Genomic DNA, 72089 nt, shown 5'->3' with positions numbered 1-72089 from the left:
TAGCAGTTAAATTCATTGTTTGTGGCCCAAGGAACATTGCTGAGTGAAAAGAGCTAGACATCTTGGTTGGGTAGAATGGAGGTGTTAAATATAGGACTCTTGCTCCAAAAAGGAGTGAGTTCAGCCTTAAGGATTCTCTTTAGTGTTGCTTTTAAGACACATCTACTAGCAATGGATTCTCTGTTTTTGTACATCTGAGAATTTCTAACTTCACTTTCTTTTTTGGTAGTGATTTACTGGGTATGTAATTATTGGTTAACAGTCTTGTCTTTTTAACATGTTGAATATGGCCTACATGGATTTTGATGATGGCAGTTTTTATGACATATCTAGTTGAGGAATTTGTTGAACTTTTTGTTTGTGTATATTAATATTTTTTGTCAAGTTTGGGAAACTGTAGTAGGTCTTCAAAGAGAAAGAGAGAGAGAGAGAGAGAGAGAGAGTGCACAAGCAGGGGGAGGGGCAGAGGGAGAAGCAGGCTTCCTGCTGAGCAAGGAGCCAACCTGGGGCTTGATCCCAGGACCCTGTGATCATGACCTGAGCTGAAGGCAGACGATTAACGACTGAGCCACCCAGGCGCCCCCAAATATTCTTTCTGCTCCTTTCTTTCTTTCCTCTCCTCCTGGGATTCCCTTATACAGATGTTGATATGCTTGATGATGTCCTACAGGTGTCTGAGGCTCTTTTCATTTTCCTTCACTGGGGTTGTTGGTTTTTTTGTTTGTTTGTTTGTTTTCCTTCTTCCTTGAACAGGATAATCTCAATTGAGGTATATTCAAGTTCACTAATTTTCTTTTTCTTGCCTGTTCAAATCTGCCTTTGAGGCCTCCATTCACTTTTTCATTTCACTATTGACTTTTCAACTCCAGAAATTTTATTTGGCTCATTAAAAAAAAAAAAAAATCTATCTATTTAGTAATAGTATTTATTTGCCAAGACATCATTCTTATATTAAACTCATTCTTATACTAAACTCATAAACTAAAGAAAAAAAAATTTAGTTCTTCAAATGAGATTTCCTTCAGTTATCTGAACTTACTGAAAGTAGCTGATTTGTTTAATAAGTCCAATGTCTGGATTTCTTCAGGAATAGTTTCTATTGATTGATTTTTTTTTCCGTATATGAGCCATATTTTCTAGTTTCTTTGCATGCTTCATTTTATTGTTGTCATAATTGAAAACTGGACATTTTACCTAATACAGAATGGCAACTCTGGAAACCAGATTCTCTCCCTTCTGCAATTTGTTGTCATTGTTTATTTAGTGACTTCTGTGATCTAAATATAGAAATCTGTATTCTTTGTTGTGTGAGGCCCCTGAAGCTTCTGCTAGGTTAGCTTTAGTGATCAACTAATGATTTAACAAACATTTCCCTAAATGCCTGAAGCCAATAGATCTACTAAATGAAATGAGGTCGGTGGGGTATTACACATTTCAATTTACCAGAGACTGGCGTATCAGATAACTCAGCTCTGTTCACCCATTTAGTTTACTTATTTTCCAAGATAAGAAAAAAGAAATGTGAAAGCCATTTTTTTTTTTTTTTTGATGTTAGGCACACCAATTTTGCTACATTAAAATGGGCTCTGGATATATATAGGTCAGCCATACACTTTTTCTTCATTAGCAATAAATCAACATGTAACTATGATTGCTTTCAGCTCTTTTACCAAACAGAAAAGCTTGGAAGTGTTATCAGAAGGGATCAGTGATGCATACATTATGTTACAGAATTGTATATTTCTGAGGCAAAAGCCAATTGTATATAACGTACCCAGAGAGATAAATACATTCACATAAGAGGTTTTATATCTATAAATCACATTATCTAGTAATTGTGTAGCCCATACAACAAAATGTGGATTTATTTTCCACAGGTGTTTTTCTATGTTTATAAGAAATATGATACTAGTTTCTAGCTACTAATGAACTCAAAGCTGTTACTTTGACGTTGAGCTGATCTCAGAGATTAGACTCAAACTTACTATTTTTTTTTTTTCACAAAGTACTCCAGTGCAATGAACACTGGCTATCCTACAGCCTTCATGGCCTTCATCACTACCGTAGCTGTCACATGCAATCACTACTTTGTGCCCAACACAACTGCTCCGTAGGTTCTTTGCCACATCAACCTGTGATATCTTGCTCAGTTGTGATGAAACTATATGCTGTGGATTGCCAATTTCCTGTGTTCTTTTAGAAAAGAGCTAGCATCAAGTTTAGTACCAAGTAACTACCACATCATTTCCAGAACACATACTCAGATGGTTATTTGAGCTTTGAAGAGGCACACGAATGATAGTTTGGAAAATAACAAAAGAAGCTGGGATCTGTCACACTGCCAATTGATTCTTGGGTGAAAGACCATTGTTGACAGGAACAGAAAATGAAGTAGGAAGGAGCAACTCTTAGCAGGGAGGCTGCTTCGCCCTCTCTCCCTTTGCCTCTGCTCCTGCTTATTCTCTCTTTCTCTCAGAAATAAACAAGTAAAATCTTAAAAAAAAAAAAAAAGAAAAGAAAAAAGAAAGAAAGAAGAAGGAAGGAGCAATTCCTGCTCCCTTCCTCATTCTTCCTTTTGCGACTTTTTAAAACAGGACTTAAGAGGAAGCCATCTAATGAAGGAGAGATGTAGTGTGTAGTCTCAGTTCCAGCATCACAAAGCAGAGTACAGAAGGATAAATGTGGGGGGAAGAAGAAATAACATAATAATTGGTAAGACTTTTTTGACAGCAATGAATCATTTCTTCAAAGTAAGCTTTTCTTCAGGTCTATTATATTTTTGTATAAACTAGGGAATGAATCTCTAGGTTCAAGCTGAAAGATATTTAAATATCTATATAATTACATATAAACTATATTAGTTATATAATTTTACATAATATAAATGATATGTAATTGTATATCATTGTAAATACATATTACTTATATATTAAAAGTCACAAAATTTTAGTTTTCCATGAAGATATTAAAGAAAACTTGAGTGTGTGTGTGTGTGTGTGTTTCTGAGTTCTTGCTTTCCAGGTAGTATTTTAGCTTCAATGTAAAATTAACTTTGCATACATTTTTATCTTAAACCCATTCTATCACTGCCTTTGGGGGAAAAATGTATTTTATTGAGTTAGCTCTAATGCACTACAGTACAGCAAATCATTACCAAAAAATATCAGATGTAAGAAAATAAAACTGAGGACACCGGAGTTTATTTAAATTTATAACAATTTTCTTTTTCCATAAGAGTTCATCATTTACAACAAAATAGTATAATGGAACTCATATACAGTAAACCATCCCATCTGAGTGTTTGTGAATAAAAGAAAAGGGCATTTTGAAACTTTCACTTGGGAGTTTCATTGAACTTCTTGTTTTGGGCCATCAGAAATAGACTACTGGCCATAATGTATTTTTGCATAAACAGTAGTTTCATCCTGCCTCCACAGGAAGTGAATGGAATCAGACATGTTTTTGCCAAACTCAAGGACTATGCATAGCTCATGACTTCTAGACTCTAGAGTCTAGACAAAATGTAAAAGGAGATCTTTAGGGGACGTGTCCAAGATGAGTGATAAGAAGCGAAGCAAAGAATGAGGAAGAGGTAGATTTTGAAAGCCAAATCATACACCGGCAGGCTCAAAATTCTAGGCTTCATTCAAGCATTTGTTTCTATAAAGAATTTCCCCAGTAACTGCCAGGTAAGCCTGAGCAATAGGAGGGAAGGCTTCTGGAGTTGTCTGGTTGCTAAAGCCAGGATTTCAGAAAGTGAATCTTGATGGGTTGAGAAAGCCTGAAAACCAAAAATGGTTTTGAAGATTTTGTCTCTCAAGTGCATACTAAGATGGATAAGTAAGTTTAGGGCATTTCAAAAAGAAGCTATAAGGAAAATAATGTCTTTTATAACAGGTGATGAATTTTAAAACTACAGATAACACCTTAAGTTAAAAGAGCATATTTGTAACACTGAAAATAGCCACCTTTCTGGAAAGAACAATGTTTCAAACCAGTGAGGAATGGTGTAAGTTACTAGATAGAAAAAGAAACAATAGTTCTTGTTTTTCTATCTTAGTAGCTTTTGGAACAGTAGAATAAAAAAGGCAGAGCCATAAATGTGAGATTTTTAGATCATTTTGATCAGAAAAGCTTCATATTTGGGGCACCTGGGTGGCTCAGAGGGTTAAGCCTCTCCCTTCAGCTCAGGTCGTGATCCCGGGGTCATGGGATCGAGCCCTGCATCAGGCTCTCTGCCGGACGCGAGCCTGCTTCTACTTCTCTCTCTGCCTGCCTCTCTGCCTACTTGTGATCTCTGTTGAATAAATAAATAAAATCTTTAAAAAAAAAAAAAAAAGAAAAGCTTCATATTTGCCAAACATATTGGATTCTTTATAATAAGAATCCAATTCTTATTTTGAAGATAAATCTTCAAAATTAATTAGTATTTGGCACTTTTCTTTTCCTCATGTAGGATTACTTGAGCTATAATTTATTTGGAAGCAATAAAATAGGCTAGAAACAAACTTACTTATTTTTCTATAATTATGTTCACTTATTTTTGATAAAAGATAAGGCTTGTCTAGATCACAGTTGCTTTTTTTTTTTTTTTTTTAAGATTCTATTTATTTATTTATTTGACAGAGAGAGATCACAAGTAGGCAGAGAGGCAGGCAGAGAGAGAGAGAGGAGGAAACAGGCTCCCTGCCGAGCAGAGAACCCGATGCGGGACTCGATCCCAGGACCCTGAGATCATGACCTGAGCCGAAGACAGCGGCCCAACCCACCGAGCCACCCAGGCACCCAAGATCACAGTTGCTTTTATTCATGGTCCTCAGGGGATGTCTGAGGTACCAATCCTCATGCTAGTCAGAATTTCATAACAGGAAGGAAGAGAAGGTAAGAGGGAAGGAGAAAAAAACATCACTGGCGAGATTATACATCCAACTACCTATTTTTATGTCAAAAACTCTATTGAGTCAAGGAAGTCAATCAATAAAGAACATTTCCTTCTGTGTGTACCCACCCTTATCCTTAAAAAAGTTATAACTCGGCTGATATACCCAAGAGTCATTTTACCTAACAATAGTGGTGGTACGTAAGACTTAGAGAAAGTGAAATATGGCTACTCTACACATTGATTTTGTATTCAGATGCAAAAAAAAAAAAAAAGATACTATGAAAATTCTTCAGTATTTCAAATACATTTTCAATTTGCAAGTAGGTACATGAAATTTTTGAGCATTATCATGCAAATAAGTATTTGTATATTCCATATTCACATAGTTGGGGAGTGTGACTAAGAGGAATAATGTTATTCTTGGTTTCCCAAATTGCTGAACTAAAAGCAAATGATTTTCTGGAATATGGAGTTGTCACTTAGAACAAATGATAACCATGCAGGACACTGGAGGGAACAGCATTTGATTAAGGAAAGGCTTTTTGCACTCCATTCTTTTCCTGTATGCTCTTTTCTTCTTTTCCAAGTGACATGTTTTTTTTTTTTTTCATTACTTTTCAATCATGAGCATCTTACTATGAAAAGCACAACAATAAAAAATAATGACCTATCCATGAAAACAGAAAAAAATTCTGTCTCTCTACCCCAATTCACCTTCGTATCCCATTCCCTGAAATAAGATTCCTAATCAAAGAATCTCCGTGGATCACCCATAAATGGATTTGCCCCCAAAGCAGAAAAACAGAGCCTTGGATTACAGCTCTTGACAAGCCTTCCATGGCCTTGGTTGAGAACTGTATTTTCTAGATCTTACTAACAGAAAAGATGGGAAGTAGGTTGCCTTGATGAATGTTTTGTTGTGAAACTTTTCAAACTCAGAGTAGTCTATCAGACAGTCTATGTGAAGCACATCCCCATTCTTGCATGGAGAAATCCGAGAAAGAAATGTGAGAAATCTAAAATTGAAGTTTTATCTCAAAGAGCTGCGTGAAAACCCGCCAAGCAAGATGTAGAACATTTGAGCTGGATTGGACCTTAAATATGGGGGCCATCTTGGCTCTGCTCTTAGGCTATAGGCAACCTCTGGCCCAGAAAGCTGAGCATTATTTTCTGAAATAACATAATTGTCTTCCATTTGGAGGCTAGCTCTGACAAAATCCCAGCCTATAATTTCAGCTTTTTTGATAAAGAACTCAGGGTTAACCTTCTGTTTTGCTCTGACCTCCTGTCATTGGTTGCACTGCCAGAGTCCAGCCTCTTTTTGAAGTTATCCATTCCCAGCATTCATCTTCCCAATAAAAGGCCCTGATATTTCCTATCTCTTGACACTTATGACCTTTTGTATCAAAAGAATATAACGATATGTTTATAAAAAATAATTTTAAAAAATTTTGGAAGCTAAAAAAAAAAAAAAAAAGAATATAACATTCAGAGAGGTCACTTCCATAATTAGATTACAAAGTCTGGTGATACCGCTCTTGTTAGCATACTCTGTTTTCCTCTCAACTGATAATTCTTTCAAACCAGTTGCCATTTTGAAGAAGATTACATAGCAAGGAACTTAAGGCCCCATGCAGCTGACAGCTAGTTAGGAACTAAGGCCCCGAATCCCATAGCCCTTGAGTTCCAGATTCTGTAAATAATCAGGGGGCCTTGGATGTGGATAATTCCCCAGTCAAGTCTTCAAGTGAGACCCCAGCTCTGGCTGCCACCCTGATTCTAGCTTTGTGAGAAACCTTAAACAGAAGACCCAGTTAGTTGAGCACAACTCTCTGGCCCACAGCAACTGTAAGGTAATAGGTGTGTATGTGTGTATGTGTGTGTGTGTTGGTTTAAAATATACGTAACATGAAAAGTAACATTTTAGCTGCTTTTAAGTATAAAATTCTATGGTGTTAAGTACATTCACACTATTGTGTAACCATCACCACCATGCATCTTCAGAAATTTTTCATTGAAACTCTCTCTCATTCAATGCTAATTTCCTATTTCCCATATCCTCCAGGACCTGATATCTGTCATTCTACTTTCTGTCTCTATGATTTTGACTATTCTAGATATCTCATATAAGTTGAATCATACCTTACTTGTCCTTTTGTGACTGGGTTATTTCATTTAGCATTATTTTTTTCAAAATCCATTCATGTTGGGCACCTGGGTGGTTCAGTCGGTTAAGCATCTGCCTTCAGCTCAAGTCATGATCCTGGGGTCCTGGGTCTGATCACAGACTCAGCCCTTCCTCAGTGGGGAGCCTGCTTCTCCCTCTCCCCTTGCTCCTCCCCCCTGCTCATGCACACTTTCCATCAAATAAATGAATAAAATCTTTAAAAAATTCATTCATGTTGTAGCCTATGCCTGAATTTTCTTCCTTTTTAAGGCTAATATTCCATTGTATGTGTATGCCACATTTGTTTATCCATTCATCCACTGATAGATGCTGGGTTGCTTCCATTTTTGGCTATTGTGAACAATACTGCTACAAACATGGGTGCACAAATACCTATTCAGGTCCTTGCTTTCAATGGATTTGGATATATACCCAGAAGTAGTAATTCTATGGGTACATTTATTTTATTTTAGTAATTGCCATACTGGTTTCCACTGTCTGCACCATTTTACTAAATGTGTATTGTGGTACATCACCAGGGTCTGTAGTAATCTGATGCACAGCAATACGTAACTAAAAGGAAGAGCTGTTAGGACACACAAAAATGGAAAAGCAAAAACAAAAACAAAAAGCTATGGTCCTTTTACTGATGATGCTTATAACCTACTAAAAAAGACAGAAATCATCAAATGTTCATGGCATTGCATGCATGTCCACAGCTGTTATATATATTAAAAAAGAGAAGTATATGGCATAACAAGATTTTATAAAAATTGATTACACCAGGGCTAGGGAGTCAGAATCACTGCCAGTACAAGCAGCAGGAATAGTTTCAATTGAGCCAGCTGGCCAATAGCTTGTGGCCCTGATTTAACAACAACAACAAAAAAGCTCCTTGCTTTGAGATCTCATCCCTCTCTTGCAGCAGAGGTTACAAACCATGCAGTAAGAGAAGAAAGCGTGTTATCAAGGCCTCATCCTTACTCCTCCCTGACGCCAACTGTCCAAACTCTTCTTATATGCCATTGTTGTAGAATGGCAGAAAATTATTGCATTTCATAGCAAAGATTTTTCTGGAATGTTGCTGTTTTGTGTGTTTATTTTATTTTGGTTTAAATAGATAGTGTTAGCTGCTTTGCTAAGTCTTAATTGATAGATGTGAGTCTTAGTATCCCTCAAAGCAGAGCTCTAGAAAGATTCAGCATTACATGAGTTAATGCGGAAATGGGAGCACACATTATTAGAATCTCCTGCTATAAAGACTGAAGTTTTTTTTGTCTTTTTGTGTTTTGTCTTTTGTTTTAATTTGGGACAATTCCCTCAAGTTGGCTTGCAGGAATTTTGGCTTATTTTGATTGAAATCCTAGATGTTTGACAGCTAAGCTCCAAAATAAAAATAAAGGAACTAATATATTTGGTCTTTCTCAGAAGTTTGCTCTACAAATATTATGATTCTAGACTTAAGTATAACAATTCAGAAATGACATTTCTCCTGAAATCTTATATGTTTATCTCTTTTCCACCAGAAACAAGTAATGGAAAAGAAAATTTATTAAGAAAAATATATTTTGCAGTTTGTTTTGCATAGTTAGGATTCGCCACTATGGTGTTTGTTTTCCCCTAGGCATGAACAACCCCTCTTCCTCTCATAACTAGGACTGGGGTATTATTAATGATGTGGTTAGGACAGTTTTGATTCTTTTTTCTTTTCTTCTTTCCTGTTGTCAGACTGTCAAAAATCCAGTGCTAATTGGCTACATGATTTGGAACAGTGTATTTTCCATATCCTATATTTAGAACAACAATATTAGAGAAGAGAAACCAAAGGATTGATTTTAAGGGAAAAAAGACACAGAGATCACTAAATGAAAATAACACCATTTAAAACAAAACATCCTCATAAATAATGGTAAGTAAGATGAACCAAAAGCAAGCCATAGGTAATCCTACACAAATATAACAAACTAAGTTTAGACAACATAATTTTGAGAGCCATATTTCCTCATAAAGGGAATGTTTGAATTTCTAGAGAATTCATTGTGAAGTGACTTCAATATTGAGTTACTCTAATGCTTATAAGTAGAATTGTCTATAAATTTTAATTTGACTTTGCAAGAGTGGGTTCTTAACTCCTGTGTAAAGGACAGGATATGCAGAATTGGAAGGGCTTATTGTAGTACCTGTTGTGGCCTAATAGGGTCTCCTCTTCAAGAGAAAAATCCATAATTTTTTTAAATTATATTAATTTTTTATTTTTTATAAACATATTTCATCATTCATTATTTATGTATAAAGTCAATGCATAGGCCAAGAAAGGTTTCCTGTATTTACTATCCGGAAGTCAACTTTTTTTTTTTTTTTTTTTTAAGATTTTATTTATTTATTTGACAGAGAGAAATCACAAGTAGATGGAGAGGCAGGCAGAGAGAGGGAAGCAGGCTCCCTGCTGAGCAGACAGCCCCATGCGGGGCCGATCCCAGGACCCTGAGATCATGACCTTAGCCGGAGGCAGAGGCTTTAAACCACGGAGCCACCCAGGCGCCCCCGGAAGTCAATTTTTTATATCTGACAGTCTATCCATAATGGCTTTGGACCAAGGTAGGATTAGTGAACATCACAAGTACAATCAAGAATGGCACAGGAAAAGTGCAGGGCACTGGGTGGCACAGTCCCTAAATGTTGGACTCTTGGTTTCAGCTCAGGTCTGATCTTGGGGCATTGAGATCAAGCCCTGAGTAGAGCTCTGTACGCAGCACAGAGTCTGTTTAAATTTCTCCTTCTCCTTCTGTCCTTCCCCCAGCCCTCTCTCTCTGTCTCTCTCTTTCTCTTTCTTTCTTTTTTTTTTTTTTTAAAGATTTTATTTATTTATTTGACAGACAGAGATCACAAGTAGGCAGAGAGGCAGGCAGAGAGAGAGAGGAGGAAGCAGGCTCCCTGCGGAGAAGAGAGCCCGATGCAAGACTTGATCCCAGGACCCTGAGATCATGACCTGAGCCGAAGGCAGTGGCTTAACCCACTGAGCCACCCAGGTGCCCTCTCTTTCTCTTTCAATTAAATAAATAAATCAATCAAGAAAAGAAAAGAAAAAGAATGGCACAGGGAAAGTGCACTTTTTTTTCTTTTCCCTCTCCCAAGGAATATGTTTTCTGAAACTATCTCTTACTTATTTTCTTTTTCTGTCATTTCTTGAAAATCATAGCAGTTATTGCTCATTAAATATTGAGCCCTTATACCAGCCCATATTCCCAAGGAAAACACAGCATGACTATACTGGGGAAGCCAGCTAAAGATGGAAATCACAGCAAATATGTCCTTTCACACCCAACCTGCCATGGGTTACAGAGCATTAAACTTTGCTTTCATCCTATGCACCTGAGGATCCATTTTCTTATTTCTGTAAGAATAGAAGCAAATGAAGGGATAACAGATCTTTTAAGTTCCCAAGGAAAGTTTGGCTTTAGTTAATATTGGGATCAAAAAAGCAGATCTTGATTTTTTGTTGTTGTTTATTATAAAGCTTCTGATTTAATTTAATGTTGTATTTTCTAGGAGTGCCATGTTCTGTGTTGTGGTAGATATGGAACACAAGGGGACTTGGCGGTCCAGTTCACCACTTCAACAAGCAGTGAGTAAATTATCTCTGCCCTAAGTGTCTACCTATCATTATTTCTTCTCTGATATAAACAGTTTGGTGTTTTAATGCCTTGGTCATCAGATTTATACTTGACCCACTCTACAAATATCAGATCTCCTGTATCTAGAGTTGCCATTAGACTTGCCCCTCAACTGAAGAGGTTATAGTCTACGCTGAGAGAATAGGTGTATATTCTCTCTAAAAAAAAAAAAAAAAAAAAAAATATATATATATATATATATATATATATATATACACACACACACACATACACACACAAACACAAAGATATATAGATACATATATGTATCTACATATCTATATATATAGATATCTATATCTATATATCTCTGTGTGTGTGTGTATGTGTATATATTCTTCCAACATAGTCTGTTATCTATCCTCTATCCATCTACATACATAGAGAACACACACACACACACACATATGCACACATGATCTAGTTAGTGGAGAGAAACCATTTTTAAAGCACAGTGGGGGCGCCTGGGTGGCTTAGTGGGTTAAGGCCTCTGCCTTCAGCTCAGGTCATGATCCCAGGGTCCTGGGATGGAGCCCTGCATCAGGCTCTCTGCTCAGCAGGGAGCCTGCTTCCTCCTCTCTCTCTCTGCCTGCCTCTCTGCCTACTTGTGATCTCTGTCTAATAAATAAATAAAATCTTTAAAAAAAATAAAGAAGCACAGTGATTTTATTATATAAAAAGCTGACTTTGGGGGCGCCTGGGTGGCTCAGTGGGTTAAGCCGCTGCCTTCGGCTCAGGTCATGATCTCAGGGTTCTGGGATCGAGTCCCGCATCGGGCTCTCTGCTCAGCAGGGAGCCTGCTTCCTCCTCTCTCTCTCTCTCTCTGCCTGCCTCTCTGCCTACTTGTGATCTCTGTCAGATAAATAAATAAAATCTTAAAAAAAAAAAAAAAAGCTGACTTTGAAACCAGGTCCACTAGAGGAGTAATACAGAATAGACCAGTAGCTTCTTTTTTTAATCTGAAAAATGGGAATGGAGACAGAGATGATGCTTGTATTCTAATTTCCTCCATTCAAACTTCAAGAGACTGAGAATGCTCCTTAAAGGATTAATTCCCAAGTAAGAGAGGTTAGAATTACAGACAGTGGCTAGAACATGCTGGCTCTTGTATGTTAAGTAATTGCCCTAATGAATTCTATCTACTATAGGAACAAGGAGAAACCTTTGAACAAGTGGTATAAACTAAAGAAAGAGGTTGGCATAATCAGAGATAGCCCATTTTTTTTTAATTTAGTGCTTTTTGGAAATAATGTGGAAAGTTATTAATTTGGGGGTAACGTGGCTTAAGGAGACAAGTTGTGAAGACTTTTCTAGACAGAGGCCATGGTAGCATGAAGTAAATTATTGATAACTAGGTGTGTTTTTTAGATAACATAGCTACTCTAAAATATTTCGTGGTTTAAAACAACAAAAATTTATTCTATTCAGTTCTGTAGGTCAGAAGTCCAAAATTAGTTTCACTGGGTCAAAAACCAATATATCGTCAACAGGTCTTTTTGGAAGCTGTAGGGAAGAATCTATTCCTTCCATCTTCCAGTTTCAGGTGGTTCCTGGCATTCCTTGGCTTGTGGCTACATTACTCTTAATCTTTCATTTTGGTCCCATTGTCTTCTCTTCTTCAAGGTGCCTCAAATCTCTCTCTACCTCCCACTTAGAAGGATGCATTTAATTGCATTTAGGAGCCACTGGATATTTCAGAAAAATCTCCCCAAAACAAGATCCTTAATTTAACTCCATATGGAGAATTCCTTTCCCGTATAATATAAAGAACTAGCCAAATTGCAAAGTTTGAAGGCAAAACTTCCCCAGACGGACATCAACTACAAGTTTAGAAGATTACAAAAATCAGCCTGTTTCAATAACTTACTAGAATGACTCACAGAACTCATTAAAATCTATTACACTTAGAGTTATGGTTTGTATAGGGAAAGGTGTAGGTCAAAATCAGCCAAGAAAAGAGACACAAAGGGCAGAGTCTAGAAGCTTCAAACTATAAAGCTGCTTTTGTCCTCAGGATATGTTACAGTCCAGGCACTGAGGTGTGACAGCATACTTGGAATATTATTAACCAGTGAAGTTCATTCAAGTTTTAGTGTTGAGAATGTTATCTAGTATTTTCTGGTGTCTAGTGACATCCAAGTTTTAGTGTCCACATGAATGATTATCCATGAGGCTGAAGAGTCTCTAGGTTGATTGATACTAGATGATTAAAATGCCCACTCTAAATCACAAAATTAGTCTTTCTGGTATGGCCAGCTTCTCTTCTAAGATATAGTATGGCCAGGCCAGTGCTCAACAAAGAGACTCCTATGAGGTATAAAATAGATTACCTCACAAAAGCCAAGGGCAAAGACCAGACCTCTCTTTGGTTAACATAAAATAATTTATTACATAGTAACAGTCAAGTTCCAGGTATTAGGGTATAGTTATCTGTTTGTGTGTTCGGGGTTGGGGGGTTGCTGGGAGGGATTATTTAGTTTACTACCTGGATATTTACTAATTAAATTTTTAGTTGTTGCACATTATTATCCACATCATCTCCATATAGGGGGAAAGGGAGAGAGAGAGGCAGAGGGAGGGATGCCCCACTGAGCAGGATCTGCATGTGCGGCTTCCTCCCAGGACCCTGGGCTCATGACTGGGACTGAAGTAAGATGCTTAACTGACGGAATCACCAAGGTTACTGAAGAGCCTGTGTAAGAAGAACCCTCAAACCCTCTTCTGTTTCACCGAAAACAGGAAATAAATCTCCCAAGTGAAAGCTACCCTCCCAGTACCAGGGTGTAAAGAGACATCCTTATCACCAGAAATGGGAAATTCAGAGCCAAGACAGCTGTATAAAGAACCCTTGTTACCTTTCACTAATTTACTACCCCATTCTAAATTCTATTTAGAATTCCTTACTATTTGAAGCTCCCAAAGTTAAGTTTCCTTTCTTCTTTCAATTCCCCCACATATTTCTTGTCTCTTTGTCTAAAAAGCATAAAAAAATGCCTGCCTTGGTCATTTCTTTATGTCTCAATTTCATTGCTAGGCCTCCATGTGCATGTAATAAAACTTTGGTTATTTCTCCAATTAACCTGTTTCATTTAAATTTAATTCTTAGTCCAGCTGGAAGACCTGAAGGAGGGAGGAAGAATTTTTCCTTCCCTTCAGTCTTAAGGAAAGCTCCTGCAGTAGAGAAGTAGGCAGGAACAGACCGCAGAGGAAAGACAAGAGAGAATGTCAAGAAAATTCTGAAAATCAGTTTTACTGTCAAAAGAGGGATGAAAAAGTGAGAAGTCAATATACTTGTCCAGCTACTTCATGCAGCTTTACTTTTTTAGCTCTTCAGTTCTGGGATTTCTACCGCTAGATCTCCTACTCTGTAGAATTTCCCAAGGTCAGATCTCAAGATGTTACTGACACAGCCCTCTGAGATGCCAACAAAACTACTGGGGGAGGCCAATCACCGGAGGGCATAAGTGTCCAGCAATACCTTACCCCAAAGGCAGGAAACTGTTGGAATGGTCCCCAGAATAGAAAGATACCATCTGACAATCCCCTGAGAAATTTAACTTTATTAACAAAAAGGCAGTTCTGACGAATGTCTCAATAGGAACAAATGTTATTTCTGTTCATGTAGCCAGGGTTCAATAATAAGAAAGCCACTACTTGAGGTGGCAAGCAACAGTGACATCCTGTTTTCCAAAACAATCTGTCTCATTAACTGAAACTATTTCCCTCCCATTAACTCCCTTGATCCTGCAACTTGAATAAATACAAACTGATACATATATATATATATATATATATATATATATATATATATGCATGGGATCTTGAAATCCTGTTTTGCTACTCTTCTTTTTGTTTTTATCCAGTGAGTTTCAGGATGATAAAAGGTTGCAAACCATCACTTGCCACTTGCTCACAGGGTGATTTGGCCACTAATAGTGTAACTTAGAAGCATGAGGAAATTCAGAAGCTAGACGGATGATGACTGGGCCCAAATGAGAAAGGACTCCCCCTTTAGGGGAGAACACTGTGGCTGTAGGGGCCCAGGGCAGGCTGCCCCCATGTGTTCCTAATGGCCTGCTGACTATTTTAGATTGAAGCTACTTGGGAAGGTCCAGGAAATATCCAGTGCAAGAATACTCTCCCCCTCTTCTGTCCCCCTGAAAACTGGAAACACATCTCCTGCATGAAAAACACCATCCCTATTCTAAGTAAAAAGACCTCCTCAATGCCAGAGATAGAAACTTTGGTCAAAAAAGCTGTAGAAACAAACCTTGTAATTTTTTTTATAATCTATTTTCTCAATCTAAACTGTGCTTAGAATCCCTTACTAATTAAAGCTCCCAAACGCTTGTTTTCTCTATCCTGTCAATTTTCACAATTTATTGTCTCTGTCTAGAATGTCTAAAAACCTCTTGCTTCGGTCAGTTCTTTGGGTCTCGATTTCATTATTGAGCCGCTGTGGGTGCGTTTAACAACACTCGGGGTTTTTGGTTTTGTTTTCTCTTGTTAACCTGCCTAGGTTAATTCCTAAACCAGCTAGGAGAACTCCGGAGCAGGGAGGAGTCAGGGAGGAAAGGTTTTCTTCACTAGCACAGTTCAGAAATGGGAATCAAGCTGAAGAAACATGCTCCAAGTGTACATGAGAAGGAAATACAACAAAGAAACTTAAAGGCAGATTATTGGTCGATGCTGGCTATACTGAAGAGGGACAGCAGATGTTTTGGAATACTGGGGATAATAACAATAATGACCATAAGAGGGGCGCCTGGGTGGTTCAGTGGGTGAAGGCTCTGCCTTCAGCTCAGGTCATGATCCCAGAGTCCTGGGATGGAGCAGAGTCCTGCTCGGCAGGGAGCCTGCTTCCTCCTCTCTCTCTGCCTGCCTCTCTGCCTACCTGTGATCTCTGTCTGTCAAATAAATAAATTAAATCTTAAAAAAAAAATGACCATAAGACTGATCTTATTCCTCTTTTACTAAGTGCTTGTCTGCTGTGATATCATGCATTGTGTCAAAGGCTTTGCAAGGTGCTCTTAGCTGTGCCCGTAAAGTTCACATTCAGCATACAGAGTTCACTCTGCGCAATGGTAATGTTACTGAACTCAGCCTATATATCTGTAAAATATATCTAAGGTCACAAAGCGGGTTTAAATGGATAAATACAGATTTTAACCTTCAGTACAGATTTTTGAGAGTAAATTTTTGCCGTCCCGCAGGATTTGGATTAATAAGGGCACCTGTGAATTCTTCCTAAAACCATGAATGGGGGCGCCTGGGTGGCTCAGTGGGTTAAGCCGCTGCCTTCGGCTCAGGTCATGATCTCAGGGTCCTAGGATCGAGTCCCGCATCGGGCTCTCTGCTCAGCAGGGAGCCTGCTTCCTCCTCTCTCTCTGCCTGCCTCTCTGACTACTTGTGATCTCTCTCTGTCAAATAAATAATAAATAAAAAAATCTTTAAAAAAAAAAAAACAAAAACCATGAATGAACTGTGTGACTCAGAATCAGAAAGGGAAAGCAGTATTTCCTTTCAGGCAACTTCCTGCAAGTTTCCCTGTCCATAAAATGAAGAGGTTGGACGAGGTAATTCCTCTGGTCCTCTCTCAAGTTAACATTTTACCATTCTCTGTGTTATAAGCTTTTATAGAGAAACTACTTGATTTCGTTCTGCTGCCACCAGGCAAAGTAAACTCTAAATAGTCCTTCTCAGTTGTAGACCAGAATGAATACATGAAAGAAAGAATGACTCAGATCAGAGCTCACAGTGCTGTTTCAGAAACCAGAGGAAAAAAGGTATATGCGAGGTACAGAGTGAAAACCAACCTTTTTCTGATGTCCCTGGACTCTGGGGTGTCAGTCCACGAAGTGAATATTCAGGCTGGGGGGAACCCACAGATATCAGAGAAAATCAGTCTCCAAATGCTCCCGCTGCAACAACCTCTTGATTTTTTTCTTTTCTTTCATCTTGATTTTCCAACATCTAATAACTCTGGAGTTCAGAAGATTCACCACTTTGTGCTCAAGGACAACCATTCAACTGAAGTGGAAAAAGAAGGTATGAGCAGGCCTTCTCTACCCCTCTTCGGTACGGCCATAGCCTCTTGGGCAGGCAGGTGACACTGATGGGCTCTGCAACCCATTGTCAAATCACACCACCTGCCACCACGAGCTTTTCTAGGCAAATGGTCCTTGCAGGAATCCTGATTAGGTATAACAGGAACACCTGTTAGTGCTGATTTATTTACAGTGGCCTGCAACCTGGGCCACAGAGAGAAATTACCCAAGAGATTCCCAAACACACATGCTCACGTTTCTATACTTACATAAAACCTTACACTTCTCTGAATGTTCCACTCAGCTTCCCTCTGAAGTCAGTCTGCACCACTGGTCCGTCTCAGAACTTACACATTTTCTTTTTCCAATAAATTAGGTCTATCCAACTCCTTATATAGCTATGTTATTAAAATGTAAGAGCGGTTGGGGTCTTAGGTGATCTCTATCCTTCTGACTATAATCCTAAGGCCACTCGATCTTCTTTTAAATGTGAACAAATCAAATTTACTTTTGAGACACAAATGAACATGCCCATTTTTCATTTTAAGTTAATACCTTTCTAACTTTTTAAGATTTTATTTATTTGACAGACAGAGAGAAAGAGAGCATAAGCAGGGGGAGAAGTAGAGGAAGAAGGAAAAGCAGGCTCCCCACTGAGCAAGGAGCCTGATGCAAGATTGGATACCCGGAACCTGGGATCATGAGATCATGACCTGAACTGAAAGCAGACACTTAACTGAGTCATGCAGGCGCTCCTACCTGTTCTTAAATTCAGAACTCTTCCCTCACTGTCCTTGCTTCTTGGTTTTGATATTTTCTTTTTTCTTTTTTTTTTTTTTGACTGCTTTTCCTTAATTTTTTTCTTGCAAACCTCTTTTTTTAATGTATAAAGTTTGCTAATTCCAAAAATTTATTTTGACAAACTTTGATTTTTATTTCTCTCCCAGTAAAAAATGCTCAGACAAGCAGTGTGTTTATTGTGGGTAAAGGTAAAAGGGAGGCCTTGTGTGCACAGAATACTAAATTCCACTTTGTAGCCCAAACACCATTTATCCTTCCCCCCAAGCCTTTAAAGTATGTTAAATATTTTAAAATAGAGTACTTTCTGTAAATAACTCACATGTTGTTAAGCTGAACCCAAGCAACCTTTGCTCTTTCCCCCAAGATTGTTAAAGATGATATGCCAATATCCAAATTGGGTTTTGTTTTCACTTTTCACCTCTAAGAAAAAAAAACTTAGGGCAGCTCCAGGGTCGCTCGAGAGAGACTGGGATCTGGACAAGAGTAAGCCAAGGTCTCAGTTGCCCATTTTAGCTTAATTCATCAATTTCGTGAAAGTGTAAAACAACCCCTATTATTCCCTTAGCACCACGGCCCTGGGGCAGGCCACAGAGAAGTTTGCGATTCTACGAGACCTTTCTCCTCAACTGCCTTTTCCTAGCTGGTGCCTGGTAATTGCTCGCTCTGGGAGCAGGGTGATGCGGTTGTCCCGGGCAGAGCAGGAGCCCGAGACCTCCCACAACTACAGGTTATTTTATTCCCTCCATTCCCTGCTTTTCCAATCCCTGCCACTTAAAAGTCATTGCCAGTTTGTTAAACTGAAATACTTGTAGATTTTGGACTAGGTCTCATACGGATGACACACTTGGCACAACCCTATACACAGACAGGTTCATCTGCACAGAACCTTTCTAGCTCTGCCCCTCCCCGCAGCAGAACCTCACACCCCAGAGCCTGCCTACCTTTTAGTCCGTATTTCATAAGCAAAGTCCTCACTACAGTCCAAGACTTTAGGATTTCTAAAAAGTCAGCTGTGGGTTGAGTAATTCTTCCCCATCTGCTCACTTTCGGAGACTAATGGCCTCAGCCAGGATGGCGGTTGAATCTCTTTAACCTCTCTGCCATGAGGTCTTCCCAGATAATGAGCTGTGAAAAGAGGCTGAGGCTCAAAGTGCTGGAATCCCCCCAGATTTGAGGCTTTGAGAAGTTAAAGCAATCTACTACCCGAGATCACGTGTGCAGAGGTGATGTGCCCAAGGTTTAAATGAGGCCCTTTGACCCCAGAAGACACGGGTCTTACTCACTCTACCACATTATTTGCCCAGGTTTTTCCCCCCTAGGAGTCCAGCTGAAAACCATTTTTGAGCAGTGACTGGAGCACGTATGAAACTCTGCACATAAATGTGTGAGTGTGTGAGTGTGTGCTCCATCCAGCTCTCGGGAACAATTTCTAAAGCCCACACGTGTGACCGTGCAGGGTCCATCCATCTCTGGGCTCTGTGGTGCTAACACACCCAGAACCGAGCAACATCTACACGGGTCCTTCCTGAAACTTCCTTTGTGAATCTTCTTCCATGCTTAGCTCAGTCTTTTGCTCCAAATGCGGCAGATGCTGTTCTACAAGGTTCCATGTGACGCATTCATGCTGCTGAAATAAACTTCCCCCAGCAAAAGTGAATTCAAATCACTTATTATCAATATTTCCAAATTGTACATTAGCATATTTCAGAATGGCCTGAAAGAAAGAAAGAAAGGGAATTCTTTAAGATTAGTTTTTTACTCTGTCCTAGCGATGTTGACCAGCTTGTGTGTGTACATATACTCCTGCCTTTATATATGCATTTATAAAGGCATATGTATATATATACATAAATAATTGTTTATTGTTTATTGTTTCCTGCAGAAATAGTATTGAAAGCTCTTTCTGCTGTGAATGTAGTCATTTCCTTGTAAGACACAAGGCATTTTAAGAACATATGTAGAAAACTATTTTTCTCAAAGGAGATCTCAATTTGGGAAACAATAATAAAAGGTAACTGACAAATTACTTGAGATGGGAATTGAATTAAGAATCAGTCCTGTTTCTAATGGTTTGTGTGAATGTGAATTTCAGTGTGTTCACAGCATAAATTATAGTTATAGAAACAGGTAATGGTAAAGGTTGAAAAATGCTAAGCTACCTTCTGTTTAGCCTTCATTTATCAAGCTGTTATTTCAGTGAAAACATGTCATATACCATTTCACTCAAGGATTCTATCCTAAGGGTTTAACCAAGACAAATACATTTTAAAACTCTGTAGAAATAGGGGCACCTGGATGGCTCAGTTAGTTGAATGTTTGACTCTTGATTTAAGCTCAGGTCATGATCTCAGGGTTCTGAGATCAAGCTGTGCATGGGGCTCCATGCGCAGTGGGGAGTCTGCCTAACATTCTCTCTCCCCTGCCTTTCCCTCCCACTCTCCCTCTCTTAAAAAAACAAAAAAAAACCCAAAAAAACCCAAAACTGTGTAAATATAATTACTTGAATGTTCACTAGACCATTGTCAATAATACTGAAAAACTCAAAAAATCATTATGTAGATTAGACAATTGGTTAAAAAAAAGAATTTAATTGAATACAATCTATCCTTAAACATGTCAGTGCTGAATGAGTTTACTGATGCACAAATATATCAATATTAAATTATTATGTTAAAATATAAGTTAAGCCATGGAGATGTAGGGCACAGCGTGATGACTATAGCTAATAATACTGCATTGTTTATTTGTAGTTTGGAGAATGGATCTTCTAAGTTTTCACCACAAGGAAAAAAATGTTTAAGAATGGTAATGGATGTTAACTGACTTGTTGTTGGAATCATTTTGCAATATATGCAAATCTTGAATCATTACATTGTACACCTGGAACTAATATCATGTTTTGTCAATTATATCACAAAAATATCACACAAAAAATACTAGCTAGAGGGAAAAAACATCAAAACACCAATTAAAATATCCACGACACAGCAAAAAGTAAAAATATATTAATTATAGCTCACATAATACTTCTAAAACCGAACTAATTTTTTGTTCCAGAGAGAAATTTTACCTTGAATAAAACTCTAAAATTTGATTAATAAATACAATGCCCCTTATGTATTTCTATGTATTTAAAATTTTACAGGAAAGAGTCAATGTTTGGTGGAACTTCTCCCTTAGTTCCAGTAACCAAGTCATAGTAGCTTATCTACTCTAAAAAATAAATGTCATGATGCATCAGAAAAATAAGAAATATTATAGCATAAACCTCTTTTTGAAAAAAAATATAAGTAGGGAAAAGGTGGCAAAGCATACACTCAAAAATGTTTATAGGTTATTTTTTAGGCAGAGGGTTTATGAATTATTTCTATTTATTTCTATTTTTCCTTAATGTTTGTACTAAGATTTTATCATAATTAATTCATATAGAAAAATGTCTTAGGCCTTCCTAAAGGTTGATTGTACCCTTATGAAAACTCTAGTTTCTTTCTTGACTTGGGTTTGGCTTGAATAAGTGTTTACAATTATAAAAAAAAAATGAATATATATTCCTAAAATATGTGAAACATGGGGAATGTCACAATTTTTATATTGACCACTGAGAAGCAATTAGGCAAACTAATAACAGTTTTCAGAATAAAGAGTGTGATTAGAGAGTTCATATATTCTTCAATTGTTCTTTCTTGCTAGGAACATGACCACAGTGGAGAGAGAAAGATGGAGCATTCTCTTGGAAGAAGCCATAGAACCTTCCTCTTCCTCATTCTAGTATTCAAGTCTCTCTTCTCACTGTAAGCAAAGCCTTGCGTGCTCATGAGGTGCTGTTGTAATTGCGGAAGTGGTTCTATTGTCAGTCTGCTGCATTGTGAAATTTAACCTGATCACCTGGGAGAAAATAATGTCTGAGTAGCTTGTCTCCCTGAAGAAAAATCTTAACAGGGAGGAAACTGTCAGGCCACTGTGAACCACTCAGGTGATGATCCTACTTCTGCTTTTGTCCCTTATTTCAAAGTGAATAAACATGGAAACTTTGCTGTGAGTCATGACCCAGCTCATTTCACCCAATTAATTTAAGAATCTAAAATATTATCATCATTTACCTGGAGTAGCTTCAGAGTTAACTCATCCTGCAGAGAATCTGAGCTATTAAGGCTATCCCAGTCCTTAACCACAAACTTCCTCTCTAGGCTTATCTCTCATAATTTTCCACATTTAATCAGAAGAGAGGAATCAACAATTAGCCTAGAAGCAGAGCTCATGTACTGTAAGAGGTAATGGTGGCACTGATATTGAAAGGAGAATGTTCTTAGTCTTGCCCTCGCCCATAATAGTGATGATTAGACCTAGAAGACCAGGATCTTGCTTGGGACTCCAGCCTCGAAGACTGGGCTGCACTGGAATCTGGACCTATGAGTACCAAGTGGGTCTTTTGTACAGATCCAGGTACAGATGCAGAGAGAAAGTTCATCCTCAATATTCAGGTTTGGAACAAAGGGCTATACCACCAGAGGTCCTGGTCAGGGCCAACTGTCCACTCAGAAATTCTGAGGTATGACAGTAGACAAGAATCCAGGGCTGGAATTACGCATACATAGACGCAGACACATGTTTGGCATGATGGAAGTCTAGGAGCTGGGTCTTAACCCTAAAATGAGACTCAACTTGGGATTCCAGGGATTGGGGAAAACTCTGAAGGAAAATGACAGGGCCTTAATTATATAGATATTAGGATAATAGATAAGTAGACCCTGGGGATGTGGTTTACATGTTGTGATTTGAATGGGATCTCAGGTCACAGCTGGCTTAGAAGCAAGCATGGGAATACTGAACTTTCCTGTCTGAGGCTGGTCCTAAGAGATGAGGGCAGATGATCCTGCAGATGGCCATAGGGCAAAGGGATTGATCAAATGTTCAGCTCTGGTACAGCTTTTGGACATAACTACCAGAAGGAATGACCAGCACCAGAAAAACCTGACCTTCTTTCTAAAGATCTGGGTCCCTAGATCAGAGATTGGCAATAAGGAGAGGGAATACTGCTCCAAAGCCTGTTGAATGATATAGAGAAACAGGTGCCACCCTGCCTGGAAGATTGTCACAGCATTGGGAAGATCTTTGTGCCCCCGATATAACTCCTAAGGTAATGGAGAAGTCCAGCTTTATCACAAATTGTCTGTGCTCATGGTAGTGTCTCTTTGATGTGTCTGCTGTCCCTTGGGGTGAGGAAAGCAGGAAACAAATATGTCATAGAGATAGTAGTGTGATCCTTCTAGTCTTAGCAAACATCTATTCTCCTTTTCATTATCTGTGCTCCCTACTAGAATGTAAGCCCTGTGAGGGTAGTGATGATGCCAGTCTTAATCCCTGCCATACCCTGGAGTTCCATAGAGTGCCTGGGTCAGGCTGGGGTATTATAGGGCAGGGTAATATTGGGAAAGTACATGAGGTGTTGCTTTTAGGCTGGACTGGTCAGATGTGCACAGGTCTCCTCGATCTGTCTACTGGGAAAGAAGACAGTAAGTCAGAAGTCAACAACATATGTTGTAATGTGAGAGTCCCAAATGGGAAACTGAGTGGGACATAGGAAGAAGAACTGAGGTCTGAAAGAAAGGACAGAGTATCAGCTAGCCCAGAGTGGGACCAACTACCAGAGAGACAGAAGGGCCCAGGAGCACAGTGACAAGCTTGGGAGAAGCAATGTTTGAGTATTCTCATAACAAAAGGAGCTTTCTACAACATGGTGCGGTCTTCCACTGTCTCTTCAGGCTCATCACAAGATGGTGGTGGTGGTAGTAGGGATCTGACCTACAACCATCTCAAAATAAAAATGCTGGTTGTCAGCAACTCAGCTCAGTTGCCAGGTGTCTGAGTAACCAATGAAATTCAAAAACGAAAGGAAATTATTTCAACAGTTACTGCCATAATGTAAGCAAGAGGCCACACTGGAGAAGGAACTGACCCCCTATTATGTTCTCCTGTCCACACCTGCTGAGGAGTCCCCCAAACAAAAAAAAAAACAGTATAGTTTGTGAGTCCAGGAGCCAAGATGAGAGATGGGAGAAGACTAAGAGTACAAAAGTACTGAGCACTGAGTCACAGGGCAGGAACGCGTCCAAGATTCTTACACCTCCGGAGGAGGTCTTGGCAGAGGAGCCTGAGAAGGTCCTCAGGGAAGGCCCCAGAAAAAGGGATCTCAGAGGTGTTTGGGCTAGTAATGTAAATATGTGTAAGAGTGAGGCTGGCCAGAGCATCCTGAGTCCTTGCCTGCAGCTCCCATTAGAGACTTCAGTGCACAGGCTGTCACCAAATCCAGCGTGGGGAGGGCAGTTCTCCCCCATGAGGCCTGTGGGGTAGCCTGGACCTTTTGGTTGCCGTATCACTGCTCCTAAGAACCAGTTTTCTCAGCAACATGAATTCTGGGACCATCAAACTTGGCCATGATTTTCACGTGGCTTCTGAGTGAGGATATGAGGAGGAGGGGGCTCTAGTAAGTTGCTTTAACCAAGAGTTGACAATCCTATATGAGTAATTATTTTGTAAACACTGCCTACTAATATAAAGGTAAAACTGTCTGGGTCCTTTCTTTTCTTTTTTTAAAGATAGATAGATCTATTTATTTATTTATGAGAGAGAGAGAGAGAGAGAATGCCTAGGCAGGAGTGGGGGAAGGGGTGGGAGAAGGGGCAGAGGAGGAGCATCTCAGGCAGACACCCTGCTGAGCGGGGAGCTGAGAGTGGTGCTCCGTCTCACCACCGAGGGGATCACAACCTCAGCCAAAATCACAAGTCAGATGCTCAACCTAGTGATTCAGCCAGGAAACCCTGGGTCTTTTTCTATAAATTACTTAGGATTTAATTTTTAACTTCTTTTCCTTGGAAGATCATCCTTTTAAAACTTTTACCTATTTTACTATGATGCATATGTAAATTTTGGAGTATATGGCAGTACATGTGTCTATACACATGCAAACACATTGCGAACCCAGTGATTATGTGAGGCTTTCCCATGTTAATGACCATCCAGTTGGAAGTCAAGGTCCATATTTAGAAAACATGCTTGGACTTCTCAGGTTTGTGCACAAACATAAAGTCCACATATTGGTCGGAATTGGAATTTTGTTACTTTACCCAAAACCATTTCTGAGACCTCCCGAACCTTTGCTCTTTAAATTATTTAGGCCATGCATTTAAGTAAAATGGAGACGTGGAGCCAGATGAAAGAAGAAAGTTGTGTAGGAATAGAAAGAGAAGGACATTATTAGGCAGAGGAAAATGCAATTATTTTCATAGAACCCAGAGCTTATTACACAGAAAATACTCACAAAATATATTTTGTTAATAGGATTTACAACGTACATCATGTAAATAATGCCACAATAGCTTTGGGACATCATTTGTAGGCAAGGGTTTGCTTCATTTGGATATCTTAATCATATTATACTTAGATTTCTTCCACCACCTGAAAGGTCAAAACCTACTTTATAACTAGAGTGACCATAAAATTGAAATTGATAGTCCAAATCAAAGCACTTTTGAGAGCTTAAGACAGTGAGTTAGGACAACCAACTTACCTGGGAAATGGCCTAGACAAACTGGGAACTATGGTCCTTCTACGTATAATGAGTTATTTTATATAGCCCAGTATCCAAACTACCTTCCTTGAAAAGTTGTATTAGTTTTCTATTGCCAAGTAACAAATTATTGCAAACTCAACAGCTTAAAACAATGGCGATTTTACTCTCTTACAGTTTCTGCGGGACAAGAGTCAGGGCACTCTGATCAGGATCTTCCCATGCTGTAAATCAAGGTGTTAGCTGGGGCCGTGAGGTCATCTGAGGCTGAAGCTCACTGGTTATTGGCAGAATTTGGTTCCTTGTGGTAAGATGGCTGAAATCTCTGTTCTCTTGCCTGCTATTGTCTGGGGGTTACTTTCAGCAAGTGGGGGCCACCCTCAGGTCCTAGCCTAGTGACCCTTTCACAGTAGAAGCTTGCTTGTTTAAAGCCAACAGGAGATTATCTTCATAGTCTGCTTCAATAGAGTTTTATATAATGTAACATGAACATGGAAAGTATTATCCCATCACCTTTGCCACATAATGTACACCAATCAAGGGAATGGCCATCCCATCATATTCACAAGTCCATCCTAAACTCAATGGGTAAGGGGGATACAAAATATGTACCCTGGGGCTAGGAAACTCAAGGGCAATTTTATAATCCCGTCTACCACAGAAGAGATACTCTTAAGAAAAATACACAATAACAAAACAAAACAAATCACACAATTAAACAAAAACTAGGAAGCTTGAGTAGGTAAAAATAATCACAAATTAGTGCCCAGTGTGTTTTCCCCTTGAATGAAAAATAATCTGGAGTTTCTGAAAAAGGAGTTTCTGAAATAAACAAGTAAATTTCATATATATATATATATATATATATATATATATATATATATATATGAAATTTACTTGTTTACTTTAGCAAGAGCGAGAGAACAAGCAGGGGAAGGAGCATAGATCTCAAGCAGAGTCTGTTGAGAGCAGAGCCCAATGCAGGGATCAATCCTGTGACCCTGAGATCATGACCTGAGCTGACACCAAGAGTCAGACGCTTAACTGACTAAGCAACCCAGTTCCCCTAAGACATTAACCTTTCTTAAGGACCATGACATTGGGAGAAAATAGCTTTTCATGGTCAGCTCCTGCTAGGAAATAATTGCTGTTAACTTCATACATTGTTAAAATTTACAACTTTGGGGCATTTGTTCATTTGGTCATCCACTCATTTATTGAGCATTTGCCATGTGCCAAATTCTGTGCTAGGACTGGAGTTAGACATGTCTCTTACTCTAACATGAAAAAGAAGCTCAAATATATACTTATAGGAAAATGCAACTAGAACAATGGAAGATTTCATATACATATGAAATGGAAAGAGAAAGGTTAGTCAGTGCCATGCAAGACATCACTGAGAGGGTCAGAAAAGGCTATGAAGGGGTGCCTGGGTAGCTCAGTGGGTTAAAGCCTCTGCCTTCAGCACAGGTCATGATCTCAGGGTCGTGGGATCGAGCCCTGTATCAGGTTTGCTGCTCGGCAGGGAGCCTGCTTCCTCCTCTCTTTCTCTGCCTGCCTCTCTGCCTACTTGTGATCTCTGTCTGTCAAATAAATAAATAAATAAAATCTTAAAAAAAAAAAAAAAAAGGAAAAGGCTATGCCATGTGTGGTGACATAGGGATTATTTATTTTGCCTAAATGTTGGGTAAATTTGAGCAATATTTACAGAAAAGGATTAGGTTGAGTTCCTATCTTGAAGAAGGGAGATGAAGGTGGGCACTTGGGATGGGCGCTGGGTATTTTATGTAAGTGTTGAGTCACTAAATTGTATACCTGAAACTAATATTATACTCTATGTTAACTAACTGAAACTTAAATAAAAGTTAAAATAAAAAGGAAGTAAGATTGAGAGGGAGAGAAGTGAAGTCATAGATCGCAGTGGAAGAGGTTGTGGAAAAGATGGACAATGAAGTTGGAAATTGGAACTTTTTTCCCATTTTGTGCCCAGACAGATTCTGTGCTATAGATATCAAATGTATCTTTTTTGTTTAAATCCTACCTCTACAGGTTCTGAGACAATATACAAGGAATAAGCTCATTGAATTTTCACATAAAGATGATGGAGTGGTACTTAGGATAATAGATTGAGGGAAGAACACGCCTTCGGTCACAGGTGAAGGGTCCAGAAGTAAGGCAAGGTTCAGAAATACCTCATTCACTCCTTAACTTTCATCCCACAGGCCCCCACCGCAGGCATGATAGAACCTTGGAATATCACTGTCAGAAAGAAGAGCAAAAGTCTTCTGCGCATCTCCCATCTGACATAGGAGATGTCTAGCACTTTCTATGCCTCCCTGAGGAACCCATTCTTATACTGTGCTCTGATTTCTGGGATGTGAACACAAATTTTAAATATCTAATTTTAACAAATGTAAAAAGTTTTTCACGAACACAAGTTTTAGTTTTCCAATGGGATTATAAGGATTCTGAGGAATGGAGCACATTATATGCTGACTACTTACTAATGTCAGGGCTTAGCACAAAAGGAAACATCAGCTTTGTACATTCCAAATCTCTTTCAATGCATGATATTAAACAGAAATGGATTTTGAGGGAGGCCTGGGTGGCTCAGTTCGGTTAAGTGTCTGCCTTCAGCTCATGTCATGATCCCAGGGTCCTGGTATTGAGTCCCGCAGTGGGCTCTCTGCTCAGTAGGGAGCCTGCTTCTCACTCTGCCTGCTACTCTCTCTGCTTGTATTCTCTCTCTGGCAAATAAATAAATAATATCTTTAAAAAGAAAAAAAAAATGGATTTTGAGGAGTTGGAATAGATCCAGACAAAGGAGATTAGCATATAATGATGTAAATTGCTGATCCAAGGAGGTATGACAATATGGACTCCATTCCCTGCATCCCTAGTTCTAGATTGTTCTCTGCCTCTATATGATTTATATGTGAAATTTCTAGGGTTGAAAGGGGAGACTGCTCACAAACCTTGAACTAGCCATAAAGCTAACATTCTTTTAGGCAGTTGTTTCCAGCTTCAATTCAGGGAAAAGCTCTTTTGGAAAGGTGTAATTTCGGTCTTCCCACTATTAATAAATCTTCACTGTGATATATGTTACCACATCTGACCGGCACAGCAGGACTCAAACGCCTGTTCTTCTCCAGTTCTCTCGGGACACAAGCCAGCCTCTTAATTGTGCACATAAGTGAATCTAAAAGCAATGCCATGGCTCTGGCACCCTTCTGAAAAGCAGGCACTGCATATACATTTTCCATAAAATGTCTGCCATGGTGCAATTAAAGGAGAAATAAATCTTACCATCTTGATGGCAGCCTGTGAAACTGAAACCAGGCAATACAGATTTCCCTGAGAAAGTGGAAACTTGTATTCTTTGACAGTGTAATTATTATGCTCTGTCAAATTACTTGGCTTTTGTTCAAAAAAATCACTTAATACTTCATGCAGATATTACTTTAACCATCAAATCTCACTTTGAGAAAAGTTAATAATATAAAAACTTTAATATTTAAAAATGGCAAGTTCAACAGATGCAGGAGCTACCATAGCTGGATATCTCTCCCATTCTGGAAGCTTTGTGTCATTGCTTCAGCCTCATAGTAGGGTTTTAGAGTGAATAAGGGGATTGCACATTAAGGAGACCCAGCTTAAGAGATGTGGAGATCCACACCCTGCTCCACTGTCCACAATAGTGTTGGAAAGAGTTTAAGACTATGGTGACTTCTATTTAGAAGAGAGACCTTTCCTCTCCAGCAATAGTTTCTTTTATTTTAGAACATTTAAACTTGAAGCAAGGATCTCATTTTTGCAGATAGTCTCCAAGTTAACATTTACTGGTGAGTAAAATACATTTTTATTCTGGTGCAGCAAATATGGTAGTAATGATAATCTTAATTGACATTTACTAAAGCCCGTAATATATGGTTGGTCATTTTCTAGGTTCTTTAAACATATTACCTTGTTTAACTTCCTCAACAGTATTAGATAAGCTATGGCATTACCCCATTTTTCAGAAACGGAAATGGAAGTTCAGCAAGACTAAAGAACTTTCCCAAGGCCACAGACCTAGCATGCATTTGTACCCAGCAAGCTGAGTCAGAAGCAATCTTTATAACCACCATACTTTACTGCTTTCCTGCAACAGCTGTCAGTGATTGAATACTAGCTCTTGAGCACACAGTAAGCTTTTTTTTTTTTAATTTGAAACTTACACCAAGTTAGATACGTCTTCCAATTCTCATTTTATAAACAAGGAAACTAAATCTTATATAGATTAAGCCATCTGTCCACTGTCACTCTGCTAATATTAATTTTCAAACACATCTCTAAATCTCAGCCATAGAAATAGGAGGGTGTTTAATTTTTTAACATCAACATCATCTATTTACTTATTGATTCATTATTTCCAATTTATTTCAGCATGGACACAACTTCTGCTGTTAGAATGACCTGTTGGATGCAAGGAGCATCTTTCATACTCTAAAATAATGAAGGAAATCATAAAGTATTTTTGGTAGAATAGATACTGTCCATCATTTTTGTTTATTTTTTATTTTTAAAGGTTGAAAAAAATGCACTCATATCTAATTACATAGAGGGGAATTACAATGTAGAGGGGAAAGTATATATACATTTCAGTATTAAATTTTCACTCAAGAGCCTACATCTTTTTCCAAAGATGAATATTTTTAAAAAATGCTAACTGATATTAATGTCTTTTGTTTGTGTGTGTACGCTATAGAATTAGAAGCATCTGGGGCACCTGGGTGGCTCAGTTAGTTAAGCGTCTGACTTCAGTTTAGGTAATGATGCCAGGGTCCTGAGATGGAGCCCTGTGATGGACTCTGTGCTCAGTGATGAGTCTGCTTCTCCCTCCCCCTTTCCCATTCCCCTGCCTGTTCTTGCTCTCTCTGTCTCAAATAAAATCTCCTAAAAAAATTTTTTTTGAAGCATCCATTATGTATGAGAGATGTATAAAGAGAGAACATGGTTCCTTTTCCAAGTGTGATCATGATTGGTAATGACTTTGTTTTTAGCTCTTAAAACTTCTGAATGACCCCAAAAATTCCAGTTAAATTTCCAAGCCTTGCCAAGTAGACTCTTTGGCACCTTTAGTTAGATTCACCATATTTTTTGTCATCATAGGATGTTGACATCTGCTTCTCATGGGACCAAACCCTGACATGTCTAAGCTATTAATACTCAAATGATTGCAGGTTCTTCCTGAACAGTATGAAATTAGGGGTCATAAATTATAGCCATCACTTTCATATTAAAGATATTTATCAGATTCCTCAAGAATTGACAGGGCAGATGTCAGCATCCACCACTCAGAGGTAGAAATCCCTGGGCTCATGAACATGCTCTCCTCCCTCTTCCTCACTTCTACACATCGTCTCCACTCTCACCAACTCTCATGCCACAGTGGGTGGGTGATGTTTAAGTGGACTTTGTAGATGAGTCCAAGTCCAAATCCTCCCATGCTCAGAGACACTCAATCCCTTTCTCTTTTAGGAGTACTCACAGTAGAGCACTTCAATAATGTGAGTGTATAGAGAAATTTGAATGACACAATCTATGGACATTTGAAGCTTAGGGTAAAAACCAAGAAATCCCCAATTTCAATTAATTACTTACTTTAATTACTGAAGGGACTTGACAGCTAAGCATAATTGCAAATATCCCCTTCCAACTTGCCTTTCCAGTCTAAGAACAAAAGAGCTACAAGCAACTGAAAATACTAGCCCTGTCCTTTCTTAGTCCAGGTCTGGAGAAATGACAGTAATGAAGCTCTGGTATCTGCAGAGTGCCATGTAGGGGCAGGAGTTGATGCCTGATTCTTCTCTTGGGAGTTTGGGATAGAGATCAGCAAGAGTCTCTACCACTTCCAGCAATACCACCTAACCTGACCAAACCTGTGCTCTGGCTTTGCCTCAAGGGGACATTTCTGCCCTTATTTCAACCCACAGTTCACCATGAGTCATGTAATGTCTTCATTCCTCTGTTTCAAACCCAATGTATCCTCTCAACTCGGTGCAGCCTCTAACACTTCCCATGCAGAATGTTTTGACTTCGCCCTGGCCTTACCTCCCATTCCACAAAATACAACAAAACTTTCCTTCTCTACTGAACATTAATTACCTACTGAGCTGGTAACTTTCTCCCTTTCCTCAAATGCTGTCGTATCTCCTTAACTAGACTATTAGTTCCTAGAGGCTCTGTGTTAAGTGCTTTTTCCATCTGTTATAATATCTAATGCAGAACTTCAGGCATAGGAAGCTCAATTAATATTTGTGGTCAATTCATAGGGCTTTATATAAATACATTTAGCAACATTTTAAGAAATTATCACCTAATACAGAATAAGACAAGTCTTTCCTCTACTATTGAGAAGTCAGGATTTTAAAGATAGAGGAGACATAGGGCTTCATTATTTAATTTCCTTACTTTAAAGGGGTTTACAAAAATGTGTTATTTCTACAAGTAGGTTATACCTTTGAAAGATTCTGAGATAGTCTAGGAATGATTTTTTTAAAAGCTTACATATAAAATACAAACAATAGTTGTTAAAAGATAAGCAGTGTATCAATGGAGCCCATCTGCCCCACTTCCATTATTAATATGACCAGGGAAACGGGTGTGTAGTTAGAGGACTTAACTAAGCACAACTCTGTTAACAGCCAACTTTCCACATTTAGATCTATTACTCTTTAGAGCAGGTATTTTTATTATTGTTATCATCACAACATTATTTTTGAGAATGATATTGGTGCCTCTAAGGACATAATAGTTTTCTATTGTCATCTAACAAATTACCATCAACTTAGTAGTTTAAAGTATTAAACATTTATTTTTTATCTCACAGTTGGTCAGGAGGGCAAGCACAGATTAACTAGGTCTTTTGCTCAAGGTCTCAAAAGCTTAAATCACTATTTTGGTAGAGCTGCATTTTCACTTGAGGACCAGGGTCCTCTTCTGAGCTCATTCAGGTTGTTGACAGAATTCAGATACTTGTCACAGAAAGACTGAGGGCCTGTTTCTGTTGTTGTTGCTTGTTTGCTTTGTTTTGTTTTGCTAGCTATTGGCCAAGGGTCATTTTCAGTTCCTAGGTTCTGGTAATGTGGCCATCTTTTAAAATGAGTGTCTCTCTCCAGAACAAGCACAAAAATCTCTCTCCAATCTGCTACAAAAGAGTCTTCTCTAATATGGTCCAATCAGGGGAGAGGGCTGTGCAATTATTGTGACAATTAATGTGACTCAGGGGTCCTATCACACCAGAGGGAAAGGATTGTGCAGAGTGTATGCAAGGGAGCAGGAATCTTAGGGCCCAGCTCAGAAATCTGCCTACCACCAAGAGTTTTTATCCTGCTGTTTCATGGATCTAGACATAAGTTAAAAAAGATAAACATCCCCAGAAAAGTAAGAAAGTCAGTCATTGGATTCACCCATCTCCCCCATCCTTCCAGCCCCTTGGGTGAAGATACTGTTTTGCCTCAGGAGTCATAAAACCAGAAAGACTTCTGATTTCTTTTTCAGAAATCTCCAATAATCTGAGTAGGGCAGTGATTTATCTCTCCTGGGTCTTAGTTTTCTCATTAAACACCAAGATCTAACATATCTTTTTCCTTCTCACAAAGGATTCTGAGAAGAAAATGAAAAGTAAAATAATAAAAGTGATAATGAACTTGCAAACTTTAAAAAGAAAGAGACTCTATATAACTATGAAATATAAAGAAAAACTATCCAATACTTTTATCAAGTTCTTAATTTGGGCCAGATACCCTTTTAAGCACTTTACATAAAAAGCACATTATTGACTAGTTACAATAATTAAAGAGGACTAAATTTAATAGAAATTTATTCATGTGGCTATTCACATTTTTTAAGCAAAATATCAGCACTTTTCACCTCTTGTCATGTACTTCCCCATCTTAGTTTTAGGACAGGAAGTTGAAATTTTGTTGCCAAGACTTAGCATTGACTTTTAGGAAAAGCGGGGTAGACTGTTTTACCTCTAAAGGGATTTGTGTGTTTTTTTCTGACCTTTGTAGCCCTCATCAAAATGGATTGTGCAAAGTCTCTGCTTTTTTGACTCTCTGACTTCAGAATCAAAGTCCATAGGGGCTCCTCAGATTGACAGAGGTCAGGTCACATGTCTGTGACCTACCAGTGGTGGACACTAGGAGCAATTGCATCTTCGTTTTCTGGAGAGGGAAGCAAACTCTGTAATTCACCAAACACCAGGAAGAGATACAGATGTTGGGTAGTGAAAAATAAAGGATGGTAAATGTTCACAGAGCTGAGAACTGAGCCTTTAACACAATTTATTCCCAATTTTATTCCTAGCACAGTACCTGGTGTGTAGATGACTCTCAGAAAATACATAGCCAGGGAATGAAAGCTAGAAATATCAATACTGACTTTATTCCAATTGTTGAAATGCATCCCAAGAAATAATGAGCACTATCATTACAATTGACTATTTAGTTGCAGACTAGAAGAGGCAAATACACATTTAACCCATAGTGTTGATACTAAGGTTCATTATAGTCTCCCTAAAATACACCTTGAGGGTTCACAGCCATTAATTAATAGTAGGATATTAACCTCCACATCTTAATTATAGGCTACTGAGAGAATTGACCATCCATCTGTCCATTCATTCGTTAAATCATTCATTCATGTTATGACTTTAATGCATACTTCATATTCTACTTTATAACTTCCTTAATTAATATGGTGAGCATAAAGGGACATTGTACTTACCCAGATGCAGTATATAGTTAAGCCTGGAGAGAGACAGTATTCCTTAAAAAAAGAAATGAATAAACAATTCATGCTATCTTCTAGGCTCTCAAAGAGAGTACCTGGTGCAAAGAGATTATACGAAGGGCATGACCTATACACAAGGTTCAAAATAGACCCTTTTTTGAAGATGTAGTGATTGAACTGTGGTTAAAATAACAAATAGGAATTAACCAACCAACAAGGGTAGAGACAACATCTATGCAAGTACCACAGAAGGGCAGAAATAGAGTACTTTTCAGAAATGAAAGAAAGAAAGAAAGAAAGAAAGAAAGAAAGAAAGAAAGAAAGAAAGAAAGAAAGATAGAAAGAGCGAATGAACGAACTTTTCAGAAAAAAAGAAAGATAAAAGGGAAAAGGAAAGACAATGCTGTTGGAGCATAGTGTGGTCCTTTGGGATTAACTCAAGTGTGTGGCAGGGGTGACTCCAGGCTGTTTGGAAGATCTTTACCTTACTTGTATCAGAAGAACTGAAGAAGGGGAGAGGCCTCATCAGTGGGATTGCATTAGAAGAGAGTTTCCTCTATCACCTCACCATCAGAGTCCAGAGTCATAATTTAGAAAGATAGTCATAGTTGTCCTGTGAAGAGTGGAAAGAGGAAGGAGGAGATAGGTAAACTTTCATGGACAAACAGGGCTGGGATGAGGTTGGGGGTAGAAGGGAAGTAGGAGAATGAACACCAGCTCCATCTCAGTCCAATTCCCACTCTGTGCTACACCAGGATGCTAGTGAAAATCCGACCATGTTAGCTTCCCCTCACAGTACATCATGCGCCTCTATTGAGAATTAGCATGTAAAACCATAAAACAAATCTAATTAGTCTTTTTAGTCTTTGCTAATAAAACTTGAAACTTTCATTTGATCCAGTAAAACTCTTAATAACCCTTTTTTATTCCCCTCTTTTAAAAGCGATTTTTATATATTCAAAGTAAAATAATAACTGACTGGTGAAAAATGTATTCCTAATTCCACAATTACTGTATTAAAAAATTACCAGCTTAAAAATGCTTCAAGTCTGAGATTTCTCTAGGAAATAAATTACTTTATTTAATGGGTATTGTAATTTTCTCTCAAACAGTTACTTAGGGGTTGTGGAGAAACGGGGTTGGGCTGAGAAGCTCCAGCGTATAATATTAGGCTTGATCTGCTGGCACAGATCGGACAGCCTGGATTGCTGTGATATGAGATGGGGTCCTGGTTTCCTGTGGAGTGCGAGCAGACATAGATCTCTGTGAATATACACATGTGTGCATGTATGTATGTGTATAGTTGCAGTTTATCATGCACAGGGAGGGGTCTTTGACTAACAAGAAGCTCATTTTCAGTCTCAGCGGTCAAAGGTTGAAATAAGTCCCCTCCGACCTGTACTCCTGAAAGCTTCTTTCCCCATCTCTATTACAGCATCTAGCATGCGTGTTTGAAAGCTTATACTTCCTAGACAGGTGACATAGAATACTTGAGTCAGCTGTGAATGATCCAAAGGGAATGTAGTTATCAAACTATCTCTATTTTCCAACAAGTGAGAGTAAATACCGGGGTTAATCGAAAGTTTGGAGGAAGGCAGATGGGAATCATAAATTGGGACCTGAGCACTTCTGAATGTCTGATGCACAAATGCAGAGCCCTGGAAACCATTAGCTGGGGATCGGGAAATAGGTTACCCACAACTGACTTGGGCAATTGTTCAACTTCACAAATTTCTGGGGAACTGGTTGTCTCCCAAATGAATCATACATTAAACTTAGACATGATTTTTGCTTATGCACACAGTCTTATTAAGGCTTAGCTTGGTTTACTTCACTTCACAGGAATATGGCATCTTGTAGCTCAGGCATGGGCCCAGACAGTACACTTTCTATATAGTAGCATAATTAGTATGCTATAGAAATTTTCCAAATGAATATCAAATCCAAATATCCCCCCTTAGGTTTACTGGACTTTTCTGGAGAAATTGCACTACCCATGATAGATGGATTGGGCTCTACTGAAGGGTCTGGGGTATGAGTTTGGTTCTTTCAGTTCTCCCCTTTATTTCCATTTTTCCCTCTTGTCTCTCTCCTCTTGACCTCCTTCCCCGTTCTCTCTCAAAATTCCTTTCCTGGCTCCTGTACTTGAAAACCGAAACACATCAAAATCTTACCTGTTTTCACCCTGCTTACTTCTACTCATCCTTCAGACCTCAGCATAAATGTTCTTTCCTCTGGGAAGTTCTCTCTCCCCCCCTCAAACCACAACCCCCACCAGTGTCCTCTCTTTCTTCAGACTACATTAGGCCCTGCTTTTTACATCATCTAATTTAATACTGGTATTTATTCTGCATTGCTGATTTGCTTTTTTCTCTCCACCCCCCCAATTGGACAACTTTTATGCTTTTATAATACCCAAGTCAGCTGGGGACCTCCTTGCTTCTTGAAATCTGGGTAAAGTGGAGTTGAACCTCTTGATACCATGGCCTAAGAAAGCTTATCCCTCCACAGGATGGCTGGTAATGAAAAAGTGAAAGGATTGTGAATGAACATATATTCTCCTGACTTAGAATTGGTGAGAAGACTGGGACATAAGTGTTCTACACTACCTGGGCCTAAGTTGAAATTTATGCCGGTGTTCACCTTTAACAACAAAACAATGATAATTAAAAGGATTTTTGTATATATAATACTTTACCTGAAGAGTTTTTGAGGGAGAGCTTCCCAGAATGGGCTCATATACCAAGCATATTTCTTCCCCTCATCCCCTGTGTCTCCGGCTGTTCTAGGGAACCAAAATATGTGTCTTTTTTATTCAAAACACCTTCTCCCTGTGAAACCTGGGCATTAGCCAGCACTTGGGCACTGGTGGGTGGGGAGGATGGGAGAAGTTCAACTTCTGTCTGAAGTCTGTATCCAAATTCCATCCATCAAATTTATCTCTCTAAGAGAAATCCTGCCATTGCTGTTAAAATAATACAATTTTCTCCAGTTCATTACACTTGCTTATTTCCCTCATTAGATTATAGGTTACATGAGAGAAGGGATTATATTCATCCTATTCAAATCTGTATTCCCAGCAGAATGTCTGGCATATGAAAGTGACTAGAAAGAATTTGTTGCAGGGAATAAATGAATGGGAGAGACACCACCCACTTATTGAAATTATGGAAATGACTGTTTTCTTTGTCTCTTAGTCAAGAAACCATTCAGTTAAGCTTTACTGAGTCATTCCTTGATGCTTAGTAAAAAATATATATTTGGGATAAATATGTAAATCGATTGTGCCTTTGTCCTTATAAAATAAACAATTACAAAGATAAAACTAACACATCTGAAATAATTAGCCAATTAGTAATGTTCTGTTTGGAATTGTCCATATGATGAAATAAATTTATAGAAGTAGAGACTGGAATGGGGGTTGCCAGGGGCTGATGGGGAGGAAGAAATGGGGGGTTGCTTGCTCTTCAACAGGTATAAAGTTTCAGTTGTGCAAGCCAAAATGTTCTAGAGATGTGTTATAAAACAGTGCCTATAGGTAACGATAGTGTACTGTGCACTTAAACATTTGATGAGTGGATGGATCTTACATTAAGTGTCTTCACAATCATTAAAAGCCAAAAAAAAAAAAAAATTCAGAGAAGGATATGGTCAGTACTAGCTGGAATATTTGAATGAATTTTATAGAGGGAGTGCCTAATCTGGGTCTTAAAGAATGGGTTAGACTTGGACTGCAGGTGGGAGTGGGGTAGAATGTTCTCTCACATGAGGGAGTAGATCATGAGTCAGGATACTGAGATTAAAGTGAGCTTGGAAACTATTCCTAACTGATAGATGAATTCAGCCTGGTGGAGGAACATATATGTTAGGGAGAAGTAAATCCTGGGTTATATAAGTAGCCTATGCTTGGAAAGCCAGGTAGAAATATCTAAACTCTACCTATAAGTAATGAGAAGCCATTGTAGGATTTTGAGCCGAAGGGTGACTTGATTGATATTTATATGTTAGACTCATAGTTATAATTTATACCTTTTAATTACCCAGTGGGTTGAGAGAATCTGAGACTCAAAGATACTGACTAAATTCTCTTAAGGACACACAGCAAGCTACTGGTAGAGGTGAGATACATTCTGGATCCTAAGACTTCAAACTTGAGGCTCTTTGTATTCATCTTTCTGATTGTAGAAGAAAGATTACAGACTGATTAAGAGGAGACAGAAGTTATGGTATCCTAATGTGGCCCCTCATTTCCTGAAGGGTGGAATGAAATATGGTTAGAGGGCAGGGAGAGCAACTCTCAGTAGGTAAAGACTTCACACAGCAAAAACTGAGAAATAGCTCAGGCTCTCAGTCTGCTCTGAACTGAGCATGGAGGAGGTTGACCTAAAAGAGAAGAATCTTTGGGGGTCCTTTGGAGCTCTTGAAACATCTCTTGGCTCTGGTCTATGAGTTATGTCCCAGAGAAATCACAGCAAGACAGCCATGGTGAGGAATGGATATTCTATCTTCAGACCCTGAGCAGAGAACACTTTGCAACTCCAGTCAGTCACTAATGACTTGCTTGACTAAACCTATGTCCATTTCAGGGTTTCTTGATTTTCTCCTGGGCCTCTAACTGGCCTGTAGGCAACTGAAAAGGCAGGGAGAAAGTGAGGTAATGGAAGAGGAAGAAAACAAGGAAGGGTCTGACCTCAAAGTATCTGTGGCCAATGACGTGACTCAGATGTTTAGATGGACAAGTGGTAGGGAATCATCTTGGAAAGTCAGATGTTGCTGTGAGGTACTGAGGTGAGTGTTGAAGGCCCTACCGGGAAGGGCTGACACTTTGATTCAGGTCAGTGGTTCCTCAACCACTCAGAGGAGAAATTGGACAATGCCTCTGATCACTCTCTAACCAAGCATGGCTTTTGTTGAAAATCCAGTGAAGGTGTTTCCCAGAGGAACTGCCCATCCGTGGTTTATCCATTATATGAACATTGCCTTCCCTGCCATTGGCTGATCACTCATCTGGAGATGGGAAATTTTCCTTGCTATATGCCTACAAGATAGTATCATTGTTTGTCCAAACCCAGATAATATTATCATAAGAGCTGTAGATGCTAAGAGTAGAGGATATTAGCCCAGTAGTAATCATAGAGCATGGGTTTGAAATGATCACAATGGAGGTTAATGATCTCATTACAGGTTTTAGATCAAGTTTTCACATATTGAATGTTTTTAAGGAATCAGGCTCTGATATTACATTTTTAAGAATGAGCAATGCTGGGGTGCCTGGGTGACTCAGTGGGTTAAAGCCTCTGCCTATGGCTCAGGTCATGATCTCAGGGTCCTGGGATTGAGTCCCGCATCGAGCTCTCTGCTCAGCAGTGAGCCTGCTTCCCCCTCCCTCTCTCTCTCTCTCTCTCTACTTGTAATCTCTGTCTGTCAAATAAATAAATAAAATCTTAAAAAAAAAAAAGAATGAGCAATGCTCTAAGATGATTTTTATTCTTATTCTACAAATAAGATAATAGAATGCAAAATTCTACAATTTGAAACTTCAGGAACTAAAATAACTAAACTAAGATAGACATGAGGAAACAAACTGAGATATTGGTCTCCAATATTTCAGTGTCTGTTAAATCACAAAATAATAAAATCACAATTCATAAGAATATTTATTAACTGACATATGATGTTATAGGAAAGGATTTTCAGCTTAAAGGCAAGAATTCTGGTTGAATCGAATGTATCCATATTTCAGCAAATTATCTGAAAATTGTCAAGCCTTGAATTGTAGAACTTATGTGTACCTGACTTTTGTTGTCATTTCTCCTTGACTGATTGAAAGTACATGTAGCAATGCAGTTCTAGTGTTGATTCTTCTACTCCTGTGTAACCCTGAAAGGATTATTTCTTCTTTCTGGTCTTTACTGGTATCATATGCAAAATGTTTATTTGATGTATTGTGTGAATATAAAACCCAGATAAACACTGATTTGGCCATTGGAGAGTGCCTCAGAGAGAGAATGAGGGGGCTCTGCAGGTGTGTGGAGCAGTCTATTTATTGATCTAAGCTCTAGTTACAAGAGGTATTCACTTGGTGGAAATTTATTGAACTGTGCATTTATGAATTTTTCACTTCTCTATATTCATGTTTTATTCAATAATTTTTTTTCTTTAAAGATAAATGATCAACAACAAAAATATAGTATCTAAAAGAGGGCAGGTATAAATGCATAGAAAATGAGCAAATAGACAACGCAAAAAATGTAAAATGGTATATGAATCTTCGTTTCTATTGAGAGATTACTACTCTCAGAGGACGCTGCAGGCTAAAGTATCTGTTAGGAGATTCAGGTATGACAGTAGTGACCACAGGTCTAAATGGGATGGGTTTTTCTTGGTATCAAATACTTAACTAAAGGTGGGAGGTTGGGGTACCAGGTGGTGGGTATTATAGAGGGCACAGACTGCATGGAGCACTGAGTGTGGTGCAAAAATAATGAATACTGTTATGCTAAAAATAAATGAAAATAAGTTTAAAAAAAAGATTATCTAACGCAAGCTGCCTTTTGAAATATGGCCAAACACTTCAGAACCTGATTTTTTTAAATTAAACTTTACTCTGAGGTACTATGATATTTATAAATGGAACACAGAGATAGTCAGTTGAAAACTGAAACGTGCAGTTTTCCAGACCTCAGAACCTCAGCAGCCATACTGTTGCCCTGTGGGGCTTTTAAGCTGCAGCCCAATGTCACAAAATATTGAGGGTCTTAGAACACAGGAAGACCAGGGTCAAGTGAGTAAAGCACAGTTTTGTTAACATAGATCGATTTAGACAAATCCTAGCCTTTCTTTGCCACTCATGGTAACCTTCAACCATGCTGGAACTTCTGTTTGTAATAAATGGGCTTCAAACAATTGGAGGTAAGAAGGAAAGAAATCTTAGACTCCAGATACTAGGCACCACTGTGACATCAAGTTGTGTATTGAAACTGGGACCCGTTTGGATGATGGCAGATACAATTCCCTGTTCTTAAACACTCACAAAGTCTCTTAGGAGCTCCTTAAGCAAGCCTGGAGGCAAAGATTTTCTTCTTATAGATGTTAGTGTCCAAAGGCTAGGGTTAGTGTTAGAAAGCTGAAGTTTTAAAAAATGAGGATTCATAGGAGTATAACTTGAATAACCACCTGGTAATCCCTAGTAACACTGAATGTATGTACACTTTGTAGTACAGCAATTCCACTCCCAGGGCTATTCTCTAGACAATCCTGCTTGCCTGTGCAACCTAAGACATGTATAAGAATATATAAGAATAAGTTGGTAGTAGCATTTTGTTAACAATAAAAAAATGGGAACAAACTTTAAATTTTTATGAATATAAAAATGTATAAATTAAATGCTATTAGTATATAAATTAAATACAATAAAATACTACTGAGCAGTTAAAAGAAGTGTCTTATAATCTCTGAAGTGAATAAAAGTAAGCTGCAGAAAGAAAAAATCAGATAATTTTGAAAACATGAAAAAAAAACCCACTCTATTCTTTTTAGGAGTCAATATATAAGAAGTAAATATGAGGTGTACACAAACAGTAGTGTAAACTCCATTATGTGGTTACCTCTGAAAAGGTTTTCAAATAATTAAAATAAATTCATAATCTATCTACTTATCCACATGCACACTTCCTCGTGTACACAGTAAAATTTATAGAACTTCTTCCTGATGGCTAAAAATTGAACAAAAGAAGAATATGATATAGTTCTTGTCCTCAAAAGATTTATAATAGAATTGGAAGGCACATGGGGGACTTTAGACTGAAGTGTCAGCATTTAATAATGAAGAAATGGTCTGAAATGAAGATAGAGCTTGAAGCGAAAGTATACACAAAGCCTAACTCCCAGAGTATAGCTAAGGATGGAGGAATTCATGTGCGTGAGACAAAACCAACTCTGCAAGCCCAGAGTATAAGTCCTCCCGTTGAGATCTTCATTCTTCTTTCCAAGATGCTGTGAAATCCATTGATTTGACAAATGATTCTATTCAAGCCTAGTTACTTCAAACACCTTACAACAGCCTAAAGTTCTGCAAAAGGATATATATATATATTTTTTGTTGTTGTTGTTGTTCTGTGGTATATGTACTTTTTAAAAATTTAAGTGTGATGACTTTCCTCATGAATTCAAATCGGTAACAGGTGTCGCATGAATTAGTCATTGTGTATTTGAAGAACACATACAGTGCTTTTCACCAAGTCCTTTATAAAATAATACATTGGAACAGACTAAAGCAGATTCTCCCCCCTCAGGAGGAAATAAGGATGTATTATAGGAAAGATCCAATGTCATTTTTGACAAAATGTGTGCTGGATTGTAACCAACTTGCAGTGACATGCTAGATTCAATCACCTGGAAGGACCTTTTCCAGATCTAAGACTCTCCAGCTTCTGCTTTCAAAAGTGCATATAAATATTGTCTTTAAACATTGCCATGTATCTTTCAGAGTCTACTGTGGGGGTGTCATCCTTCAGAGTCTGCAATCTTTTGGTTAAGCTGTATTATCATCATTAAATTTAGTTTAATTACAGCTTGGAAGATCTCAAAAATAACAAGTTGAGGCAGTTGCTTCATATACATGTCCTAAAATTCTCACTTCTAAAATTCAAAGGGACTCATAGGTTTTGTATTTCAGAAGTTAATAAAAAGGACTGAGTTCTTCCTCCATGAGTTTTCTATAAGTTTTATAGTTTAAAGCTCAGCTCCTCATTCTGCCTTCCTTCTTCTAGGATGAGAACCCATTAGTTTTGAGCCCAATTTTACACATTTTATTCTTAAGGGCTTCATAAGTAAGGCAGGGAAGCTACTCTTGAATCCATCCTCCAAGGGAAAAAACTAACATATGAAGAGGTTGATTTGCCTAGATTATCATGACAACCAGACACAATCTGAGGCAGGTAGTTCCCAACCTCATGCTCTTCTCTGCTACCTCACCTTAAAATGTAGGAAAGTTTTGTACAAATATGCACGCATGCCCACATACACGCATGCGCACGTGCACGCACGCTTCCTTGTGAGTAGGTAGAAGGAAAGAGGTTATACACAAATTATTAAACCTGGTTTTTGTTTGTTTCCTAAAATATGGGAAGAGTTGGTAGGGAAGGGCTATTTCATAAATGAGGATTTATAAATCCTGTTATATAATTGGTCAGTCTAATATGGCAACAACAACAAAGTTTAAAAAAAGTTTAGACTTCATATTGTTTAGAGCAATTTTGCATTCACAACAAAGTGGAGAAGGCACAGATTTTCTGTGTACCCTGGTCCTACACATGCATAGCCTGCTCCATTGTCAACATCTCCCACCAGAGTGGTACATATGTGATAACTAATGAACCTGCATTGACATGTGTTATCACCCAATTTTCATAGTTTACGGTTCACTCTTGGTGTTGTACATTCTATAGGTTTGCTCAAAAGCACGATGATATGTATCCCTCATTAGAGTATCATACTGAATATTTTCCCTGCCCTTAAAGACCTTTGACAACACTACAGTTTTAATCCAATCGGAAAAACCTTGGAGATTATATATTATCAAGTGTCCTCAATGTGTATCCAGGTCATTGTATCCTGATGGCTTTTTATTAATTGTTATGATTCAGAAATGAAGAATTCCATAGTTAAATAAATATAACATAAACTGGGAGATATATAGTTAAAAGGCTTCTTCCCTGTCATACTTCTCAGAGCCTCTAATGTGTGATGAGAAAGCCAGATTTCTGGAAAGAAGCATGAAATGAAGCATTTTCCAAACACTTCACTATACAACTCTGTTCTTTTGGGAAAGACAAAACTCCTCTGGGAAATATTGCTCTGATTTAACCTTAATATTTCAGCAAAAGAGGAAACCAAGGTGTAGGGAAGTGAACTGATTATCCAAAAATAGACAGCTTGATGCGGGAAATTAAGCTACAGAGTTGAGGAGAGATCATTGACTACCATTTTTTCCCAAAAAAGAGTGAGTATAATTAGATGTTACTTTACAGCCTATATACTGCTATTGAAACAAATGTAATCTCCAGAAAACTAAATAGGGAATTATGTAATGCATGTATCTTTCACACTTCTAAACACATCCATCATCATTAAACAGCATACAGAAGGCACACAATTTCATTTTGACAGCAATAATACTATTCCTACGTTAAATATCTATTAGACATCTGGAATACCTACCAGAGATTAACATTACTAACATTATTCTCACATATAGAAATTCTCTGATAGTAATAAGCTAGAATGTGTTAATATATACTTCATAGGCCCATGAATGGATCTATGTAATTAAGGGGAACAGGGTAGGGTTTTTTTGGGTTTTGCGTTGTTTTTGTTGTTTTACATCATTTAAGCTAATCCTCTCATTTTGAGAAAACTGAGGCCCAGGTGGATGAAAGGCAAACACCTGGCTTTTGGTAGCTATGGCCCAAGAGCCTGAATTCCATAAACATGTGTAAGCATGCCAGCTTTCTGGAGATGGTTCACGGAATGCCCCATTCCATTCAAGTTTATAGAAGACAATGATAAAATAATATCACATCATTCCTAGGTGAACAATTCTCCTGTTCAGGCAGAACAAAATAAGTGCATGCTTTCCCTTCTGAGGAGGGTGAGGGTGGGGAATAGCCACATGATGTGTGCCCAGATTCATCAGCTATATACCACCTTGTTTAGAAATACCTGCTTTATTTAGAAATGCACACCCTTTTCAAGGAGAAAAATAGGCCTTCTTTCTTGTCTATAAATTTCATTGGTATTAAAAAGCATAAATAAGACCAGTGAATGCAAGAAATAGAATCATCTTTCAGACAAAAAAAAAAAAAAAAAAAAAGCTTAACTTTCCTTGACATACATAATGGAAAGAAGAAGGAACATTATTCTTTCTCTGTTTGTTGTTTGTCACTAGGTAGGCTTGGTGTCATTACAAATGCTTTGGTATATCACTTATATCAGAAGCAAGCATTTATTCTTTCTCTTTAAACTTGCTCACTGGCTGTCTGATTTCCAACTCTGGAGTCCAAATAATTCCCACTGCATTACAGAAATGTAATGTACAGATACACTCAATTGCATATCTAATACCAAGTTCTTCTCTGTGTAAGGTTCTTGAGATTTAATATTTCTGTCTAGTCCCAGTATTGGATAAGGTCCACCCAACTGTCTGTCTGACTCTAACACCAAGTAGTAACCTTCAGGTTGGGTAACTATACTGTGACCGTGGGCCTGAGTTTATCTTGAACACCCACTTGACTGGTCAATGCTTCTTTTCCTGATGTACGGGCCCTCAGGTTTTGGATCATCCTCCCCAGAAGACAGGATGTACACTGCCAACCCCTTTAATCTCCATTCTCTGTTCTCAGTTACCATTGATATGTTGCTTATGGTCACTTGAGGTCCACTGAATTGTTTGGAGACTTGTAACGTCTACCGGAAAATTCTAAGTTACTTCAATTCTTTGTCTTACCATACATGGCCATACCTATTCCATTACTGCCAGAATTTTCAGTAGAACATCAGATCTTTGCATCCAGGCTGCTTGATCTTGACAAAACCAATTATTTTCAAGTACCAGTTTGACCAATGAACAGCAGAGATGAGATTATCTTTACAGAGACTGTGACTCAGCAATATGTGAGCCACCTAGGATCTCAAGTCTAAATAATCACAGCATCTCTGCTATTAGTGACTTTTCCCTTCCCAGTGAGAACTAACATAGAATCATTTATCAGAATCCAAATCTATTCAGACTGGGTCTCAATTTTTCACTCATCAGATTATTTTGATCCTTAGATATTAAGGCATAATATAAATTAACTATACCTGAGAATCATAGGCAGAAAAGGAAAACAACCAAAGAAAAATGATGTGACTTTGTGGTTTAGAGCTTTCAGTATGTATTAGTAGAGATTTGCTGTTTCTTTATGATTGGTTACATGATTCAAGAAACAAGACCTGTGCTTCTGACTTTGCATTTAAAACCCAAACTGAAAGCTGAATATTGGGACTCTACTGGCTGACCCAGGGAGTGAGGACTCTTCAAATCTTGTAAAACTCCTGTGAATATGATTGGCTATACCTGCCACATTGATGTACAGGGAGTATCTTTATCTCAGAATGATAAAAGAAACTCTCTTGAAACCTGGAGTAAAAAACCAACTTTTCAACACCAAGAATTACAACTTCCTAAAAGTGGGTTCTTTGGGAACATCTCAGCCTCAACAAGTGAATGATGACTTGCTGGTGAATCACATCTCTTGACAAGGAAAGGGGCAAAGAATCAAACAATTCCTCTACACAATGAAAGACTGAATCTTTTCTCTAGCAAGCTGCCCTATGTAAAGTAAGTACTTAGTGAAACATGAGAAGCCAAAATGTCAACGCCTGCTGAGGTAACCATCTCTTGCTGGTCGCCTGTAAATCTGAAATGTGGGGACTAAAAATAAGGTATTTTTTATTAATAGATACTTTTATTTAAAACACAGATTGTTGACACAATGGAAATGGGTTGAGTTGATATCATGCACTTAGTAATAATGGGTTAGCTTAGCTGTTGTCATTCAAACCAAGCATTTTTAGCTCTTCCTCTTGGGACATGTTGCCCATTTTCACAGAGTTTTGTACTTTACATTTAAACAAAAGGCAATATGTGTAAACACATGCATGTGTCTATATTACTTGCAATTTATTGGGTACTTTCCATTTGCCTGACTGTATAAGTTCTTTACACAATTATTTCATTTAATCCTCATGACAACTCTCTGATGTAGGTACTTATTATTACGTATTATGCATGGAGATAAGAAGTATATTACAAAAGGAAGAGAACTGTTACTTAAGACCACTTGGACCCAGATGAAAATTTTGCCAGGGGTTAGCCTCATTGCAAGCTCCGTACAACTTCTTGTGAACTAGCTGGTGATTCTAACCCTGTCCTGATCTGACATATCCTCAACATCACCAGCAGAGATACCAGACTGGTGCCCATAGAGACACAGATTATGAAGAACCAAACAGTTTAATGTGTAGATGACTCCTGGTCCCATAAAACATACGGGCCTCAGCTTATATGTTTTCTTATCCTTACAAACATAAAGAAAAACAGACACAATAATGTATACCAATCTTTTTACCTACTTCCATTTGCTCTGCTACCCCTCTGTTCCACACCACATAGAAGCCAGTATAGTTATTCTTGGATGTGATGGCTGGACCTTTCTGTAACACTAAACATGTTGACATTGTTCATCTTTTGCATCTTTACAACTTCTCAATGGAGTAGTCAATAAGTATCACTTTGTTCATGAGATTATCTGGTAAAATATTAAAAAATGAGTCAATCTCCAGATTATCTGATTCTTCACCATCAACTTTGTTTATACTATTACATAGTTGATCTATTCTATATTCTTACTCCCTTCAAACTTGTGAATCAACAGATCAAAAGTAAGCTCTCTTGTGAGATCAAAAGTAATAAGATCATCTGTTGCTACTTCAAGCCAGTCTTGAGCAAAGCCATTCTGCAGGATACCAAGTGTGGTCAACACAGTGTTAGGGGAAGAATGGGGGTGATACTCAGCCACAATATAGACCTCTCTATCTATAAGCACTGTTTCATTGAAGGAAAACACATACCACTCATAAATGTTATGAGAAGTTATGGTGGAAATAGCATAAGGATAGATATAAATTTGTATCCATTGTGAAAAGGAAAGAACATTGGAAGAATCTGGCTCTTATATTAGTATTTGTTCTACATGGACTAGATCCCCAACTCTGAATAATTGATTTTTTCTTCTTGAGTCCCAAGTTTCTCATAGAAGACTTGGGTGTATTACTTAGACCCTAAAACAAAACAAGCATGTATGCATAGCTGAATGAGTTTTTTTGCCTAGATCTTGTACCAACTTAGGTGAAAGTAGCATCATCATAAACAGATAAATGAATAAATAGGGTAAACAAACACATAAATAAATAAGACTTGGAATAAAATTTTTAGAAGAAAAACCACCTCCTCCCCCCAAAACCCTTTCTTTTTTAAGTGAAAAATAATAGAAAGACTAATGTTGTTTTATACTGGGATGCGTAATTTACTTCGGGTTTGTTAAGGTGTCTTTGTTTTTCAATGCATATATACATATCTGTGAAATACTGAAGAGCAGAGGAAAATAAACTTCTTAAAAAAAGATTTTATTTATTTATTTGAGAGAGAACAGAGAGGGAGATAGGAACAAGCAGACTCCTTGATGAATGGGGAGCCTGACACAGGGCTCTATCCCAGAACCCTGAAATTACAACCTGAGTCAAAGTCAGACACTTAAATGACTGAGCCATCCAGGTGCCCCAAAAATAAACCTTTAAAAGAATATATATATAAGATGCTTCCAAAATGACACTCCATCAAAAAAAGCCAACACATATTAAGGGTGTAATATTAAACTGTGCTACCACCCAAGAAAATACTCATTTTGATGTCCTATCCCCAGTCCTTTAGATTATAACCTTATCTGTCAATAGGGTTGATACAGATGTAATTAGTTAACGTGAAGTCAAACTGAGTAGGATGGGTCTATACTCCAGTACGGCTGGTATTTTTATGTAAAGGGACAGGTTAGACACAGAGATGTATGTAAGGAGAATGTCATGTGAATGTGAAGATGCAATGTTTCTATAAACCAAGAGATGCTAAAGATGGCCAGCAACTGACTAGAAGCTAGAGGGAACACATGGAACAGATTCTTCTTCCAGTCCTCCAAAAGAACCAACCCATTGACACCTTAAATTTGGCCTCATCTAGCCGGAATTATGACATAATGCATTTTTAATGTCTTTATTGTTATATTTTATATTATTATCACTATTTTTAAAATTTCTGCTTAAACCACTAGGTTAGTGATACTTTGTTATGGCAGCTCTAGAAAACTATTAATACAAAGGGAAATAGAATTTGTCAGAATTAATGAAAGCCATTTGTATCACTGGATTCTTTTACAGTGTTAACCATCATTTACATAAGATATCTGGAACCAAAAACTCAGAAAAAGTGGACAGTCCTAAATATATTCAAAGCTCTCTCACCCTTGGGGTTTAGGTATTGCTCTGGAGAAAGTTTCAAATTTTTATTTCAACTGAAAGTCTTTCTAATCTGTGATGTACTAAGATTCCAATAGGTAGAACTCATTGAGGAAAATTACTTTCTGCAAAGGCGTATGATTCATCACACATCCATATGCTGAAGTTATTTAAAAGAAATTATCTACAGGATTATATCATAAATTAAAACCTGCTGCAATTGTTTATTGTGTCAGTATGACTTTAAGTCATGTTAGAGTAGTAGCTGGAAAAACATGTTTGAAAAAGTGACTAACTCATTCCATTTTGTTGAAAAACATGATTCAAAGATCATTTGACTCCTTATTTTTAACTGGGTCCACAAATGGGGTTGAAAACAGAGCCACCCCCTCTTGCTGTTTTCAAAAGCTAGAATTCATTCCTAAATCCTGCATTAGGTATTATTGCATAGTCAAATCGAAATGTCAGTCCAGGATGTGCCAAGAGAAAAAGGCTTTAAGCTCCTTTTTGTTAAGTGCTTCTGAAAGCCTGGTTATAGCAGATGAGTCTTTGAGTTCTGTATGGATCTGAAGATATTCCTCTGAATTCTACATAAACTTCAAGCAATTCCTCAAAGTTACAAAAGCAAACAAACAAACAAACAAAAAACAAATTTTCTTTTTGTTACTATGCAAGCATTAGGAGTTTATCGCCAAGAGGGCTTCTCTTAAAACCAGAAAAGTACTAACTATATCATCTATCTATCTGTGTCCGTTTATCCATCTCTATCTCATTTATTATAATTTTTAAATGTCCAGGAGAGTCATTCTTAAAAGGGCAAACCAAAAGTGAAGTCAGACTTCCATGGAAGAAATTTAATCAGAGATTGACACTTACTTAGGTCAGCAAAATAAAAAAAAAAAAAAAAAAAAAAAAAAAAAATGGCTGTTAACATTTTTAAACACTTCTTTAAGCTAAAGAGACTGACTATATGTGAGAAAACTGGACATTTTCTCTTATCAAAATAAATACTTGCAGTATGGGAAGTCAAAGTCCATTTGGTTACATTTGTCAAAACTTTTTTTTTTAAATTCTAACAAAGTTAACAAAGAGTGTTATATTAGTTTCAAGGGTACAATATAGTGATTCAACAATTCTGTAGACCACCCAGTGCGCGTCATCAGTGTACTCTTAGTCCCTTTCACCTAATTCACGCATCCCCCACCCACCTTCCCTCTGGTAACCAGCAGGTTTTTCTCTATAATTAAATGTTTGCCTTTTGGTTTGTCTCTTTTTTATTCATTCGTTTTGTTTCTTAAATTCCACATTTGAGTGAAATCATACAGTATTTGTTTTTCTCTGTTGATGTATTTCACTTAGTATTAAACCCTGTAGGTCCCTCCATCTTGGTGCAAATGGCAAGATAGCACCTTTTTTAATGGCTGAGTAATAATCCGTGTGTGTGTGTGTGTGTGTCACTTCTTTATCCATTCATCTATCATGGACACTTGGATTGCTTCCATAATTTGGCCACTGTAAATAATGCTACAATAAACATAGGGGCATATACAACTTTTTCAATAAGTGTTTTTTTTTTTTTTTTAATTCTTCGGGTAAATACTAAGTGATGAAATTACTGAATCATATGGTAACTTTATGCTTAATTTTTTGAGGAAACTCCATACTTATATTTGTCAGACTATGGAAACGTTTCTCACAATATATTGCAGGTGTTTGATTTCTTGTCTTTACTATATATCCTGACAAATAGCTATCCTTTAGTTTCTTTATGCTCAACATTTAAAGAGGTGGATCCAAAAAAAAATAATTTCAAAGAAAAACTGTTTAAAAACAATTTTAAAGATGCTTAGTGAGATAGAATGTAGGGGCAAGAAAAAATTCACTCTATTAATTTGAAACCTTTTGAAAAATAGGAAAGTGGGGGTATTTATTTATTTGAGGCTTTTTTAAAGAACAGTTATAGGTTTACAACAAAGTGAAGAGAGAGATATAAAGATTTTCCATTTATCCCTATCCCCACATATACTTAATCTCAATCATTAACAACATCATTTAGCAGAATTGTGCTTTTTTTTTTTTTTTTTTTTTTGGCCAAGGATGAACCTACATTGAGAAATCATGATCACCTGCAGTCCATAGTTTATCTCAGGACCCACTCTTGCTGTTGCAAATTCTATGGATTTGCACAAAAATATAATCTATATGTCTATCATTATAGTATCATATAGGGTATTTTTGCTGCCCTAAAAAATCCTCTGTGATCTGAATAATCATCTCATGCCAACTTCCCACAACCATTGATCTTTTTATTTTCTCCATAGTTTTGCTTTTTCCATAGACTTCTATAGTTGGAATCAAGCAATCTGTAGCCTTTTCAGATTGGCTTCTCTTACTTAGTAACACACATTTAATGTTCCTCCATGTCTTTTCATGGGTTGGTAGCTCATATCTTTTTAATGCTGAATAATATTGCATTGCCTATCTTCCAAAACAGCTGTAGCATTTTGCATTCCCACCAGTGCTGCACCAGAGTTTCCACTGCTCTACATCCTGTCTAGCATTTCATCAGTGTTCTGCATTTGGCCATTCTAGTAGGTATTTAGCACTGCCTCATTTTTTATTTATAATGTTAATTTACATTCCTTTTATGACATGTGATGTGGAACATCTTTTCATATGCTTCTTTATCATTATACTATCTTTATTGGTGAGATAGCTGTTAAGCCTTTGGTCTATATTTTAATTGAGTTCTTTGCTTTCCTATTGTTGAGTTTTAAGAGTTCTTTGTTTATTTGGGTAACATTAATTTATCAGATGTATCCTTTGCAAATGTTTCTCCCAGACTGTGGCTTTTCTTCTTGTTCTCTTAATGTTATATTTCACAAAACAAAAGTATTAAATTTTAATGAAGTCAAATCTATTATGTCTTTCATGGATTATATCTTTGCTGTATTTAAAAAGGTCTCATCTGCCTGGAGTCATCAGAGTTTTCTCCTATGTTATCTTCTACACGTTTTATAATATTTTTGTCTTATATTTAGGCCCAAGATCCATATTGAGTTAAACTATGTGAGGTATGTAAGGTCTCTGATCTATGTTTAGGCTTTTTTTTTTTTTTTTTTTTAATGTGGATTTCCAGTTGCTCTAGCACTATTTGTTGGGGGAAAAAAAAAAAAAAAACATCTTTGCTCCATTGTATTCCCTTTGCTTCTTCTCAAAGACCAGTTGGCTCTCTTTGGCTCTATTTATGGACATCTATGTCTGGGTTGTTTATTCTATTCCATTGATCTAGTTGCCTTTTCTTTCACCAATACCACACTGTTTGATTACTGTAGCTTCAGGCTTTATTAATGAGCAGTCTTCCTGTCATTAGTGTTCAATCTTTCTTAAGTTTACTTATGGAAATTCTAGTAAGTTTTCCCTGGTAAAATATGTGGAGTGTTTTTTCTAGGTGTGTGCTTAGGAATTAAACATTCTCTCCTTGAACTTGTATGCATCAACTATGTGGAGAAAGTGAAAAAGAAAAGAAAAACAAGGCTTAAAATAAGACAAAACAAAACAAACACACAAAATCCCAGTATATGAAAACTCTGCTTTAAATTATAGTTTTTGACTATTTTCAAAAGTCTTCTGGGTTCTTTCACTTGTATCTCTGATTTACAGGTGACTTTAAATTTCCACACAAATGAGAGAGGAGCTTCAATATGAGTTTTCTAATCAATGTGGCACATAGTAATTTAGTGTCTACATCTAAAGATCAACTCCAACTTCTCCATATACTCTTCCACAAACAACTTAAAATAACCATTAAAATCAAAGAACTTCAGAAGTAGAAGGAGTGTTATAGTCCATTTAATTAAAGTTAAGTGTAAACAAATCTAATAATTAGTTTAACCTGAAAGAAATATATTTTATATCAAAATATAAGGACATGAATCCCAGATGATCAGAAGTTCTATGGCCAGGGCCTAGGTAAATATAAAAAGAAAATACCTATGTAATTTATCTATACACTCCACTCCATCATAATGAACCACTGACAAATTCCTGCCTTTATTCAAACATAGTATACTAAAAACTTTATTGATTTTTTTTTCCCTCTAAGCAATCCTATAAAGTTAAGAGACAACTCAGTGTCAGATGATAGTAAATGTCAACCAGGATCTCAGTACTTGATTTGAAGCCTGAATTTTCACCCTTAGCCACCACAATATTCTGCCACATTATTTTATAACTTCTTTACAGATGGCAAAAAGACTTGTCTTTTCCTCAAAACACCATTCATATTTTTCTGAAGAGACTTATGTTTTAAGATAAAAAAAAACACAAGATTTGGATTCAAAATTTAGATAAACCATACTATCCTTTATCAGTGAGTTTTATATTTTTAAATATTTTTAAGTTGCTATTTGGTATCCTTTCATTTCAAGTTGAAGAACCCCCCTTAGCATTTTTATAAGGCAAATATAGTGGTAATAAGATCTCTCAACCTTCATTTGTCTGGGTGAGTCTGTATTTCCTTTATTTTTTGAATAATAGTTTTCCAGAGGATAGTGATCCTTGTTGGCATTTTTTTTTCCCTTTCTCAGCACATTGAATATATCAACCCACTCTCATCTGGCCTATTGGGAGGAGGGGTAAATAGGGTGATTTTGTTTAGTGGGTATAAAGTTTCAGTTATAAAAGATGAATAAGTTCTAGAGATCTACTGTACAACATTGTGTTTCTAGTACGAGGCACTTATACTTTTAAGAGGGTTGATCTCATGTTAAGTGTCCTTTCCAAAACAACAACAACAAAAGAGAGAGAAAGAAAGATTTGAACAATTCTCTTATATATCATGCAAACTACTGAATACCACCTGCACAGCTCAGATACAAACCAAAATAGGAAAGGCACTCAAAACTGAACACATATTCAATTTTTAACCTAACTGCTAAGCCATGCATGTACAGACACAAAACTAATATAGCAAAGCCTCTGAGGACTGAACTGGAATTTGAGCTATGGAAGATAAAGAACTTGCTTGATATTGCATTGATGATCTGTTAAAACATCATCATTCAGCAAAGGGTTATAAAATAATTCACAAAGTACAGATTGAAACTTTTGTAATATCCAGCAATAATTCAAACTTAACATATGAAGAACAAGGAATGTGTGATGCAGTCTTAAGAGAAAAGACAAAAACAAAGGTCATTCTCGAGATGATCCAAATGTTGCAATTACGAACCTAAGACTTTTGGACAGCTACTAAAATTATATCTAAGAGCTAAAGGAAGAAAGATATAAAATAAATTAAATGAGAAAATTTCAGCAGAGAAATAGAGATAAGGAAGACCAAACTAGAAACTTCAGAATTATAAAATTTTAAAAGTATTTTTTTTTTTTTTTTTTTTTTTTGGAGGCGGGGGGCTGGGTGGTTCAGTGGGTTAAAGCCTCTGCCTTCGGCTCAGGTCATGATCCCAGAGTCCTGGGTCGAGCCCCACATCGGGTTCTCTGCTCAGCAGGGATCCAGCTTCCCCCACCTCGCTCCCTGCCTGCCTCTCTACCTACTTGTGATCTCTGTTAAATAAATAATTTGACAGAGATAAAATAAAATCTTAAAAAAAAACTAAAAATGTCTAGATGGGATCCATAGCAAAAGTAAAATAACAAAGAAAAAACCATGGAACTTGAGGAATGATGAATATGTAATCTGGACAATGGGGAAAAATGAATAAAATTTACAAAATAATAAACAAAGACTGAAGAACCAATGCAAAAAAAGAAAAAAGAAAGAGCTGATAGAAAAAAGGAAAATGCTATCAATGAAGATGATTTTCAGCAAAAACATCCTTCAGGAATGAAGACAAATATATTACAGAGAGAGTAATTAATACAAATTGCCACCATCAGATTTTCTCTATAAGAAATTCAAAAGGAATTTCTAAAAACTGGAGGAAAATACCTGAAGGAGACTTGAATTTTTAGAAATGAACGAATAGTATCTGAAATAGTGTTATTTGGGTAAATGCAAAAGACTTCTTTTCTCTTAATTTATTTAAAATACAGATGACCATTTTAATTTTTTTAAAGAATTTATTTATTTATTTATTAGTGAGACAAAAGAGATTATAAGAATGGGGAGTGCAGAGGGAGAGGGACAGAAATCCCCAAGCAGATTCCCTGTTGCATGTTGTTCTCACCATGGGTCTTGATCCCTGGACCCTGAGTTCATGACTCGAGCTGAAATCAAGAGTCAGAAATAACCAACTGAGCCACCCAGGCATCCTTACAGATAACCACTTTTAAAGTGAATATTATAACACTGGCTTCAGTTTAGATTTAGTGAAGTAATATTAAGTGTAGCTAACTGCGAAAACTTAGGTCTGTAAATTATTCTCCCTGTTGTAAGTAAAAATATAAAAATGTAGAAAAATATATGTATTAAAATAATATAAGACTTCTGCAGAAGATGGTAGGGTAGGAGGATCCTGAGCTCACTTCATCACATGGATACAATAAGATAGCAACCAGATTAGTGTAAATAATTGAGAATATGATCTAAAGACTGGAAGAACAGTATATCCACAAATAAATGTAAAGAAGAGACCACATAGAAGAGGGTAGGAAGGTTTGGAGATACACTCAGAAGCTAAATGGACCTGAGGGAAGGTCCACAAGAGCGGAGAGAAAAACTTTCACACCAGGTACCTTGCATGGGAAGATGAATCCCATAATATGTAGATTTGAGGAGTGCCTGGGTGGCTCAGTGAGTTAAAGCCTCTGCCTTCGGCTCAGGTCATGATCCCAGGGTTCTGGGATGGAGCCCCTGCAGAAAGCCTGCTTCCCTTCTCTCTCTGCCTGCCTCTCTTGTCTGCTTGTCATCTCTGTCTGTCAAATAAATAAATAAAATCTTTTAAAAAATGTATAGATTTGAAAACCAGAGGGGAATAATTTTATGGGTTCTTAGAGTTAGTGGGCTTGACATCTGAAACCTCACAAATTAGTAGGCTTGTCTTTGAGAAAGCAGGGAGGGCAGGAGGAAATTGAGTCCACACACTAAAAGATACAGCATGACAAACAGCCCCTCAGAGATACAGTTTGAAAGTCACTTGAGGTATACAAGAGGGAAATCTGTTTATAATCTCAGAGAGTGTTTTGGAGGGGCAGGGATCATTGGGAAACTTCTCCGGGAACACCGAAGTGATAGGTAACATTTCTCTCCCTGGACCCCCAGGCTAGACATACAGACAACTGCAGGGATCAGTGCAATGACCATATTCTCCACCTAACTTGCTAACAGTGCACAACGTGCCATGTGCTTCTGTGGATCTATCCCTTCCAACCCAGCTGGCCTCCACAAGAATTCTGGGTGGCTGCAAGCCCCTCCCACAGCAGACACCTACAAACCTTGCTAACACTGAATTCCCCACCTGCACATTTTCCCACAGAACTGCCTTCTCCAATACACCCTTGTTGAGAGCCCATCCAAAATGGTATCACAAGGCTGGCGGTGTGCAGATGGGGGCCCCCCAGACAGGGGCCAGTAACACTTCAAAGGGACTCCTTCTCTGGGAAGAAAAGAAGAGAACTATACCCATCAATTCAACTGCAGCCCCAGCAGTGGGCTGGGAGCTGAGATCTGCTCTGACTGCAAGCCCCACCCACAAACAAGTGCTTCACAAGGGACAACACAGGGAGAGCACTCTGCAGCTTGGTGCTACAGCATCTCTGTCAAATGTTTGGTTTGACTCAACTCAAGTCCAAGGTAGCCCTACACTGGCCCACTAACAACAGTGACCAAACCTTGCCCACAACCTGCAAAGAGAGCTGTTTTCACTTTGTCCTTTCCCCTCAAAGAGTCCCCTTTAACATTTCTTGTAGGGCTCTTTTAGTGGCAAAAAGAGCCACCTGCAACACCTGATGTTGCAGGTGACTTAAGTGAAGACAAAACATGGCTCGGCCACAAGAGTACAATGCATGCAACACACATAGGAGACACTTGTGAAGCACCAGATTCTGATGAACAGAGGACACCGCACTGCAGGGCACTACAGGAGCTTTTTTCCATAAGGTTACTACTCTCAAGAATAGGAGATTTAACTGATTTTTCCTAATATATAGAAACAGACACAAAGTTTTAGACAAAATGAGGAGACAGAGGAATATGTCTCAAATGAAAGAACATGACAAAATCACAGCAAGAAGTGGAAATAAGTAATGTGTCTGATAGATCATTTAAAATAAGGGTAATATGTAATATGCCTGACAGAATTTAAAGTAAAGGCAATAAAAATACTCACAAGACTTGAGAAGAGTGGAGGACCTTAGTGAACCTTAGTAAAGAGAATGAAAACATAAAAGAACCAGGCAGAGATGAACGTGATGACTGCAATTAGGAATACACTACATGGAACAAATAGTAGAAGTAGGAAGTAGAAGAACAGATCAATGAGCTGAAGAACAAAGTAATGGAAAGAAAGCAGGCTGAACAGGAAAGAGAAAAAAATAATAAAAAGTGTAAATAGACTTAGGGAACCCAGGAACATCATCAAGCATTATAACATTTTCATTATAAGAATCCCAAGAAAAGAAGATAGAGAAAAAAAAAAAGAACAGAAAATTTATTTGAAGAAACAATAACTAAAACCTTTCTAAATCTGGGAAAGGAAACAGAAATCCAGATAGAGCAGACACAGAGAGCCCTCGACAAAATCAATCCAAGGAGGTTCATACCAAGGTACATAGTAATTAAAATGATGAAAAATAGTGATAAAGAGTGAATTTTAAAAGCAGGAAGAGAAAAAATACATATATGAGGGAACCCCTATTAAGCGTTTTTCAGCAGAAACCTTACAAGCCAGAAGGTACTGACATGAGTACATTAAAAAAAATTGTTCACCACAACCAAGTGGGGTTTATTCCAAGGGTGCCATTGTGGTTTACTATTCACAAATCAATTAATGTGATACATCCATCAAGAAGAGAAAGGATAAAAACCATATGACCATTTCAATAGATGCAGAAAAAGGATTTGACAAAGTACAATAATAATTTATGATAAAAACCCTCAACAAAATAGGTTTAAAGGGTACATACCTTATTGTAATAAAGGCCATATATGATAAACCCACAGATAACATCATACTCAATGGTAAGAATCTGAGAGCTGCTCCACTAAGGTCGGGAAAAAGACAAGGATGTCCACTCTCACCACTCAAATACTATTGGAAGTTCTAGCCACAGCAATCAGACAAGAGAAAAGAATAAAAAGAATACAAATACGTAATGAATAAGTAAAACCTTCACTATTTGCAGATGACATATTACATGTGGAAAATCCTAAAGAAACCGCCAAAAAACTACTAGAACTAATAAATGAGTTCAGTAAGGTCATAGGATGCAAAATCAATGTACAGAAATTGGTTACATTTCTCTGCACTAATAATAAAGGAACAGAAAGAGAGAAATTAAGAAACAATTCCATTTACAATTCCATTACAATTCCATTACAATTACTTAAGGATATACTGAAGACACAAACAATTGGAAAGATATTACATGCTCATGGATTCAAGGAACAAAAATTGTCAAAATGTGCAAACCATCCAAAGCAACCTACAGATTTAATGCAATCCCTATCAAAATACCAACAGTATTTTTCACAGAGCTAGAACAAACATACTAAAATTTGTATGGAATTACAAAAGACTCTGAATAGCCAAAGTAATCCTGAAAGAGAAGAACAAAGCTAGAAGTATCACGATCCCATATTTCAAGATAAACTACAAATCTAAAATAATCAAAACAGTATGGTACTGGCACAAATATGGACACATAGATCAATGGAACAGAAGAGAAAACCCAGAAATAAAGCCACAATTTTATGATCAATTAATCTTTGACAAAACAGGAAAGAACATCCAATGGGAAAAGGACCATCTCATCAACACATAGTGTTTGGAAAACTGGAAAGTAACATACAAAAGAATGAAACTGGACCACTTTCTTATACCATACACAAAAATAAATTCAAAATGGATTAAAGACCTAAATATGAGAAACAGAACTATTAAAATCCTAGAAGAAACACAGGCAGTAACTTCTTTGACATAAGCTGTAGCAACCTTTTCTAGACATATCTTCTGAAACAAGAAAGAAAATGAATAATAAACTATATCAAAATAAAAAGCTTCTATACAGCAAAGGAAACAAGAAAACTACAAGGCAACCTACAGAATGGGAGAAGATATTTACAAGTGACACGTCCAATAAAGGGTTACTGTCAAAATACACAAAGAACTTACAAAGTTCAGCATCCCCCAAAACAAATAATCCAATTTAAAATGAGGAGAAGACATGAACAGACATTTTTCCAAAGAAGACATACAAATGACCAACAGACACATGAAAAGACACATGTCCAACTTCAGTTATCATCAGGGAAATACAAATGAAATGAAAATATGATTCACACCAGTCATTATGGCTAAAATAAAAAACACAAGAAACAACAGGATTGGGGACACCCCGGTGGCTCAGTCAGTTACGCATCTGCCTTTGGCTCAGGTCATAATCCCAGAGTCTTGAGATGGAGCCCTGTGTCAGGCCACCTGCTCAGTGGGGAGTCTGCTTCTCTCTCTCCCTCTCCCTCTGTGTGTGTTCTCTCCTTCTCTCTCTAGCTCTCTTTCTCTCTCAAATAAATAAATAAAATCTTAAAAAAAAAAAAAAGATACAACAGGTGTTGGCAAGGATGTGGAGAAATGCACTGTTGGTGGGAATGCAAACTGGTGCAGCCACTGTAGAAAACAAGATTTGAGGTTCCTCAAAAAATAAACATCCAGTAATCACACTACTGGGTATTTACCCAAAGGATAAAAAAAACACTAATTTAAAGGGATACACACACCCCTATGATTATAGCAGCATTATCTACAATAGCAAAGATATTGAAGCAGCCCAAGTATCTATCAAATGATGAATGGGTAAAGAGGTGATACATATACACAATGGAATATTACTCAGCCATAAAAAAGAATGAAGTCTTGCCATTTGCAAGGACATGAATGGAGCTAGACAGTATAATACTAAATGAAATAAGCAATTCAGAGAAAGACAAATACACCATGATTTCACTCATATGAGGAATTTAAGAAATAAAACAAGTAGAAAAACAGACAAACCAAAGAATGGACTCTTAATGAAAGAGAACAAACTGCTGGTTACCAGAGGGGATTTGGGTGGGGGAATGGGTGAAATAGGTGAAGAGGACACTTACCATGTTGAGCACTGAGAAATGTATAGAATTGTTGAGTCACTATATTGTATGCCTGAAACAAACATAACACTGCATGTTAACTGTACTGGAATTAAACTTCAAAAAAATATAAACATATATACATAAGGTAATATAATAAAAATATTCAAAACTACAGAAGATAGCAGGGGCACCAGGGTGGCTCAGTCCATTGAGTGTCTAACTCTTGGTTTTGGCAGGGTCATGATCATAGGATCCCGAGATCTAAACCCAGGTGGAGCTCTTCGCTCAGGGCGGAGTGTGCTTCCCCTCTCCCTTTGCCCCTTTCCCCTGCTCACACACTTACTGTCTCTAAAATGAATAAAAAAATTTTTAAAAAACACAGAAGACAGAAGAAAAGGGATTAGAGAGAAAAAGCAACTGAAAAAGTAGGGGCAACAAGGAAATAATAAAATCATATACTTAAATATAACTACATTAGCATTTATGCTAAATTTTAATATTTTACAACATTCTAATGAAAAGACAGAGATTGACATTAAATAAAGCATATGTGTAGCTCAACTACATGCTATCTAGAAGATACACATACAAATATAAAGTACAAATAAGTTTAAAACTTACAGAAAAACAGTGTACCATGCAAATGATATGCACAAGCCGGCTGATGTGACTTTATTAACAACAGATATATAGACTTCAACATAAATAGTATTTCCTGAGATACAGAAGGACATTTCATAATTAAAAAGGACAACATTCATCCTAAATACATAACCACATACACACATGCTTCAAAAGGAATCTAAAAACAAACAAAAGAATTCTAAAAAACACACAAAGTTAAAATTGTGGGAATTGAAAGACAAAGAAAAAAAAATCCCAATCGCATCTGAAAATTTAAAAACCCTTCTCTCAGCATTTTTGGCAAACACTAGACAAAAACTTCACTGGCGACATAGAGGATTTGAAAAACTGACTCGATTCTAATTTTCACTTACTGAACGGTATTTCCAACGGCAACGTAAAACATTTTTTTTAAGTGTGCAAAATACCTTGATTTGAATAGACAGTTTTCCAGGCAGTAAAACAAATTTCAGTATATTTAAAAGGATGGCAATCATGTTACTCTGAATGGTTCTAATAAAATTAGTAATAATATATCCAGAAAAATACAATATAAATAAAAGTTAATAATATTTTATAGATAAAATATTTTAAACAATATTATTAAGGAACAATATGTAAATTATTAGTTGGTCAAAACAAAATCTCAGTTAATTTTAGAAAACACTTAGAGATGGGTGGGAAAATATAAATTTATATATAAATATAGTTTTGATCATTCATTCTCCTTGTAAGGCTTTTAGGAACACTCACTAAAAATACAAGTCCCATGAGAATATGACCAAGTCTTAGGGAAGTTCTTAAGATCTTCAGTTGGTGGTGGTTAAATCAACTTTTTCTGGATCATGAGAATGAGGGAAATCTTCCTGGGACATCTGAATTCAACAAAAAGAAAGGGAATGCATCTAGAAAAAACTTTTGGTTTTTTAGCTACTATTAACCTCTTACAGATAAGCAAGTTGAAGTTAAGATAAGAAGCGTCATGTGGCCATAGAGAAAGTAGATGAATTAGAACTTAGTCATGTAGAGACGGATAAAGGATAAAGGATGGATAAAAAAAATGAAGTATACAAAAAAAAAAAAAAAAAAAAAAGGAATGTTAATCATCCATAAGAAGGAAATCTTGCCATTTGTGACAGCTGGGAAGCACCTGAAAGACACCATGCTAAGTGAAGTAAACCAGACAGGGAAAGGTTAAGCATTGCGATTTCACTTATATGTGGAATCTAAAAAAATCTTAACTCAGGACGCCTGGGAGGTTCGTTGGTTGGGCCGCTGCCTTCAGCTCCGGTCGTGATCCCAGAGTCCTAAGATCGAGTCCCACGTCGGGCCCCTTGCTCGGCAGGGAGCCTGCTTCTCTCGCTGCCTCTGCCTGCCTCTCTGCCTACTTGTGTGTACTCTCTCTCTCTGTCTCTGGCAAATGGATGAAATCTTAAAAAAAAAAAAATCTTAACTCACAGAAGCAGAGTAGAATGATGACATGTATTGCATGGAGCACTGGGTGTGGTGCATAAACAATGAATTTTGGAACACTGAAAAAAATTAAAATTTTTTTTTAAAATGATGGTTACCAAGAGTTGGGGTAGGCCGGGAGAGAATGGGAGTTTTTGGTCAATGGGTGCAAACTTTTAACTATAAGGTAAATAAATTCTATGGATCTAATGTACAACATGATGACTATAGTTAATAACACTGATTCTAGATATGAAATTTGCTAAGATAGTAGATATTAAATGTTCTTAACACACAAAAATTGTATCAATGTAAAGAGATTGTTGTGTTAATTAACTTGATTACAGTAATCATTTCACAATGTGTACATATATCAAAACATCACACTGTGTACCTTAACTTCATAGGATTCTTATTTGTCAGTTATACTTAAATAAAGCTAGGAAAAAACAATAACAAAGTTTGATTCAAAATTCCGGGAACTAACCACCCAGCTATTAGAGCCCCTAACCTGCAGCACATAATACGTAAGGAGTAGAGAGAGCATTTGCAGAGAGACAACGCAGATGGGGAAAATGACAATGGTGAACTAAAAAAGCCACTTAATGCCTCGCTTTTCCTGCCAGAATCTAAAAGAATCTAAAATAATATCTGCCAAAGACTAAGCCAGAGATGAAAGTGATGGTAGAATGCTTTGAATAGTTCATATGTCCCAGAATTATCCTGATTCTCTGGCAGAAGTTTACCAGTACCCCCCCCCACACACACACACACTCACTAAAAAAACAATAATTGCCCTCTTAGGAAAACAGGTAAATATATTTAAAATTTGCATTCTGAATGAAGGAAAATTGGCAAGTGATATTTTAAAATTCCATTTATTTAAATTTGCCATCTCTGAGAGCGGAGACAGTATTTCTTAACACTGTAGTAATTAATACATGATGTGTAATGTCTTATTTTATTTAATGTATAGTTATTATGCTCCTGCCAAGATGCAATAAAAGAAAATTAAAATGGCCAGGAAGGCATAATATATGGCATTTTCTCTCCTGAATCATGCTTTTAAATAACATTCAGTCAGCACAGTGTCATCCAGGCCATTTAGGGATTACAAATTGTAATATTAATAAATTGTTTGCCTGAGAGGAGTTGAACTAGCAGAGGCAATGCAAGTTAGATATATCTTTCAAAGACTATGAGGAAACTAACATGTATGGAAGGATCTGGGGTTCCCATAATGACAAATTTACCCAAGTTAACATGGTGGGTGACAAGGATTGGGAAAAGATCTACTCCTTGCTGTCCAAGTTTTTCCCTCCCAACCCTTTATAAATGCAAATGGCTTTTTCTAGATGCATTTCCTGAAAATTGCACCCAAAGAGAGTAAGTACGGTATATAGATTGCAGAGTAGAACCTGTGGTCATAGTCTTCCTCCTCCACCAGCAACCAGAAGGATCATGGTCTCCAAGACTCTGTGGTAGTTAATTGGGTCTTCCCTCCCAACAATGCTTGCTTCTAAATATTTCCTTATAAATGTCCTGAAAACCTGGGTGGGGTCCAGAAATTTTTTTCTCCATGTAATTCTATATTTTCCTATGAGGAGAGACAGAATACATATAAACAGAATATTTAAAGAAATAAAGAGATACAGGGAACAAGATTTTCCTTTTTTCAGCATTTGTTAAGATGAAGGGAAGAGAAGTATCATGAAAGAGTTTGGGAAGAAGTTACAGAAGGTGCAGGGTAAAGAGAAAGAAATACAAAGAGAGAGACTATTGCCCTGATGTGTAAGGGCATAGGTTGGTTATGCCTATTCTTGTCCTTTATCTCTCAAAGTTGCATTTGTGAACCTTTGTTATTATTCTAAATTTTATTATTTTATTTTATTATTATTTTATTATTTTATTTTATTTTATTATTCATCAATTTGTATTGTTCTATACTATTTTATTTGGCCAAATGTACCACACTATTTACTCCATTGTTAATGGGAATTGGGGTAATTTCTTAAGCATGTATATTACAAACTGTGCTTTTATGAATATTTTAATACAGGTATTTTGCTAAGCACATGTATGTGTTTCTCTGGGTAAAATTAAGAATAGAAAGGCTATCTCCATTAGTGTGGAAAAGTAAGATGGGTCTTCTGTGTTAGATACTTCCAAATGGCAAATGGGCTGCACAAATGTATACTCCTAGCAGCAATGTGTGAGTTCTGCATGATCCACATTGTTCCTGGTGCTTTGATAGTCATCTTTTATAGCTTAGCAATTCTTTTGGGTGCAGAGTAAACTGATTAACTTCAATTTTGATTTTTCTGATGAGTTCAGAAATTGTGAGTTTTTCAGATTTTTATTCATTACTTGGGTGTCTTCTTTTACAAAGTGTTTGTTCATGGGGTGCCTGGGTGACTCAGTAGGTTAAAGCCTCTGCCTTTGGCTCAGGTCATGATCCCAAGGTCCTGGGATTGAGCCCCACATCAGGCTCTCTGCTCAGCAGGGAACCTGCTTCCCCCTCTCTCTCTGCCTGTCTCTCTGCCTACTTGTGATCTCTGTCAAATAAATAAATAAAATCTTAAAAAAAAAAACTGTCTGTTCAAGGTGTTTTTTTTTTAATTTTCTATTGATATTGTCTATTTTTAACATAATCTCATTGATTTATAGATTTTGTTTACAGATAGAATACAAGTCCTCTGCCAGATATATGCATTTGAAATATTATCTTTCAAATTGGGGATTGCTTTATTCACCCTCTTATCGATGCCCTTTGATAAACAAAAGGTATTAATTTTATACATTATAATTCATTTTATTTTCCTCTGGGTTTAGAATTTTGTTCCTTTTTAAGAAATATTAGTAAGTTCAACACAGTGAAAATGTTACTTCTACTTATCTTACAAATCTAGAGTTATCTTGTTGTAAATCATTATTTAGATGTAAAGTCAGTCTGCAAAATATATTTATATATTTTTTTCAATATATTTTATAAATAGGTTTCTAAGAGATCCAGCATTTTTTATTAGTGATGAAAAGGTGAAAAATGCATGTTTTAGATTATGTTACCATATTTAATAGATGCCTTGGAGAACAAAGATGTGACATTTACATTTTGATTTTTAAACCTATGAACTGGTCCATTTGGACTTTTATAATGTATCTTAATAGATTTTGTACTTTTTAAATTAATTTTTTATTATATTAGTCACAATACAGTACGTCATTAGTTTTTGATGTAGTTGTTCCATGATTCATTGTTTATGTATAACACCCAGTGCTCCATGCAATATGTGCCCTCCTTAATACCCATTACTGGACTTACCCATCCCCCCACCCCTCTTTCCTCTAAAACCCTGGTTATTTCTCGGAGTCCACAGTCTTTCACGATTCATCTCCCCCTCTGATTTTCCCCCACTTCATTTTTCCCTTCCTTCTCCTAATGTCCTCCATGCTATTCCTTATGTTCCACAAATAAGTGAAACCATATGATAATTGTCTTCTCTGCTTGACTTATTTCTCTTAGCATAATCTCCACCATTTCCATCCATGTTGATGCATATGTTTGGTATTCATACTTTCTGATGGCTGAGTAATATTCCACTGTGTGTATGGACCACATCTTCTTTATCCATTCTTCTGTTGAAGGGCATCTCTACTTCTTCCACAGTTTGGCTATCATGGACATTGCTGCTATGAACGTTGGGGTACAGTGGCCCTTCTTTTCACTACATCTGTATTTTTGGTACAAAAAACCAGTAGTGCAGTTGCTGGGTCATAGGAGAGCTCAGTTTTTAACTTTTTGAAGGACTTCCACACTATTTTCCAAAGTGGCTGTACCAACTTGCATTCCCACCAACAATGTATGAGGGTTCCCATTTCTCCTCAACTTCTTCAACTTTTGTTGTTTCTTGCCTTGTCAATTTTCAGCATTGTAACTTGAGTAAGGTGGAATCTCAATGTGGTTCTCAGTTCAGTAATCTGGCACACCTTTCTTTAAATTAATTCTTACACACTTGATTTTGATGCTATTATTAGTAGTAATTTTTTAAATTGTGCTTTTCATTTATTTTAATGTAACAAAGGAATCCAGTATTTTGGTATATTGATCTTATATCTAACAAACTAGTCAAAGGCATATTAATTTTATATTTCATAATTGCTTTTATGTTCTAGGTAAATAAGCCATCTATGAATAATAACAGCTTGATGTTTTCCTTCAAATTCTAGATGTCTTTTATTTTTTCCCTCGCCTTTTGGGATAGCTTGACTATCTAGTAGAAGACTTAACTGGGGTACTGTTAATAGGCATTTTGTCTCTCATTCCCTTTCCCAAAGGAATACTTAAACATTAAATATTTCTCCAGTGAATTCAATCTTTACTGTAGATATTTTAAACAATTTTCCTTAATTTCTTAATTTTAGAATCCTCAATAACAGAGGAGAAACAATTTTACTTTTTTTTTTAAAGATTTTATTCACATATTTGACAGAGATCTCAAGTAGGCAGAAGGGAGGCAGAGAGAGAGAGGAGGAAGCAGGCTCCCCGCTGAGCAGAGAGAGGTCCCAGAACCCTGAGACCATGACCTGAGCTGAAGGCAGAGGCCCAACCCACTGAGCCACCCAGGTGCCCTGAAACAATTTTACTTTTAAACCAAGCTACTCTCCTCTTCCTTATTTTCCTATAAATGTTTTCTTGAAAATTGAGTAGGTTTGGGATTTTGTTTTGTTTTATTTTGTTTTGTTTGTTTGTTTGCTTTGATTCCTATTTCATTTCTCTATATTCATACCCCATTATAAGGTGCTTGAAGAAACCAATAGGCACTTTTGAAATCTGGCCACAAATTTCCTTTTCCAGATCCAAGAGTAATTAAATAAGATATTTTCTTTTCCATTTCACTACAGATGTAGATATTCTGCATCTACATGAACAAGTATAGTGGTACGGAGAAACAATGGTCTTACCTTTTTATTTAGGACACGCTGAGTGTATAGGCTGTTTCTGTTACCTAGTTTATGATTTGACTAGTTGAGCCAAGAAGCTGCTGCTTTAGGTGGAAGAGACAGCAGAATTCTTAGAAAGTTGTGTCCACTTTAATTTCCACGGCCCTGGATTTGAAGTATAACCACGTTCTTCTTTCAAGATACTTTGTCCAGGAATGGCCCTACTTTCTAGCTATACATATAAGCTACCTTTAATTTTAGTCACTGACATTTGGTGAGCTGGCTTTGTGTTGTCTCTGTAGAGCAATGTAATATTCAATATTTTTGTCATTATTCAAACTGTAGCAAATAAATCAGGAAAAATGAGGCAAAGGAATATGCTTATGTTCTGGGTTTTTTGTTTTGCTTTGTTTTTTTTGTTTTTGTTTTTGTTTTCCTTCTGCATTACTTGGAATAAAGACATTTAAATGCATCAACACTGTTTTTACAGGATCCATGCTGGCATTTTCTATGAAGTCATGCTTTGAGTTCTATATATTCAGATCCCCCATTGCATCATTTTGTACAGATGTAGAGTAAGCACTATGATATATATATATCTGCATTTCTGGAAGTGTCAGACATTCACAAATAGTTTATAATAGTTTTCATTAAAAGAATCATCTAGCTGAGAAGTCACAGAATAAATATATGAAAAAGTTAAACACCATTACAAGAGATACATAAATATTTGATACAACAATGTAAAAGGATCATAAGATAATTCATGGTCAGCAAGTTTTTATAGAATCAAAGTGAATAGAATTATTAAGGGGGTAAAGGAAATAGAATGTATAGTTCATTTTCTTCAGATCTTCCAAACAAATGGTTAAGTACAACCACAGTTCTTCTAAAATATTCTAGAGTATTTATAAAGAAAATTGAAAATCCATGAGAATACACAGAGCGGGTTATCAGGTCACCAGCTGATTATCCAAATAATTGCAATTATAGAATTCACCCACAAAAAGTGGGCATTATGGTGAATTCTTAATAAGGTAATGAGGTATGATTGGATTTGGGTCACAGACAGTGAAAGATTCAAGAGTCATTTCTAGCCCCCAATAGCTAACAGTATTTTTAAATGATTCTACTTCAGTTCTCAAATGTCATCACTTCTTGTGGGTTATCAGGAAGCCTCTCTTCTCTTTCCTCTTCCTTCACTTAAAATTGATAGGTTTTTGTTGTTGGTGGTGGTTTTTGTTTTTGCTGTCAAATTTCATTTTATATTTGACTGTGTGTCAACTCTTCTTTGTGGATAGCTTTTTTAGATAGGAAAAAAAAAAAAAATTCCACAACTCGATTTTTTAGTGATGGCTAAGAAAAAAAGCAAGTAATTGATCTGTGTGTTCTGCTTTACTGCTCGTATTAAATGTCTCCAGTCATCCTGAGTTGTAAATGATCTATTTGTTCTTTTAAACCCTAATTCTTCTACTTAAATTCCACCATAGAATTAGGGTCAAGGACTATGTCAGACTTCACAACACTAAGATATTAATCCTAAACTACTTTCTCCCCAGAATTGTATCTTCATGATGCTACTCTAGCTCACACTCCAGTTTTTTGATGCTGACAAATTTCCAGCATGGTTGTCTAATTTTCTCCACTTGTGAGGGTTCCCACTTTACATTTCCAAGGACATTTAGGTGAGTTAGGAAGCTTGGAGGAGGGGAGAATATTGGGAGCAGAGTCATTGTGGCATTCTTAGATTTCTGCGGGTCCCTCTGAGCCAAGGTATTATGCCAAAAGTAAGGCTGGGAAGGATACAGAGTTAGGTGGGCCCAAATACTAACAATTCAAGGAACCATTTTAAGGTAAAAACGCCACAAAACTATGAATACAAAACTATGTAAAAATAAAATAGATACTTCTTTAGAATGAGGAAATAAGAGGCTTTTGGAAGGGAGCTGTTGTGAGGGACCCTGAAGTCTAAGCTACATTATTAGTCTATACCGAAACCTCTCAGAAGGACGATATGTTTAGGGCATGATGTTTGAAGAATTATTAATAAGCTCCCTTGTCTACTGAAAAGAAATCCACTAGAGTTGCATTTAAGTGTCATAAAATAATAATTTTATTTACTAAAATGAATCAAAATGAAGTTCTTTATCCGCATTCTTTTCTTTTCTTTAAATTGACGTATAATTGATATATAACATTATATTAGTTTTAGGTATACAACTTCATGATTCAATATTTGTATACACTGTAAAATGAGAACTTATAAGATTTACTCTCTTGGTGACTTTCAAATATGCAATACAGTATTATTAACTCCAGTCACCATGCTGTACATTATATCTCCATTACTTATTTATTTTATGACTGGAATGTTGTGCCTTTGGACTCCCTTTTCCCATTTCACCCACTTCCAGCCCCCACTTCTGGCAACAACAAATCTACTCTCTGTATCTATGAGTTTAGTTTCTTATTTAGTATACTGCCTTCCAGGTCCTTCCATGTTTCAGCAACTGGCAAGATTAAATTCTTTCTTTTTGTTGAATTTTATATCTATATCTATATCTATGATTATTATATATAGAGAGATTATTATATATATTATATACATAATATATATATGTATATATATATATATCTTTATCCATTCATCCATAAATGGATACTTAGGTTGTTTTCATATCTTGGCTAATGTAAATAATGCTGCAGTGAACATGGGGGTGCAGATATGTTTTTGAGTTCGTGTTTTCATTTTCTTCAGATAAGTACCCAGAAGTGGAATTACTGGGTCATGTGTTAATTCCATTTAAAATTTTTAAGAAACCTCATACTGTTTGGCCTAGTAACTATACCAATTTATATTTCCACTGACAGGGTTCAATAGTTCTCTTTTTTCCACATTCCTGCCAAGACTGTTCATGTCTTTTTGATCATAACTATTCTAAGAAGCATGATGTGATAACTCATTGTGGTTTTGATTTTCATTTCCCTGATGCTTAGTGATGTTGAGCACCCTTCAGGTACCTGTTGGCCATCTCTATACCTTCTTTGGATTCTCTGTCCATTCTTTCTAGTCTTTTTTTTTTTTTTTTATAATTAAGTTGTATGAGTTCTTTATATATTTCGGACAGTAACCTGTTAACAGATGTATGATTTGCAAATATTTTGCAAATAAGTAAATAAGTAAATGGAATAAATTGTAAGACTTGAAAAGCAAATTCAAGTACCCTAGTTCCGTCTGCTATAATAGAGATAACATATGTATATACAGAGAGTAAAGATACACAAGAGAGTATAGAAGACAAATTTTAAAAGGGGCCCAATAAAGAAGCAAAAGGGGAGCTTACTGCTGCATTGTAGAAAGCCAGAGAGGGAGCCTCTTCACAGATTTGTCCCAAAGTCACTCAGAGTACAGCAAGTTTATGGGGGAGCAGGGGAGTGGTTGGGTGGTTAGCTTTCTTTTTTTTTTTTTTTTTTTTTTTGAGAAGTGTGCAGTACAGTCCATACCCAACTGCCTCCAGTCCAGTTTTGCCCCTCCTTCTTTTTTCTCAGGAATGCTTTGAAGGTGTTTTGTTCTGAACCCAATTTGCAACTGACCCAAGCCAAGAAGAGACTGTATCACTGAGTTCATAAGCAGCATAAAGTGTGTAGTTTTTAATCATTGGACATGAAACTATAAGAAGCAGAAAGAAAAAGAAAACCCTTCACTTGTGTTTAATATGAAAGCATTTGTTTCCTATTCCGTTAGCCCCACTTTACAAGTGGAAACAAAGCTAATAATGTCTGTGCTTTGCCTATGAATGTCAGTTCCAGAGAACATACTCTTAGCTTCCAAATCTAGTTCCTCACTTTACCCCCCCCCAAAGAAATCATCTCTTACCTGCACTAAGATCTGCACACTGACAGCCACCTGGAGTTTGTGAATTAAATGGACAGAGTTTGTGAGCATCTAAGCTTGAAGAGCCCTAGGAGTGCCCAAAGCACAAATCCTGAGCTTTCAGGCAGCAATTTGCTAGGGCACAAAGGTCACAGCTGCCCCCTGACTGTTCTATATGGTTAATTCTCCTGTTGTCTGCAAGCTCAGGGCTGTACCTTCATCAGCAGTGAAGTGATCTGGAAACATGAAGCATTGATGATACCCTTCGCAGTGATACCGCACTTTTTAAATTTAATGATTGAAAGGGAGCAAAAGATGATTACCTTTCCTTTTCTTCGCATTTTGATGATCAAAATTCATTTTTTATTTAAAGTTCTCTGTAGGGCACCAAGCAATTTACATGAACACTGTTAAATGATGAGTCATCCTATCTTCTCTCTCATAATAGTCTCTTTCTTGGCAGCTTGTAACTTAAGCACACGATTTTCTGCTTTAAATCTATTTGAGCTTGATAGAAGCCGGAATCATGTAAGGTAGCAATAGTGGCTATGCCAGGGTTCCCAGGAATTGAAATCCAGTGGAAGCAAACAGTATATCAGGTTTTAGAGGCAGCACAGACACAGGATAAACTTTGAGAAGTGGGTGTGTCTACGAGAAATTTTTGAGAAATCTGTTATGTGTAGCTCATTTTCCAATTACATTTTGGAGTTACTCAGTTTTATTTGTATATGTGGTTTGAAGACTTGAATCATTTTATACTTGTACAATTAATTTTTAAGTATATATGACAAAAGCCACAACTAGTCATGTTCAGATATGCCTGTCTAGACTCTATGTGTATTAGGATTCTGTAAGACCATATCTTCAATACATCTAAGATCTTGCTGGATATATTTGTCCAGCAAAAGGGATCTGTGGGATGCCAT

Source organism: Mustela nivalis (assembly GCF_964662115.1).
Source record: "Mustela nivalis genome assembly, chromosome: 2".
Classification (NCBI taxonomy): Eukaryota; Metazoa; Chordata; class Mammalia; order Carnivora; family Mustelidae; genus Mustela; species Mustela nivalis.
Note: the sequence above shows the minus strand (reverse complement) of the source record.